Below are 72,089 nucleotides of genomic sequence, written 5' to 3'. Positions count from 1 at the left end.
TAAGGGGAAAGACCACAGCTTTTTGCTTCCTAACTCAACATTTTCATCCCCTCTCATGATTAGGCGACACCTTACACCACCAGCTAAGCCAACCAAATACAGGAAAGTTTTGTAGCCATGATCATCACCTGCAACAGAATCTGTTCCCTCCCAACTCCACCATAACACAGACTTGTATGTCCCATCCCATCCCCTCTGTTTAGTTCAGCCACCCAAATCTACCCACTCACCCCTACATAGCCCGCCTTACTTCTGCTTTCCCACTGCAGCTGTGGTAGTCCTTCACCTCTTCTCTGACTCCTGGCTTGTCTGGCTCCTATCATTCCATCCTTCCTCCCTCAGCTCCTCATAGTCACCCAACATCCTCAGAAAGAAGAACCAGCATAGCCAGCCTGCTAGAAGCAAAACCTAGCTGCCTACCCCCCTGAGCCAGATAAACCCTCCCATCCCAGGCAGAAGCAGGTGGTCCTGGGCATAATTAACTTGCCCCACAGGCAGGTGTAGGTTGGGTTATCATCATAAGGATGTTGCCAGCTGAATGTATCAAGATGCTAGGGCTGCCTTTCAAGAGAAAGCATGAGCTACCTTGAAAAGAAGAAGAAAAAAAAAATCAACTGAATTTTTAGCCTCTAGATTGCGATTTCTGGGAGCAATAACTCTCTGGAAGTTTTCAGGGGCAAAAATAAAATCAGCTTTACACCATATTGCACACACAGCATTGTTTTCTGTCACTTGGCTGCTGAGTGGAGATGGTAGCCAGTTTGAGTTCACAGTTCATCATGCATTTATGAGACCATACAAACATAAGTCTGGAAGTTCCAACAGAATCTCAAGAGCTGGCAATACCATGCTTTTATTTTTCTTTGGAGAGAAATCAGTGGTGCTGAATCCAGGTATGTTGTTAGTGCAGCTGGCTTTCATTAATCTTTTTGTACATAGAAAACCCTTTATCTTATTAAATAGCAAATTAATAATTTTTCACCGCTTACTGAATTTGAAGGCACGATTACAGGATGTTCCTCTAATTAGGGAGGTTAAAGCAGGCAGTAAACTGTCTTGCTGTTTGCAGCAATCTCTTCCTATGAAGTGACATCACACAATTAATAAACGTAAACCTTCACTATCTGAGCAGAGCTGAACTAAGAACAGGAACCTCCAAAGGTTCAGCAGTAGGGTGGTACTGACAGTGATGGCAGCTTTAGGCAGATATGGCTGTGTCTGACTTGAAAGCATTTCCATTTCTGTAAGTCGTCTTGATACCTGTGAGTTACGCTGAACTGAGGCGGGATAAAAGCTCATATCTGGACAAGGCCACTGTGCTCAGCCCTGTCTGGACACAGGGACTTGCTCCTATCCTCTGAGGAACCATCCATCCATCCATTTATTCTTGGCCTGTATTATTACAGATATTTGTGACAAATTGTTTTTTGGAAAAGGGGATGTGGCTACTGTTTTGGGCTACCAGGATTATGCTTAGCCTGGGTCCCCATCCTCCCTGAGGCAGGATGAATGAGAAAAGTTCAATGTCCTATGAAATAACAGGAGCTAAAGAGAGTCTAGCACACACTGGGCTTAATTGCCAGGTGTCTGACACAAACTGAGATCTAACCCATTTTCCTGCACTGCAGTAGGAACAGGAGAGTTCTATTTCCATCTCACTCGTGCCTTCACAATTCCTCTGAACAGTATTTTAACAGCAGAACTGAACAACAAGAAGTGAAACCTGGCCAGGCAGCCTCAGTTCAGCTCTCAGCTCTATCAACTCTACACACCTATGTTTGCATATGTAATATTTCCACATCTGATTGTTTGAAATTCAGTTTTCTACCTGAGTTTACGACTAACCTGTTCCTAGGGGAGCCTACAAAGGGATTTGTGGTGCAACTTAAAAGCCACGAGGCTACTAACAAATAAGAATAAGGTGGAGGCACAACAAACCCCCTACCAAAACAACCATTCAGGTGGGAGCTGGTTGGGTAATGGGACCCAGAATCTTTGGGAATTTCTCTTTAAAAATGCCCCTGACATATAGTAGGCTCTCCCTTGTGCTGTGAGCCCTGTCTGAAACTCACTGTAAAGCCAAGCAACACAAGAGGTCACTGAATGGCAGGCTTTGTCATTTTGCCAAGCACCAAACTCCTTCCTTTGTAATGATTTGGATTTTTAAGAATTCCAAGCTCAGTTCATGAACGCAGCTATATGAAAGAGGCCTTTAACACACAGTATTATAGAGTTCAGATTAACTCTCCCAGCCCTCACACTCCTTCCTTACATGGAAGGGATCTGTTAAGCACAAACAGATATAAAATAGCTACAGCTTTAGAAATAATTCAGCTTTTTAGGGCTTAACCTTGTTTGGTATGTGCCATGCTTCCGCAGCGTATATGGTCTGGGTTGACCTGTCAGAAGGGAAATGTTTTGCCAAGTTTGTTTCAAGCTCTCAGAAGGTTAATGATGCATCTTTCTCAGAGGGGCTGTGAGGTACAGCCTGAGCTGAGCCCATATTCCCACTGAGCAGTGGCATGGCCTCATCACCAGGCTCTGATTTTACTGTTGGCTTCAGCCTTCACATGGGAGAGCCCTGAGCTGCCCCAGCCTCCCCTGGGCTCCCACATTGCCCTGGCTGGCAAGGACAAAGGCTGAGGGTCACCTGTGGGGTCTCAGCACACCAGGGAAACACATGGATGCTACAAATTGTACATGCTATATTGTATTATATATATATATATTTCAGAGCTCTGTCCTTGCTGGTGGCCTTTGCAACCTGGATGGGTACATGCGTTTAATAGCAGCTCACTGCTGGTGTGTGCCCTGGGCTCTGGCTGCCTGCTTGGGTGGTGCCTAGGATGCACATCATTGCCACGCTAGCACCTCACTCACCCATTTTACACCCAATGTGGATCAGCTGGAGAAGTTTTATGTTCATCCACCAGAGGAAATCTGGGAATAATTGCTCCTTATAAAATAAGGCCTTTTAGGATTAAGTTTCAGACTACTTTCAGACTCTGACATGATTTACTATTTAAACTGTCATAAACTGAGAAAATATTTGATGAAAGTGTTAAGGTGAACACAGAATTAAATGGTTTCTGATTACCCATTCACAAAGTACTGAAGTTAAAATATCTGTTTAACAAAGGAAACACAGAGAACAAAATCTGACCCTGTAAAAAAGATCTAAATCCTAAAATGCAAAATCGTGTGCATTACCTACTTTAGAACACACTTTAAATTTAATGAAAAGGATCTTAAATCATTTATTTCTGCTAATTATATCCAGAGCCCCTATTTATTCAGGCTGCGGGATTCAGAAGATTTTCTTGCATGAATTGAAGGCCCTAGGTCCCAAAATGTCTGCAGGGTTTGAATTTTCATTTGAAAAACAGCAGAAATCCTACAGCAATTTCTTTTTTTTTTTTTTTTTCTTTTCCAGACTGCACTTGTACCCAGAAACTACCCGAGATTGATCATCCCCAGAGCCAGTTCAGTGAAAAGCAGAAGAAAACCCAGCAGCTGACTTTTTAAAGCTGCGCTTCTTTTCAATTAAGAAACTACTGTGCACTTCCCAAAGTCAGCATCCTTAGCAGCAGCATGATTTTGCACTGGGCGGAATAAAGATAGCTTCAGCCCCATGTGTTTACTGCTTCTTTTTTAATTTTAAGAGTAAACCCTTTCAAAATTATGAATAAATTTATCACCAGTATTCTTTTGATGGGGAAAGAGTAACAAGACAGCCACACAAGAGAGTATTATTTCCAGTTAGTCGAGACAAGATGTTGAGGATTTAGGGCTGATCTTTTGTCTCTGCTCAAAGACAAATGGTATAAAATTTATATGCATGCTTCTGTCCTGACAGCAAAGGGCTTCGGCAGGGCTCTCGCTGGGAGCTAATGGCTCTCGGGGATGCTGCTCTCTGAAGTCCCTCGGCATGAAATGGTCTCTTGCAATTCATCTCCCGCTAACAGCAGCTCCAAGACGACAGTCTCTCTCCTTTTGTTTTTGAGGTTTTTTCAGTTCTTTTATCCCAGGCTGAAGCTGCCTGTGTTCTCATTGGAGCCGAGAGGGCGCACTGTGAAGGTTTTCTCCCCTCAGCTCTATTCTCTTCCAGCCCTCAGCAGACTTCGGGGCAAGCTGGAGGCCCTATGGAAAGCGGGGCCTGATGTCATCCCACCCAGTGCGGGGCCAATGAACGCCCTCCAGCACCCGGCTCCGCCACACACGTACACATCAATGGCATCTTAATAGCTTCTGAGGCTTTTTAAGGCTTTATTAGTCCATGGTAAATAGCAGCGGTAACGTGACTGTTTGTTTCAATGGGTGCCTCTGAGCCAGGAACTTTGTGGTGCCAGAGTCATGTAGGAAAACAGGACCAGGAAACAAAAAATAGTTTGGTTTAAGAAGTTATTATAGCTCTAAGGGAGATAAAGGCTCCTGTTTTCATTTCTGGGAGCCAAGGCAGCCCTGGGGCGAGGGCCAGCCATGTGCAGGGGCCCCTCTGAGGACAACACTGGGCCACCAAGAGTCTTTGGACAAGTGACCTGTTCTGCCAGTACCAGGATGGTGGGAAGAGCCCAAATTGCCTGGTGCCAGCTGCTTTTTCCTTTCAATGTGCCCACATGGCAAACGTGGTTTAAGAACAAAGCATCACAGATTTAGGAATAGACACCCGGTGCCATCAGCATAGGATCTGTCACAGTTTGCTCTGCCTTTTATGTGACTCCTCACCTGCCATGGCTGTGCAGATGTTTCATTGCCTTCTTCATGTTCTTTACTGCCCCAGGAAATTAGACTCAGATAGTCAGGTACACTTCTGCCTCTGTAGTTCCTCTGCGCACAATTGGATGGCATGGTGGGATTGTCAGAGATGCTAAATCCTGTTAATCAGAAAATAAGGCTGGAAAAATCATCATTTCCTGAAGAAGAATAGTTTGGTTGGGTTTTTTTTTTTTACATAGTCTAGGTAAGGACTAAGTACTTATAAGTACTCTTTGTAAATCTGAAATAGTGATTTATTAGATACCTTCTATTTTCTATGCATCTTGGAATTCCTGTTCACCACATGCTTTTGCAGTTAACCTGGTTAGCTGGCACAGCACCCCAAGGCTGTGGAACATTGCTTACGCCATCAACTTCAGTCAGCAGAAGGTGGCCTTGCAGCTGGAAGAAGTGGCCTTGTCCTTCTTATTTTTGCTGTTGCCCATGTTTTTATGTCAGTGCAAGTGTTTATGCAGCCACATCACAAATGAAATTGGGGAACCAGGCTGACATTCTGAGGCAGGAGAAGTTTTGGCTGGATCAGATTCCCCAGGTGGTTGTATCAGCAGCAGGGAAAGAACAGCATGGGAGGGAGCTGAAGCGGGGAAGGAACAGCACGGTAGCTGAAGTGGGTGTCCAAAGTCAGGGAGCCTGCCTCTTTCAGTGACAGGACTGCTGAAATCTCACTGGGAATGGCTGTAAATCTACAGCATAGGCTTTTTATTTCTTGAATGCAATTAGGGGTCCACGAAGATCTGTTTATTTATGATTTACTATATCTGGTCTGAAGAAAGGGTGATTTCAAACTAACTACTGTCAGTGTTTCTCTTAACACCATGTACAGTAAATTACACAGTGGAGTTGACCCAGTATAACTACCAAACTCCCCACACGCATTTGCTAGGGTATCTAGAGGGAGCCAGGCTGGCCCAGCAGCAGCATGGAAAGGCTGTGAATCTTTGGCTCTAAAGATCACCAAAACCTTGAGGTCTGTGTGGTTACACAAACTAGCAGCAGTTCTGTTTGCCCTCAATCTGTAACTGCTGAGCTGTATATTCTGGGCTTGGGTCGGCTGCTTGCTGTTTTTTCCAAGCCTGGCAGGCAGTGAGCACCTGTGCAGCTGAACCCACCCCTCCAGCGCCCTGCCACAGCATGTCACACCTAGACAGCTTATTTGTACCTGGAAAACAAAGCTGGAGGGCAAAAAAATGGCTCTTTAAAGGCGCAGATCGCTCAGAGAAGCTCAACCAGTGAAGAGAATGTGATAGTTTTTGCTGTGATGACAAAAATCATGGCCTTACTGACATGAGCTAAAAGCTTTCCTGTTACTGTCTTGATCAGAAGCTGTATTAAACACAGTCCCTGGCATTGCATTTAATGGGGCTGTAATGCTGCACTTTACACCCTCCATTGTCACTCCTACTCACACCTGAAGGCTGACAGCCACACTAGGGCTTGAAGGGATGATGATCACTCTTGGTGGCCTGTGCTCTTGTACAAGTTTTGCAGACTCTTACAGAAGTGCATTAAGTCATTCAAGTTCATGTGTGTGTGAGCTGATCCCTAGTGAAGAGCATCCTTCCCCAAGTGAAGGAGCTTATTACCACTGCTGCTGCTATTGATTTGCATCAGGATTGCAACTGGAAGAAGTCAGAGAAATAAGTATGATTTCTTCTGGCTCTGTTAAACCAATGCAGCTGTGAAAAAATGGTAGGATGTAAAGGGAGAACCCTCCCCCCCCCGTCTATTAAAATGAGCCATGAGCACAATACCAATGTGGTAAGTCAGGGCAATATGCAAATGGCTGCATGTCCCAGAAACCCTAATCCTATCAAGAATGTAGAAAATGTTAATTTGACCATCTTTCACAGCTCATAAATCTATCTGTAGCAAAGCCAAGCTGCCAGATGTCATCGAGTAGCACTTCTTTGAGGCTGGCAGCCTCAGCATAGATGCCTGATCATGCCTCAGTAAAGACCAATAAAGAGCATTGTTTGTGTGGCCTGAGAGCAGCTTCTCACATTTTGCTACAATAGAGGAAAACAGTGGGAAATGTGAATGACTGATTGGCAGAACTGGTGGTCCCACTTGTCCTGCTTTCCACATACAGAGCTATACATTTCACATGCATTTTACACCGCTAGTATGCAGATTAATCTATGGTGTTCTTAACAATTAGTGGGGTATGTTCCTCAACTTAATTTCTTGAATCCTAAACTACAAATATAAGCTAGACATAGTTCCTTTTTCCTCAGGCAGATACTCCTTATTTACTTAAAACTTCTTAAAATGGCAAACAGCTTTTATTATGCTGCAATCTTACGGTTTAAGATTGAGAATAGAAAAACGCTATTTCAAAGCAAGCAAAGTTCCCTAAATCAAAGACCTCTAGAAATATGTACTCAATTTTATCCTTCTTAAAGACAAGGTTTAAAATTACCAGTTGCAATTTAGGTTCGCTATTATCAACCAGAATTAATCTAATTTTTACAATAGGGGTGATGAAACCCTGGCACAGGTTGCCCAGGGAAGTTGTGGATGCCCCATCCCTGGAAGCGTTTGAAGCCGGGTTGGATGGGGCTCCGAACAACCTGATCTAGTTGAAGTTCTCCCTGCTCACCAAAAGGGGGTTGGACTAGATGACCTTAAAGGTCCCTTCAGACCCAAACCATTCTATGATTCTATGATAAATTGCTTTTACAGTGTGTATATTAAAGTGCCACAGCAGATATTATTGTGTGAAGTTACCTGTGAGCAAGCTGCATAAACCTCACTTTTATCTAAACTGAAAGGCCTTTCAGCTTCTAAGCGACTATCACAAACTCTGGGTTGAGTCATCTTAATACAGAGTTGGGCTGAAAAAAGAAATCGGGCAAAATTATAGCAAATGCTGTAGAGAAACATCTGTACAGAAACAGGATTTTCCAGCAATAAAAATGATACAGGCTGCCTGCTATCTATAGGTAAAGAGATCCCCATGGAAACTGCTCTTCATTTAGGATGTGTATTCCTGTCACATGGCATCACATCAATCAAATATTTTAGATCATTAAGCTCCAGCAACACAGAACAGACTTCTAGTGCTTCTTCAGATCAGATGCAGTCTATAGCAAGGCAGATTCTGAACCAAGAAGCTGAAGTCCTCAATGCCAGCAAGTCCCTGCTGTCTGTCAGGGTAGAGGGTGCACAGGCCACAGATGAGAGCCTGAGTCTTTCAGGTGAATGCAGGCTGTGATGCTATTTGTTCAGTGTCATCTCTCACAGTGGGGTTTCTGGAGTCACCTACAGCAGTGGTGGTGGAGAACGCAATAGGGACTCTCGGTATCACTCAGGGAAGAGGGTCAGTTTGTCTGGCCACTCCGACCTTCCTGAACTACCTGTGAGCCCCTCCTGATGTGAACAAGCAAAAGCTTACTTCAGGGAGTAAATTTTAGAGACAAAGTATGTGTACAGCCTCTTCCCATTAGTATTACAAGCCAAGGCCCATTGCGATTGCAGTGAAGTGAGGCTTCTTTTAGGTAGCTGCAGTTGGAATTGCATTTGGTCGAACAGACAAAATGCTGTGAAAAAGAAGAAACCAAAATAAAGAAAGTTTAAAACTAAAGGACATATTTAATGAATTTGCTTAGGAATTTGGTTATGTTTTACCTCCAGAATCAGATACAACAGGGGAGAATGAACTGTGTCTGAGTTTGAGAAGCCAGCTCTTCTGGTTAATAATCTGAAAATACCTGTATTGCTAAATTAGGGTATGTATAGATATAGTTCTCATTAATTTGTCTGAGAACAACAGAATCCTGAGGCAAATACATGAGATTTCATCACTGCTTACAGATATGAGAAAATTCATTATGCTATATCTACTAGGTGAGCAAGTCCAAACCCACTATTTTAACAGTATTTCAAGCAGGTTAAAGATGCTGAACCATAGACTCCCCAAAATCTGTACTGCAAAATCGGTCCGTTAAAGAAGACATATTAAGCACTGTTTTTAAAAGCTGGTCATTTGTTTTTTTTTTTTAAAGGAAAATATGTTATTTATTGATATTGCAATAAAACATCTGCAATACACAACAATGCACCCTATTACACAATAATATTAAAGCCACTAATTGTACACTGCATCATTACTTTCTCTTCAAAAATGAAACACAACCAAAACTTGGTATACGAAACATCTAACTTGTGCATTTTGTTAAACTCCTTTACTGAAAAGCTGGCATTTTCTGGGAATGGGGAGGGAAGTCTCAGGAGTCAGGAAGGAGGCATACCTAAATCCATCACTATTTGTTTATGGACCATTTTGTATGAATCCTTGGCTATTAGAAGTTGCCACATGTACACGATTCTCATATCTCTTGCAAATTATTGTCATTTCAGTGTTTCTGCTGGACTGTTTCCTTACAGCAGACTTGTGGCACAAGTATATGTATAAATCAATGCAAAGCTGGTTATACAGCAATTACAGTAAGGGTGAAATATTCTTTCTAATTGGCCCAGGTCTGAAATTACTGTTATTTCTTTAATGTATTTTACTAATCTCTGTCCTTGTATTAGGTGTTTCAAATTTTACAATTGATTAAGCTCACTTTTAATTGCAGGTGACATTTCAGAAGTGCCTTGGAATATAGTTTTATACACAATTACATAAGAGGTTTCTATATTTTTTGTCCAACCCTATCCATAGCTCTCATAACTAATAATGTCCATAATTCTAATGGGTTATTCCCATTAGAACTCCCCCCGTGTGACTAGTGAGGACTCCTTGAAATGTGCTAGCACCAGCTCATTATTCTGTCACTCCACCTTATGTTGTCTCATACAAATGCTCAGAGGCTTTTAAATATATTTAAAATGCTTATGTGGCATACATAAATAGAATGTTGGATAGAAAGTTCACTTTGAAAGTTTGCTGAACTTCTGAAATGAAACTATCTGACCTCTTCACAGTGAAGAGCAGCACTTTTCTCTATTTCTGGCTCCTTATCAGGACACTTAGTGCCTTTCATTCTGATTTTGTGTAGGTTATGTCAGACTTTCTTGTATACCACTGACCGGATTTCCTCTGTTAACATCTCTGCCACCATTCTTGAGATGGTCAGTTCTTCCCACCGTTTTTTAACCCCATTTTTTTTCTTCAAGGTCTGTTCTACAACTTTAGAAATACATCTTACTAGTGATGTACTAACCTGTTCTTCATTCTTAAGAGCTTTAGTTCCAATAGCAGAACATTTCCTTAAAACCTATGTTTTTGCAGCTTCTGGTGCATTTTCACATTCCTAACATTTTAAATAAAGCTTTAGCATTAGTCCCTGTATTCTGAAGTCAGTTTTATTTGTCTGATTACTGATTTCAGAATCTTTGCATATAATAACCTTCTATGCTATGTGCTTCAGGGACTATACTGTCTGTGCAACTGCCCTTATATAGTTTTTGGATTGTTTATAAATCTTAGGTTTTAGTAACATACTGCTAGGTTGGCTCTTTCCCTAAAGTAGTTCTTACTCTAAATCCTGAATTAAGAGTTTATGAATACATGTGCTCTACTGAATATCTGTTATTAAAAATGAAGCCCTTTAATACCAACCTAGACCTAATTTATTCTACTACATGTTTGCAATGCTTCAGTAGCATACTTCCATATAGGGAACCACTGTGTATCAGGTCCTGGTCATCATACACAGACCTATCTATATTTTGGACTACTTGGTAGTTCACGCTATCATTAATTAAAACAATACTTAATGTAACCATTGTCAGCTTCCACTATTTCAATAATTAAAGACTACTAGAACATCCTCCTAAGTTGTCATAAATCTTATATACACTAATTGATTTTCTACTACTAATTTTTGCAACAATTTTTTTTTTCTTCTGTACATGCAATTTTAGTTCTATTTACATGTCAATCCTATTAATTTATTTACCTGCTTAATTTATTTAACCACTTCTGCAGCAGGCTTGGAACAAGTTCTACACCTATACATGTCTTTGATCTATGATGCCCACTGTCTCACAAAACTAAATATATTTCTTGTTGTGAAATACACTTCCAAATATATTGCTGGAACAGGTTACCTTTTGTGAAGAGCAGCTGGACAACATGAAACTACACACCACTAGTCCCAAAATGATGTTTCTCAGGCTATTTCTATTATCTTCACCATTCAATATTAAGTTTCCCACACATACCAACCTAGAGCTGTAATAAGCAGTGTATCAGCTGACATGAAGCTGGTTTCCCAGCTGTAAAGTCTCTATCACATGTTCTTAGGCACTAGTGCATTTCGTTTTGATTATCAACTACATGTAAAGTTTGCAAACATTACTATTATGATCTTTTTAAAACTCTTACTGGCCCCAACTGAAAAGCTTTGCAAGTAAGCGCTCCCATAGCTATATCCCTGAGCGTGCGTTGTGCAAAGGCATTCTGTACGCTTCAACCATGTAAGAAACCACCCCAATCCCCTTTGTTGCTGCCCATTAAGATCCAAGTTGAAGCATAGTTGAGTTGCAGCTGGATAAAATTAGCAGTTTACTCAAGATTATGTAAGAAGAGATGGCTCTGACCTGCACTTCCTTCTTTGAAGTTTCCTGCCGCATTAAATTCTGCCTCCTCCTCACCTGCCCTTCTCCCCATGACAGAACCCAGGTAGATCACCTAATGTGACATACTTTAATTTACTGGTGTGCTACCTACTGTGTTTTTTTAACTTGTGTCTGATAATCAATGCTTCAAAAACAATGTTTTGAAGAACTATTGTTTAGGACATTTGCCTTCAGTTTTTAAAATCCTATTATCCTTTTTCTTCTAGACATCATTTCCCAGGTTTGATGTTAATGTTTTGAATTCGCTACAACTTTCTTCACCTAAGGAAAGTTCTTCTCAAGAGAAGCTATGCTGAAATCCCTGTAATGTCTGTACATCACTTGTTTGATGTTTTAACTCAAACACAAATTGGGAAGTTGAGGTACCACTGTTATCTCGGCCACTCCTAATAAGTACATTAGTTATTCCTAACTAATTCTTTTTTTTGTGCTTGTAGAACTTGCCTGCCTTTCCTTACAGGTTATTTTTTTTTTCTTTACCTCTCCCCTCCAGTCTGCCTTCTCTCAGTTACCAACCTTGCTCCTCTTTAGGGTAGAACATGTTAGCTTCAAACCAGTCATCTACATGCTTTTTCTTTTCATGTTGCATTCTGTTCTGTCTGCCTGCAGCTGTTCCTTATCTACTGAGCCACAAGCAGAGGAAAGAAACCCCTTGATACTCTTAGAGTACCACTGCTTATACTTGCTGGAGATGAGCAAAGGGAGGCACACACCTCTCTCTACACCTTCAGCTATAGCACTTCTCTCGCTGACACCACCTCCTACTGCAACCTCATTGCGTGCAGGAAAAGCACAGCTCCAAGAATCCGAGAGGGGCAGATCTTAGTCAGATTTTTCAGTTCACTGAAGGTAATAAAGCAGTCTGCTGTATTGTTGCATTAGTTGTGTACAAATCAAGCCATTATCGTTGTTCAACTGGAAGGCAGAAGGCAAGCCAACCACGGGATTCTGTTGTTTCCAGCAAAAGAGAAAAAACTGTTTTACTGCATCAAGTTCAGGAGATGAGAAGAAAGGGAAATGGCTCCCAGGCTGCAGCTCCCTCACTGACAATGGTGGGCTACTGGAAAAGTCACGCTCTCACCTTTTTCCTCTGCTTCTTGGTGGATGGAGTGAGAGAGTAAACAAGTGTGTGTTTGTGTACTCATGTACACATGTATAGACACACAGCATGGTGTTTAATGAGCAAGTTCAGGGTACAAAAGACACACTGTTCTTTCTATTCTACATTAGTGCCAACAACCTCTTGCATGTGCATTTTACGGATATTAAGCTTTTTAGTGTGACAGAAGAGTTTGGCTAATTATTTTTTAATTTCTACGAACTGAGGTCTAAGTTCGGAGTAAAGTTTTCAAGAAAAACCCCCTAACATTTTCGATTTACTTAGTGGCAGCACTTGATCTCATACAAATTGCTTAGTTTTTTTTAAAAAAAAACTAAGGCAGAACAGAAAGCTAATTTTAACTTTTTACAACCTTGATCGGTGGAATTTGCAGAAGCAATTTTATCAGAACTTGTATTCCCAAGATACTGTAAAGATCTTAATTACCCTTGATCTTACTAAACTTTTGCTCTCCTGCCCTCTAGTGCTCACATCTATTTAAATCATCTACGCAAATCTGGTTTGGAAACCTACCATGTAAGTGGTCCCACCGAAACAAAGTACTCACTGCACTACACGTGATCTAAGCAGTACTTTTGTTGCTCATGTATGTATCATACTGCTACCTACGTAGTTATCTGTAAGGCTGCTTTTCATTTTACAAAACCAACATAAGGCAGCTTTCTTTTTAAGTTTTGGACCATATAACAGAGTTTTAAATGCATAAAGTAAAGCTTATTTCTGGATTTATTATTAAAACATTTTCACTGGCAGCTAAAGCTGTTAGTTAGCCATATACCAAATGACAGTACAGTTTTTCATCCACATTTAAAGCTTTTTTAGTTAATGCAATTGATTTTGCCTCTAATGATGTAGCTTGTTGTAGTATTGTGCATGCTTCCATTTAAAACAATGGGTCGACATACTACATCCTTAATTACTCCCATACTACCAGAAAACCAGTGAATTAAATTTATTTAGTGTTAAATGGATATGGAATGTCATACAGTACATGTAAAGACACTTCAATATGAGTAAAGCAGAACTAATTGCACAAGAGATTAAAGGTTCACCTCAACAGTCAGTATTATCAAATCATTACAGCTTCCATCTTCAGAGTGCAAGGTATGTCATGCAAAAAAACAGCTCAGAAAATCCCCAAACAGACAAAAGCAACATTGTGGTACCACTTAAAATGCTATCATACCACAATATTTTGCAAGACATTAAGCGATCATTCACAGAGAATGAAGCATTTTAGCAATAACAAAAAAGTTTTAAACATACTTAACAGATTTTACATGAACACCAATTCCAGCATTACTATACCTAAGGAAGAGGCAACATGCTGGGAGAAAGTACCTAAAAATCAAAGCCTTTTTTATTCATAGCCAATATTACTTTCTGCAAGTTATTCCTATTATTCAGATTCCCCACATAACCGGGTAAGGTTCAATACATTTTTACATAGAGCATAATCACGTAACCACCACATCAGCAAGACGATTTCATTATCTTGACCAGTTACTACATTTAAAACCATGGTATGATAACATGCCCTGCAAACAAATTGTCTTCTGGGATAGCGTCTTGTATGTAAATATAAAACAACTAAAATATACTCTTAACCACTTTAACCCCAAAGATCCTATAATTTGTATTTACATATTTTTGAAATATGTAGGTAAAAACTGCAGATGGAAGAGAAGCAGAATACACAAGAGAGCTACGACAGGGCTGACCAAACTAAGCGGCGCATTCAGTAACCCCGAACGAGTCTTGAGAAGGGGGCTGTATCCTTTGCACTCTTCCTCCATCCAAGCAGCCTTACCAGGGCTACCAAAGGCCCTGGTAACCAACCAAACACTGCTGCAAGAGCTGCTCATCCCACTTACACACTCCTCGTCCAGCCGGCCGAGCACATGGAGCAGAACCTTGCACCCCAACCAGTTCCACTCAGCCAAAAGCACTGCAGATAAACACACTTCTACACACCTGCTTCAACTACAGCTTGAATGTTAACATGGAAGAAACACAGGAGATGACAAGATGGTTTTTAACATTTTTACCTCATAATACTCATATCCTGAGGGCACCAACAGGTAGATTAATCTACTAAAATAAGCATACAAAAAAGGCCAAGTTGTCTGTCCTCATATTAGGAATAAACTATTTAACTTCCTGGCTTAAATGTAAGCAAGAGGAACTCAAGAAAGACCTCCTTGAGGTTAATTTTCCAACTACATTCAAAGAAAATAATTTACTAAAACTGTAACTTGCAAGGTCTACTAGCCTTGAAGTGAGGATACAGGTTAACTATACCTATAGTTAAATAAAAAACTTCAGAAGACATTTTACAGAAATAAAATATGCAACTCTAGGAAGTAGCTGGAAAAATACTTTCATATTCAGCTGGAACATCCTGTTTTCATAGACCATCATTCTCAGGAATATGTTTTTCATAAATTAAAATACAGCACAAAAATTTGTGTATTCAATCTAAAGTTGCATATTTCTAAACCTCTTCAGATAAAATTTGCTTTCTCCCTCAGAAATAAGTGATAAACCCTGAAAAAAAAATTGCTTTTCAAACTAATCGTGCATGAGGAAACACAGATGAACAAACCAGTATCTGGAAAAAACATTTTGTACAAGGTTGCAGTTCTAAAACACTTATATTACAAAGCAATGTAAATAAATACCAGGCTAGTACAAAAGCTCTTATTTACAGTTTTACAAATGAAAACGTTTTCAGTGTAAATGCAGTGTTTTAAAGAACACAATATTAGTAAAACGCATTCCTATATAGATCATTACAAGTTCTACTAAATTTCAATGCAGTTTCGTATAAAACCATTGTTTCAAGTTAACTTTTGTTTATAATTTAGTACAGCCAAACCCCAGTTTATGCCTGGAATGGTATCTGTTAAAGTGCTGAAAAAGAGGACATTTCTGAAATTTTAGAAAACATACTGTACATTATTAAAGCTTTATCAAGTCAAAAATGGTATATTTTGTTCACATTTGCTACCACACCACCTGTGGATGAAAGTTTTTCAACAACTTATAATTAACAGGATGGCAGCCACTGGTATCTTCATATCCAAAGTCTGATGGTTTTCCACAAGTAATTTATCTTAAGCTTCAGTGGTGGTTTCAGGTTTCATAATCTGGTAAGTGATCAAGTATTCTGGATAAGCCTGAAAGAGCGACACAGACATTCTTTATTACGATTTCATTTCACTTACTGGATAAATTCAGAGTGTTTAGTAGAGAGGGGAAAAAAGTTATTTAGGCCACAGAAAATAAGGAAAAATGTCAAAGGTAAAATGCCTGGAGCATTCAGGAAACTAACCCTTTTACTTGCAACCACAGCTAGAGTTTAAGACAAAAGCAAGTCCTAGAACCTCAAAAGAAAGAAAACCCCCAAACCTACCAACGCCCCCAAAAAACTAAACCCCAACACATTACATGCCTTAGAAAACAGTATTTGAAAAATTAAATGTTATTTACCTGCTCCCCTCTGTAAATGACATATTCTGCCAATGCCAATCCATTTACACTGGGTCTTCCAGTAACCGAGTGATGTCCTGGGGGAGAATGCGCCATTTTCATAGCACTGAACTGCAGGAAAGACTTGCCCAGTGTTACACGACAAAACAGCAATTGCCTGTGTTAAAAGGGAAAAAGGATCATGGCCATATAATGTTTATGAAGCTCCAGAAAGACTATCTTTGGAATTTGAAACATTCACTTGAGGAGAAGAGTAGAACTTTAAAGCAACTTCAGTCACTCTTTGCAATTCACAAAGCTCTGTTTTGAAGGACAGAAGTTATGCTCCCTAGTTTTCTGAGGGTGTCCCCTTCCCCCCCCCCCCCCTTAATTCAGTTGTTGTTCTAACAGTAGATTTGTATCTAACAGTTATCCAATAGTCCACATCAAGGCCAAGTACACCTGTGTTTTAGTCTGTGAAGTAGCAGTCAGTGAAGCTGACTGTTACAAAGTACACCCGCCTCATAGAAACACAGCATCTGAGTATCACGGAATTTCTCCTTTCTATGTAACAGGCAATGGACTAAACCCTCATTGCTGCATCTTTCACACAAGCACCTAGCAGATCCTCTTCACCCTCTGGCTACCCAAGTCTGATTTTAACAGCAAGTTATGGGCAAAAGTTAGGTTAAATGCATTGAAGATGGTTAAAGTTTAAGACTTAAATATCAAAGTTTTCTGAAAGTATGAGGCCTGGCATATAGGGAGTGCTGAGGTTTGGTTTCCAAGCAAATCTTTCTTCACAGACAGACTTGCAGACTTGATGGACTATATATAGCACAATACACAAAAGCAAAATCAGATTATTCTTGAGGACTTACCTGTGGCAAACATAACAAGATCTATCTTTGTGAATTGGACATCCAGTGCCACCTCCAATTCCATACACATATTGATTGCTTTTGGAAGAATTTTCAGCAAAATAAATCCCAGCTCCAAACATGCCACCTATGTAGGCATGTCTCTCATCAAAGCCTTTGTGAATGATGGCATTCACAAATGGGGAGCCTAAGAGAAAGGAAGTAAAATACTGAAAATACAGTATACAAAGATATATATAATTTTTGTACATTTTTTCTATACATACAAGGAAATCAATCTCCAGAAATTCTGACCTCAAATTTACTCAGCCAATCTGCTACATACAAAGGACAGTAGCTGGTAAGTGTGTATTTTTAACAAAGATTTACATAGGATAATATCCAAGACAACTCTTGCTGCAAGAGAAGGCTCTATGAATCTGTACTCGCTTTGACAGTTTCATTCTAACCAAGACTCATTGAATACACTGCTACACAAATCCCTCCTCCTTCCTTACACCAAGATTGCATCTAAAAAACAACAAATGTTAACCACTATTTATTTGTTTGCAGTGGTGATAAAATTTAGCCTTAATGAATAATCTGTTCAAAATGGTAGTCTGCATCTCAGGACACCTGATAATCATTAATTTTCACAAAAAGTGCATTTTTTTTATTTTTATCACAGTATACATAAATATGCAAGCACTTTTAGAGAAAAGCTGTTCTAAAAGAGCATGGAATTTAAGAGTTATGTTGGGAATTACAGTGAAAATAATCCAAAACCTTATTCTCCACCCTAAAGTTGATAAAACTATATATGAAGCAGAAGAACCATCCAGATGAGAATGAGATAAACTCATGACAACTGCTTTTTATCTTCTGCAACTGACATATGTGGTTGAAGACGTGCTAATGCTTAAAAAAAAACCCAACCAAAAACCCAACAACAAAAAAAACCCAACAACCACACAACCCTAAAGTCTTAAAAAAGTAGAACACTCAAAAGACATTAACTGCTTTATTCCAGGGATAATATTGTTATCTAACTGATTACAGACTTTCCTTTAAAAACCAGTTTATTCCATTAGCAGATGGTTTCCTTTCACAGGGGTACAGACCAGTCAAAAGACAGGATTTAAATATCTACGAGTTTGGGCAAGTAGTTAATTATTGCGTTACTGCCGCTTCCAATGCTAATGTATTACGATGGAATCTATATAGCTTTCATTTGTAAGGATGTACTGTGAGCTTGCTATGTATTTGTGCACAGCTGAGCTCTCAGTTGGCTTTAATTTGCTAATTAATTTGCTAATTACCTTTCTGGAATGATGACCAAGAACTTATCAAGTTATAAAAAGAAGAAAACAAAAAAATCCTATCCCAAACCAAACCATAGCATAATAAACTGACACTTAACCACTTTGGTCATTCTGATAAAGCAGAATCAGTAACTCAGCCAAGGAGGAGGCACACTCCTGATTCTCCATTCATTAACTACTATGTTTTTATTTAGATCTTTGAAGTCTCCTTTGGGAAGAGACAAGTAGATGCAAATCTCAGCAGAATGATGCAGAATGATGCATTTTATTTTCCCACTGGGACACACACACTTGGCCATATAAAACTCATGCAAAACCTAGAACCTATTTCAACTGAGAAAATTTGAGACAGGATTAACTCTCCAATAAAGTGTTGATGGTGAAATGAGTTCATAGGTGCATTTCAGTGTCTCACCATGAAAGAGCATCCTTTCATTAGCATGGTTATGATTCTCTTCAGAGACCTCTTTCCTTCTGTGAGTGTATCTTTCCCACAGTTTTTTGTTGCACACCTTCTGAATCTGAAACATTAAACATGTAAGTTCCATCCTGACACTGAAAACTTCCATTTACTTTACTTGACAGATGTTTAGCCTATAGCAGCTATACCACAGTAAACTTACAATGTCACTTAAACAAGAGTATCTTCCTTAGAATTCAATGAAACAAATTCTCTAATTTATACCGCAGAAGCTGACTGTTGTGGCACAACTTAAGGAAATCCTAATTATATGCTTAATTAAGAATTCGTTTAAACCATCTGTTGAGCAATACTTCTTAATTTAAATTTAGCAGGCTTAGTCACAGTTGTACTTGAGTATTGTTCCAAACATAACTTGACGCCAAACCATTAGTAAAAAGATCATCTAGTAAATAAAGAAGTGTCTTCTATGAAGACTTCTAGAATACTTCAAAAAGAAGGTAATTTATGCAGCAGAGGTATGCTGGATACTGGCAAAGTCTTGTTTGTAGATGCAGCATATCAGTCTTACTGGGGAAACTGTTACATCAGTTCAGATTAAAACTTCGTAGTACTTGCAAATCAAAATCCATCATTTTAATGAAAATTATCATTTATTTAGGGAAAACAGAATATAAACCAAAATTCCACTAATTTTTTTAATGCAAGGTTGTCTGCTACCTGGTGTTTTAAACTTCTCTGTTGCTAAATCAAGCCAAAATAGGTACCCTTACTTCCATACTTCAAGAGCTTTGTTTTCACTTCTTGCTGGTTTTTCCCCCCCGATATGCCCTCAAGAGAAACCTTCTTTTTTTTCAAACATTCTGCAGTTTTCTGTGAGGTCCTTCTATGTCAATTTCTGATAATATTTCTTAATGCCTATTAATTCATAAGCAGTTTTTCTATATAATCTTACTCTTTGAATTTGCCTGGAAGATACTTTTCCTGTGCATGTCTCAGAACAGCACATCTTACTACCTGATGGAACTCAACAAAAAAATTAAGAACATTTTATGGGCATTTTGTTTTCAGCCAAAACTCTAAGGGTGTAACCATTGACCATAAAGATGTATCAGCTACCTTTAAGATGTTGTATCTGTTGAAGACCCCGCCAGCATGTCCTCCATCCCTATGCTCTCGGACAGTACTCTGCATCTGAAGATTGAGAATTTTAAGGAGGATCAGTTTGCTTCAGAGCATATTCAAAACATACATCCTTCACCCAATCAAATAACTAACAGAACAGATTTTTTTCTTAAAAAAATAAGCATACAAGAACGTTTTAGGCAATGCCTCTATATTAAGTAATGCCAGATTTCGTGGATGCACAAGAACAGGTTTAAAAAACATATCTTGAAGAGTCTACGGTCTAGCTTGCAAACTGAAAAAGATTGACACTGTTCTATTTAGAATATTGTTTCTTCAGAATTTTGTCCTTTGTGATGATGACACTTTAGAAGGAAATGACTTAAAACTGTGTACAATAGATAGGAGCACAGATTACAAGTGGTGCAGTCAAAGCTGGAAATTTGAAGTATCCTTACACAAATTTTTCTTAGTCTTAGCAATGCTCATTGCATTGCTAAGTTGTCTAGTGATACTTCTTTATCTACTTGAATAGAAATAACGAAAATAGGGAAAGGCTACAAAGAAAGCCATACCTCCTCTTCTACTGATTGAAATTCCTTGTCTTCAGTGGAAAGATCTATGAGAATAGTTCCGCTACCAGAAGTATTTAGAGTCAGGTATGGGTTTAGTCCTGTGAATGTAACAAAACATTACAACAGTTTCAGAAACTGCTTGAAGCCTGCTGATTTTGAATGATACCTGTAAGAAATCTTCCTTTTTAAACGGACCATTTTCTCAAAACTCAGTTTACAAAATGAAGAGCTTAGTTGCTAAGGAAGGCAGAGATTATCAATGACTTTAATTGCTTTCCATCAGCTATGTACATTTTTGAGGATGTCAAAAGGTGATCACCCAATTTCACTAGTTTCAAGCAAACTTTTTCAGCATCTCTGTTTATAACCATAATGATGCATACACTATAAATGTAATGAGAAGTACAGCAGCTGGGTGTGGATGCAGATCAACTGCAATCATTTCCATCGATCTGTGGATACAAATCAACCACTGTTTCAGTAAGAAACACTAACGCATTTATCTATGCTTACCTCACGATATTAATATACAGACAGAGAAACTGTATGTAGGCAGTTGCTTACTTAAGAGCTAATTTCAACTCTAGCCAGTGAAATATAGTGAGCAACCTGTCCTGTATCCATATCTACTGATGGCAGTTGCATCATGAACAAGAGAACTGACTTGAAGTGCTAATTCAGTAGGAATATTTTTTCCAACGTATTGTGCAGAAAGAGCTGACAAAAGAACTAAGTCTGTGAACACAGAAGGCCTAAGCCTGATATTAAATGCTTAAATGAAATTTCCCTGTCATTCCAAATACACCCAAACAAACAAAAAAGACATTTTATGTGGAATCCACTGTCAATTTGCATACAGACTTCAATCACAACTGGCAAGTAATGGAAATGTAATTTCTGCATATCAGAATACAAAGACAGTGTGTATCATGTCCTTCTGCCCATGGCCTTCCCAGACAACCAGCAGGTGACCAGAGTTAGATAATATCTCTAGAAAGCAGTAATGTGGGAAAAGGGAAACTACAGATTCATACAGAGTTAGAAGCCTCATGGTAGGCAGCATGGAACTGGAATAGTGTGTTCAGGAACAAAAAACTGGCAAGAAAGAACCAAAAAAAACCCACGCTCTTTCAGAAAAACCCTACTTAACCTAGAAGTAATAGCAGTAACTGTGCTCAGGAAGAGATGCCAAAATATTAATGAAAACATACCTGAGTGCAAGAGCCCAAGGGCGACATACAGAAAACTGACAGAACAACCTAACGGCAACAATCCTCCCCACCCCAGAAACACACCCTAGAAAAAAAATCAAGGGCTGTTGAAATACTCAGTTTAAGTATTTATGCCTGCGGTTAAAGTTACAAATGAAAATGCCAGGCCTCTTACATCTAGACAGAAAGAGTCTAGAAAGAATGGGGGTGGAAGTAGTGAAAAATTCTGAAGTTTGACATTGTCTATATTCAAACATACTAAATTATGTACAAACATATATATGCTCAAAAACATATGTCTACTTGGAAGGCAAAACCAGCGTATGATTACCAGTTTGGTAAACTTAAAACTCAAGACAATGAAATGACACCTTGAAAGTAATTTCAACCCAAAATACCAATGAATCTGTCAAAAATCATTTGACAATTAAGACAGAAGTAAAAAGATTTGCTTGAATAGTTCACTACTAGGAAAAGGATTATCTCAAGGCTTGGTTAATACTGTTTTAAGGAGGAAAAAGTAATTTCGAGCTTGGGACAGTGACTCATTACTACAGCGTGCAGATTTTAGAATGAGAATTCACAAACGGTGCCTCAAGAGGGGAAATATATCCTCGGAATTCTAACTAATTTATTCAATTTCTATGCAACACAACAAAACAATAGTAAGTGATGTTTCAGTGAGACAAGGAAGAAAAAAGGTTTGCCTTGTATGCAGCCAGACTGCTCTGATAAAAATAAATGATCACAAAGCCGCGGTGGGTGGGTAAGAGAGAACTAAAAGGCAAGATTCACAGCACAAGTAAAAGTGCTCACCATTCAAGTCAGAAGACACCATCTTTAAGTGCCATTTAACCTACAGCATTTACAGAAATGGATTCTTTAAAGGCTTTAAGGTGTTACACAGCAATTTGAAACAGCTACGTACCTTGTTGTCCAGAAATGAGTCTTTCAACTCCCTTAATGATTTTATGCCTATGGCCATAAGCATTAATTCCAATTTCTTTCAATTCTTTGTGTCCCATTTCAACCAGTACATCCAGTGTTATCTATAATGAAAGCAACACGATTTTTTTGTGCAACACAATAAACAGACTAGAACAGCTGTGAATGACAGTGAAAATACTTCACTGTAGTTGAGACAAAAAGCAAGCGTGAAAAGAACAAAAACACTGTAAACTTTACTTTTACTCACTGTTTTCTCCAAACTTTTCTGTAATTAAGTATGCTGCATGCTACATTTATGTAATTCATACTGTTTGCAAGGATCACGTTTCTGATTGAGAAATAGAATTTTTAGATGTATTCAAGCCAATAGAAACAAACCCAGAAATGAGTAAGCAACACTGACTACTTGTTTACCGTTTATACCATTGAAAGGAAACTTGCCTACACTCTAAAACTGATATAGAGATTATTGCTCCCAGTTTTTTTACATATACAGGTATTTTAATCTCTGCTTATACTGGATATCAATTTAAAAACTCCACTTGCACTCCTTTCCTTCATTCCACTCATTTTGACACTCATTCATTTTAAAACTGTCTCATGATTTTATTTTAAAGTCAGTATTTCTTCCATTGCTTTCTAGCTGAGTATTTGGAAATAAACATAGCTACATACCTGCTCTCTCTCAAATATGTCAATTAGATGCTCAAGGCCAAGGTTCCGCACAAACTGATTTATGCTGAAATCCACACCTGAAACTACGTAAGAAGAAAAACTCACAATGAACATTCATACACCTATTGTAAAATAAATAACATGCAACTCTCTGTCTGTGGCAATGAGACATACAAAATTCCTGGTCTTTTGCAGATGGTACCTAACTAACCAGTGACAACTACTACCTAATCTACCCTAACACTCTAAAATTTCTGCTCCTGCTCCAACAGCAGTCTTTGTGCTTCCACAAAGTAAGCAACTAATGTGCAGAAACATACATGCAAACAGCAAACATTTTCAGACATAAAACATTACAGAAGTAAGCTTTTTAAGATACCTGATCCAAGAACAGGCTCCTGGAAACTAGATAAAGTTTGTAGTAAAATATTGGTTGGTATGAAGCCAAGTTTCACTTGATGTCTTTTTTAAAACATATTTTGGTTTTGTACGGCAAAACAAAAAGAAAAAAAAAAAGGTTTTAAAGATTCTATAATGGGAAAGTACTGAAATCATATACAAGACTTTCACCCATTGTTAATGAGACATCACAAGGAATACGGATACTATCTGCATGTGTTGGAACTTGTGTATTCTATTTACCACACAGTAGAAAACATTATTCCTTCCTGAGAAAGCCTCACCTTCTTTCTTCTCCAGAACAGTACCTCCTTCTGTGCTGTTTGCAGCAACAACAGAAGGAAGTTCAGAAAAACTACCAGACAAGTTGTCGAGACTACTTGCAGCAGACAGACTGGATGGACTGGATGGAACAGAAGACAGGGAATCAGCTGCAGAACCTGTAGTCTGAGACACACTTATAACCTGAGGTTTGTAGCAAGTCGGTAAGGCAGAAGGAGGCATTGCCGCTGTCAATAATGCACTGACATCATCTGCCTGAATAACAGAGAGCAACTTATTAAAACAGAGGAACATTTTCATATAGTGCGTTTTTCTAGAATGCATTATCATTATTCCAGACTTCTTTACAAATGGCCTTTTGTGCTAACAGCATACATGAAACTGTAAAATGTTTATAAATAAAAACTGTAATAAGATAGAAAGTAGAGACTTCAATATTTCTAAAAACCTTTAGGGATATTTAAACAGAATTCATTTGCTAGGAAAACCAAGCAAAAGCTTCCAATGGCAACCAGGATTTACACACCAGAACAGTTACTCTGAGTGCGGCTTGGAATTGTACTGTAATACTTAGGAAAAAAAATAATCCAAAAACTTAACAGCAGATAGCTTCTTAAAGTTATGTTGCTACAAAGTTTGCTTACAATGTATTGCCACAACTTTTGTTGTAGTCAAAATATAAACACATAATTAAAAGCATCAAATTATAAGCAAGCATGAATTCCTTTTGTGGGTGTGTGGGTTTTGTCTGTTTGCGTCGTCCCTCCGCCTCATCTTGAAATATGAAGTCTAGCGCAAGAAAATATTTCAGGCAGGTTTATAAAGGCTCTACTGACTTTCCTTACCAGGTACACATAACACATCAGAGAAACCGCAGTATTTAAGATTTTACAGAAGCTGATGTATTACATTTTTTTAGGACATTTTTTATATGAGCTGCCCCAAATGGCAGACAAGTACAAATTTCCCAAGAAGAGCCCCATCACTTACAGTGACCAGGTCCAATGGCGTTTGTCCTTCTTGATTTTTCAGAGTAGGATCAGCCCCATGTGCCAGTAACAAGGCACAAAGCTGTGTCCTTCCTTTTTGGGCTGCTTCATGCAGAGGTGTGAAAGCCCATTTGTCCGTAGCATTCACACATGCATTATACTTTATGAGTAAAGCTGCTACATCAACATGCTGGAAAATAAGACCATCTGTTAAATTCCAAGGTACCAAAGTGTATTAAAGCAACTCAGAACTATTACTGATACTTCTCTGTAATCCCCATTTTGAATTTTCTTAAAATATATTTACTATCTCATTATGATTAAAAAATGGATTAAACAAGGTATTTTCTTCCTCACCAGAAACATACCAGTAAAAAGTTAATATTTCTTCTCTTGTGAAAAAAGGACAGACTACAACAGAATCCCAAATCCAGGGGAATCTGAAGGAAAAAAGCACGAATTTGAACTTCTAGTTTGGAAAGTACTCCTGTTTTGAGTAAAAACTTTCCTGAACACAAAGATCCAGGAAGTACAGAAAAACAGTTAGTGTCTAAACACCAGCCAAGTAAGTGAAAAAGAGATCTTGCTGATAAAATCTGACTACCACAAGTAAGAAAATGCATTTTCTGGAACACCTTCCAGACTGCTGGCTTTCTAAGTGTTTATGTTCAGATAACTTAATTCCGTAAACTCCAACCATAATTTTACAAATTCAGAAGAGTCTTCACCTTTACAATCAGCTGCCTATGATCAAATTTTTTATGTGTTTTACAAGTCGGATTACATTGCAACTCAACGGCAAAACCTTTCTAGAAAGCATTGGCTCACAATGCTGTCACTGAAATGTATCACCTCAGTTATCTATTTAAAAATTAATAAAGCCTCAGAAAGTTTGAAATATTTACCCCATAAGATGCAGCATTATGCAGAGGAATCAAACCTCCTTTATCCTGTGCATTCACATCTGCTCCATGCTGTAACAGGTATTCTGCAACCTCCAAATTGTTGTAACCAGCTGGAAGGTTGCAAAAGCCAGAATAAATAGAATATATTAAAAAAACACCCTCAACAGGCTATAGAGAAGTAGCAGTTCACTTAAATTACTTGAAAGTTAAGATGTCAACAGCAGCGAAGACAGTGTATTTATTATATATTAGTAAGGACAGTTTCACCCTATTTTAAGAGTATTTGGGTTTAAAACCTATGCTAGTTAACAATAAAAGGTCCTCTTTGGCTAAAGATAATAGGAAATTGAAGTCACTAAGTTGTTTAGAAGAGCAAGATAAGATTAACTCTTAAAGAGAAAATAATTCTCTAGCTTGAGGCTACACTCCAAACTTACTTAGACACAGAAAGTTCAGACACAGTAACTAGTAACTCTGATCAAACCACTTAATTAAAACACTGACCTGCTAAATGTAATGGTGTTGAATGTCGTCCTTGTGTGTCCCGACAGTTGACATTGTCAGGTGAACACAGCTTTTTCACGCGGGCCAAGCAACCTTTCTTTGCAGCATCTAGTAGAGCTGCATCTCCTCTAAGTAGGTCTTGAATATCAGTATCACCATCTTTAACAAGGTCTAGTGGAGTATTTCCATCTCTGTTTTTCTTTGTAGGGTCAGCTCCATGCTATGCACATCAAAAACAGGTGGTAAGCATATAAGTAGAATAAACATGTTGCATCTTAGGTATCCTACACCTCATTGTCCAAGTATTCTGACACATATGCAGATCCTCCATAAAGCCTTCCATTTACTGTATGAAAAAGGACAATGTAGTTGCCAATAGTATCCCTTTTATTGAAAACACACAATTAGGTCAATTTAGAAACCACAAAATACAAGCCAATTTCTTAAGAAGTCAAATCACATTTCAGATTGAACAAGAAAGGAAATAAAGTAACTTCTCTCCAACATATGCAATACCTGTAACAGGAGTTTGCAAATCTCGTATTTTCCTTTTGCTGCAGCTTCATGCAAGGGAGTGAATTTCCACAAATCAGCTACGTTGACAACTGCACCATGTTTAACCAGCAGTTCTGCAACTTCATAGTGACCATATGAGCAAGCATTATGTAAAGGGACAAGTCCTCTGGAATCAGTTAAAAAAAGGGAAAAATTATCTTTAAAATAGGGTCTTTTTTCACAAAGTGATACAAACTTAAAATACACTTTCAGCAATCAAACCATAACAATTTTTTTTTTTTTTTTTTTTTAGTTTTTCACAATAGTCTAATACAGTAGGAATATCTACTGCCAAAGCAGTAAAAAAGCAACCAGCACTGGCAATGAAGAGATATAAAAACACAGGGCTAGAGAAATTCTTGACACTCTAGTCTCAAGTACTGAAAAATGCTTTCATGGATACTCTGAACATCTAACAGAACTTTACATGAAAATAAAAAAGTTGAAAGATGGGATGTTTACCAGCTAGCAATATTCAAGAGTTAAAAGTTATCGGCAATTACAGTTGCAAGTAAATACACATTTGAGTATTTACCCCTTATCTTTTGCATGCACATCAGCTCCGTGCTGAAGAAGATACTCGACAACGGATACTCTATTATACCCAGCTGCAAAATGAAGTGGTGTAGACTGACGTCCTTCAATATCTCTGCAGTTCACACTTTGAACTGTACATAGTTTCTGTGAGATGACCAAAACAAAAGATACAAAACTGTATGCAGTGTTGTCACATCTTAATTTAGTCAAGTTATACACATTTAATTTTTAAAAACTGTTTGCATTAAGAAGTTTATTTCTTATTTTTCTTTTTTTCATAAAATGATTACTATTCATAGATTGTGTGCAAAGAAAAAAATTCCCTCCTCCCAAATTTACATGATTTCTATACAGACAAACTTTTGGAGGCAGCAAATATTACATTTTGTCATCTGTAATATTTGTGCAATACAAAGGTTTTAGAACAGGGATCACAATTCTAAAGTAGTCAAAGAAGGGCTTGTGAAATTATAGTTTGGGATATAAATCCCTCTTGTTCTTAGGACAGGTTTAAGCTTACTTTTACAGTATCCACATCTCCAGCCTTTGCGGCTTCCAACAACTGTCGATCTGCATCAGAATTGCCTAATGGGATACCTTCTGCAAAACAAATGAGATTCCCAGGAAGGTAATTGTATGCAGTTGAAGGAATTTGTTAAGACAGGAAATCATTTGAGCATTTCAACTATTTCCCTTTTAAAAAAAAAAGTTAACCAATTATAGACAGGTTTTGTCTTTTGTTACTATCTACAACTGCAGATATTATCTCTAACACTGCTTCGCAAGTTGCCTAAGCAACATGCTTCCTATCCATTTTGAAGTCCCATGGAACCAAACAAACGCTCTTATTTCAGTTTCGGAATTAGACTGTATCAAGAAGCTTACCTATGTGTATAACATCCAAACATTACCCCTGAAAATCCATGTACCCCTCACATGCTCACAAATACACAGCAGCCTTTTTTTGCTTCTGAAACTGATTTTCTACATAAAAGATTCCCCTCTCCCTATATCTGGATTTTTCTATAATTATTCCAGGTGGCTGTGAAACCATGGAATCAGTCTGCGCACCTCTAACAATCTGTGGAACTGTATCTCAGATAGTATATGATATTTCAACTACACATGGAGTAGTGAAACTCACTCTCCCTGTGAACTTGGTTAATGAGTAAGAATTGCACAAACCAGTACTGTCTTTTGTAGGGAGCCTTTTTTTTTTTCTTGACTTTTATTCACTATTATTGACAGCACTTGAAAAGTAAAACAAAGCACCACATTACTTCAGAAGTAGATCTTGACTAAAACAGTTATACCTTGTAGTAGCTGTTGCACACTTTCAGTCCCCATTTGCAAGGCTGTAAAGCCCTGCAGAGACACAATGGAAGGATCACATCCAGAACTCAACAGCAACTTGCATGTCTGAAGATGACCACAATGTGCTGCTCTATGAAGAGAGGTCTGGCCAAGGTTATCTAATGCATTAACCTAAAAATAACAGACAAGAAATACCACCATTGAAACTTAAAGGTATTTGCGTTGCTGACTGGGAGCATTTCACAAGTATTCTTCTGACTTTAATCAAAATAACATATGAAGAACATTTCCAAAGGGCATGAAATTTTAAGAAATAAAATTAAAAAAAAGCAGTTTGTAAAATTTTAACTGCATTTACTGAGGAAGAATAGCCTCCCTTTAGAGGCATGTGGATAATCCACAATTACAGAATTTAACTGCATACGGAAGTTATTATTTTACTCCCATTATTCTACTCATGGCAGCACAAAACCTCAGTGCTAACACTGCAGAACAGCTTTTACATGCATTGGCTTATGTGTTTTTTCAGACTGAGAACTTTCTGTGCATTTCAGTCATGGTTTACTTAACAGTTTAAAACTCCGCACCCAAAGGTTACTTGTATTCCCTACTGTTTCTCTGGTTTGATCTTGGAAACTTCACTGCACTCAGGCTGTAATCAAATTCCAGTGACAGAATCAGTTCCAGTTCTGGAGGACTCAAGCATTAGATAATGCCTCCTTTCCGTTTTCTCTTTTTGTGGAAATTTGAACTAAACACTGTGTTACAATTTAACATTTGCCTTCATCGTAATTTTTACTGCACACAACATCACATAAAGTTTACCTGTTACACAGGTTTGTCTAGCTTCTTGTTGTTCATATATATCCCCTACATTTTTTTTCCTTAAGCATTTCACTATTACTGAATCACTGAATAAACACTGAATCAGACACTCTAGAAGCTTTCAGTTAACAGTGAGGACTAAATGCACATTTCTTATAAAATCAGACCAAGCCAACAAGATGCCTCAATGTATGGGGTTCCAATGTAAAGGGTACCATTCTCATGGTATGAAAACCTATGTAGTATGCAAACCTCAAAAAAAAGTATGAACAGTAACTCATACCTTAGCTTCATGTTTCACAACTACTTCAACAACATCATTATGAGCCTTTTCTGACGCCACATGCAAAGGAGTCAAGAAGCTTTTTCAAAAAAAAAAAAAAAAAGGAAAAAGAATAACTCAACATGTATTTTGCAAAATCTTCTGAACAAGAAGTTTAGAGTAATCATTTGTAACCACTCACTCTTTTGTTTTTTCATTGATGTTAGCTCCTTTCCTCAGTAGCAATTCACATACTTGTTTTCTCTTGGGATATGGAGATGCAGCAGCACAGTGCTGAGAACATGAAAAAGTATAGCATTACAGCTAGCTAGCAATATACAGGTTTTACTGCTTGCTGATCAGCTGACAGTTAAGAGTTGGTTATATGCAGAGTCAACAGCAAAAAAAACCCAACAAAACAAAACATGCAGAAGCTTATTAATTTGGGAGATTCCACACAGGCTTTTGTATTTACACTGGTATTTTCCAGAGCTCCTTCTCCAATAACTGCTAGAACACTTCATGCTTTACAAAGCTCATATATGTAGCTTGCTGTTGCTTAAAACTAGACTACAAACTAGAAAACAAGTCATTTAGACAAATTAAACAGGCAATTTAGTCTTAACATTAACAACAAAATATTAATATTGCTTACTAGACACTGGATATTCCAGGTTGGTTTGAATTATACTGTTTGAAACTGAAATTTTTAGTTCTGAACTATTACTGAGTAAGTTTAGGTCAGCCACAACATATGCAAAATAATTAATAAATCCTAAAATATTACCAATGCCGTCTCATGTGTTTGAGGATGTTTGAAGTTCACTGTCTCCAAAGAAAGATGTTTCTTTATACGAGCTACATCTGATTCTCTTGCAGCTTGTAGCAGTGAGTGACCTTTGAATTCATCTTTAAAAAGAAATATATATATATCAGCAGGTTATACTCCTCAAGTTGAGAAGAATCAAGAAGAATGTTTCTTTCACTTAGACAAAAATATTCATTTTATTCAGCAGACCACACTGCAGACATTTCCAACTCAGACTTAACCTTTTATATCACTGACAGAACTTGTTAGCTAAGTTAGACACTAAATGAATGTGCTTTGTTTCTAAACTAAAGCCAGAGACATCCACGCTGGCTGAACAAGAACTATTTAACCTGCCACTGTTCTAGTTTCTACTCTTCACGTACATACCAATTCTAGCATATACAAAACTCTACTCCTGACCTGCCCTTGACAAATCATTTCTAGATGCTAACATGAAGTCTAACGTAGTATTTACTGATAATTCTTGTACATATCCCAGAAGTTATTGCTTGGCCACTCAAGGACAGGATTTGAGGGCATTCTTTACAACTCCGTAAGTATGCTGGACAACAGGCAATGTCTTCTATTAATTTCTCTGAACTTCCAGCAATTGTGGCACATTCAAACATATTGAGCATTCTAACGAGTTATGCTTTTTCTTTTCGTCAAACAAAACAGTGGAATAAAAACAAATATTTCAACAGTCTTGATGCAATGAAAGGACCAAGTACGGAAAGTGTACTGGCAAGGTTGTTCAGGGAAGAAAAGTTACAGACCCCATCATAACTACATGACTACAAAACTGACCATAAAATTATTTTAAATGCCTACATTCAAAAAACGCAGCAATCCCAAATTATAAACAATGTAATGTACTGTCCAACATTGCACAATTGCTTGGGAAGTGTAAGCATTTTCTATAATCTGATTTCTGGCAGGTCATTTGTCTAGGGAACCTACGTACACATTACAGTCAATAACTGATCTCACTTTATACTCACATGCTAATCGTTCTTTTAATTGCGGTGTTGGAGCCAAATCAATGGTGCTTTTGTTGTGACAGTTCAACAGTGTTGGGTCAGCACCATAACTTAACAAAAGAGAACATACTTCCACCCTGTTCTTAGAAGCTGCTTCATGCAGGGGGGTGAACTGCCACAGATCCATTGCATTCACACATGCTCCATGCTTGAAAGGAGTAAAAAAGGTGCAATATCAAAACCATATAATTAGAAAGACTTCTATCATTAATTTCAATGCAGTATATTGTTATAATAAAAACCAATGCTTCTATGCAAACTGTATCCAAGACATTCTCCAGACACTAATTTCCAACATTTCAGCACATTGCTGTTGCTAATCTTCTGGTGTCTCACATGTACATTCAAAGAATTCAAAGGCAGGGTAGCCTCTTCAGGCTTTCTCCAGAACTTCAAAGAGTAGCTCTGCTACAGGTCTGTTAATTGAAGAGCCTACCTAATTCATATACTCTAAACCACCTTTCAACAAGCTCTAAAAAAAGTCTAAGTTGCACTAAAAAACATTCATGTTCTGTGAATACTCCCCAAGATAAGAATGCCAAGGTATCTAGAAGGTGATAGGTACTCAAAGTTGACTTCAATAATCTGACAGAACATGCTCTTTCCCATTGCTCCAGTTAAAACCTTAGTGCTTTGCAAAAAATAATTCAAGATTCACTGGAGCTGAAATCCAAGAGGGAATACAACTCTAACTTGACAGTTAAGACACACAGCAGCGTTTAGGCAAAAGAGTTTCTTTGTCCAGTACTACAATTGCAAAGATTCACGCTACAATTGGCCTCTGAATTTAAAAAAAGTATCATTAGTGGTTTGTTTTGGTTTTTTTGGGTTTTTTTTTTTTTTTCAATGTAGTTTTTCCTAAACCAATAGAAAGACACACAGAATTAGTGTGACACGCTGAGACATACGTAACAGGACAACAACAGCTATTCCCTGAGCATCCAAACTTGCAGAGTTATCTAACAGAACACCCAGCTGTTATAATGATCATGATTTATTGTAGCAGCTGAGAATGGGCACAAGGTCCTTTGGTGGACAGCACTCACAGACTTTGCAGGCCACATCTTTGAGTCAGTAGTTTAATGCACATCATACTTTAAGATTAACATAACCCAGATAAGCCACTTCAGTTCCAAGGGTTCACTTATATTAGGAAAATTTACACATTTCTCCTTCTTTAGTGTGAATGCTACAATTTAGAGCCAGAATTAATGTTGTAAAGTTCATTCTCTTAAGAGGCTGATTACTCCTTAATTTTAAAACATTTATGATCTTTACCAGTATTTTCAAAAACCTCTGTCTTCTGAAATACTTTTCTATTGTCAACATTGGTTTGGTTTTGGTTTTTTTGTTTGTTTGTTTTATGGGGTTTACTGCTTCTTTTTTTTTTTTAACGAGTAAGGGTTGAAAGGTTGATAAGAATTTTTTACTTGGTGGCACAAAAACATTAAGCTTTGGAGCAGAGAGAGTTAAAAACAGAAAGCACATTTATAAGGAAAAAAAGCTTCCTTGCAAGCAGAAGATTCTGTAGCTACAGCTTAGCAAACACTAACATGTCAAGCAAAAGCAGCCTACCGTTCTTTGTTTTGTAACTCTAAGTACAAAATATAAAATATCTGCAACTTGCAGTAGTCTATTATAAACTGTTCTTATTTAATAATGTGCAATTTTATCTCTTCAAAGACTAACCTTTACTAGAAGCTCTGTTACTTCATAATGACCGTAGGAACAGGCATTGTGAAGTGGCACCAAATCTCTATATAGGAGAGAAAGGGGCAGGATGATTATCTTAGTATGCGTATTTCAATTTCAAATGCACCTGTAACATTGCAAACGGCACTGTGCTGCACCTTGATCACTTTATAAAACTATCAGAGATGTTCAAAGGAAGTTGAGGGGAAATACGAAGCTGGAGAAGAACCCAGAAAATAACTTCAGCATTTTTCAGAACAATAAATATTTAAAATAATCAGAAGATGAGCGACGTCTTACTGCCAATGAAGTCGTTCTGCTCAGACTCAGAATCCTAAGCAAGAAGAACTCTCTGCAGTGGATTTTCAGGAGTGCCAGCTCCTTTTTCCCAGGAACTTTGATGTTAAGATTATCTTCTCCCATAGATATTAGCCAAGTATTAATGGCTAATGTTTAAGGAACAAAATTTACAATAACAGCAGAACCACAGAGGTTTAGAGCCAGCTTCATACGCTCTCAAACCCCATGGTCTTAGGAGCAAGTGAGAAATTGCTCGAAGTGAATTCTTTCACTGTGAGCTAGTACAGGAGAAATTACAGAACTGAATTACAGCCCCAAGGGGACAATTAAAGCTGTCTGATTAAGCAGCTATTTATGTAGCAGTGAAGTGATCCTAGCAAAAAAAAAAAAAAAAAAAGGAGTAAGAGTTTGCTTTCCATAATCTTTAATGTACACGAACACACATTTTAAAAATAGGTTTTCCATTATATTTTATGTAACTAAACTTAGTATGCCTGTATTTCACTACATTTCCTGACATAGCAACCAAACGCTTGAAAATGTAGCCGAAATAAAAGCTCTGTGAAACAGATCTTCAATTTTTATCGTATTCTTTTGCAAAAAAAGAAGTGCAGAAACTTAAAAGTAAGAAGATAATTAAGATTGATTCAATCATCAAATTATTTGATTCCTTCATTCACAGTGCTGTATGAATGCATTTTATTAAACAAGACATAAGAATTTGGCTAGTGATACCTAAAAGGCAGCATGTTCTATAGTTAGCTCAATTTGGATTCTACTGATGCACAAGTCTCAAGCCTGTGCACTTTGCATTTTTGTCATAACAGAAAGGTTAAAAATGACATAATGGTCTCAAGTCAGAAATTCTTCATGGCTAAAACAGTATTACTCTTCTTTACTTCTTCTCAATTTTAAACAAATTCTGTTTATTCTGAACAAATGAAAAAGGAACCTACCCTTTATCCTTAGCATGTACGTCAGCCCCATGTTGCAATAAGAGCTGTACTATTTTTACACGGTTATACCCAGCTGCTAAATGTAAAGGAGTAGACTGAAATGACAGAATGTAGAATTAATCAGTAATACAAAATCAAAGCGTTGATTTTATATTTATTTTTTTCAAAACTTAACGGTACTAGTTACTGAAATCCTTAAAATAATTGCAACACAAAAACACCCAAACCCAGAGTGCTTGAATCAGACATTTGATAACTATGTTCATTGTTTACTGACCACTCTCGCAGTCATCAGAAACACAAATCCTGAATTTACTCCATCACTAATACATTCTGGCAATGAAGACATTACAGGATTTTTGAGTCCTGCAGTCTGCTTTTGTCTTTTAGCCTATGGACTTTGCTGGGACAAACTATGGCCCTTCTGAAAAGGGAAATAAGATGGTCATTAGAAATTATGACTGCTAAATTATAAAGATGTCTCCCTGCCAATCAATAGATGAAGTGTAAAAATTATCAACAGAGATTGTAATCCACATCTGTGAGTGCAGTAACTTAACCTTCTCTTGTAAATTCGCACCCTCCACGCAGCACTTAGGTAACTGCTCTATGACCTTTCGTGGCAAACCCACTCAAGCATTCCCATCAGCAGCACCAGAGGCAGAGCTACAAATTAGTGAAGAGAAATCTTATCCTCTTCATTTACAAACCCATCAACTGAACAGGGTTTGTATGGTTCCTAGAAGATGAGTCTCATGAGTAGAAGATGAATCTCATGAGTAGAAGATGAAAAAATACAGATGCGTAAGTGTTTTGGAGATTCCAAAATCATACCACAAAGCCTTAAACAGGGAAACTAATTCAAACAAAACTTAAGTGAATGAGTACACATACTTAATGAGAACAAGGATGCCAAAAATTGATACTCAGTAATCTGAGCCTTCAGTAGGGCAGGGGCTGAACCCAGGGGATTATCAGGACTTTTCAGAATGCAGATTTTGAACATTTTTCATGTAGTTCCTTACCAATACTTGTAGCAGTAAATAGCTTGTTCCTGAAACAGCAGCAATAACTTGCCTAGGCTGCATGGCAAAATAAGGAACCTGTGTGTATCTCTCTGTGATAGCAATAAGAACCTAAGAAAAGGCCTCCCTTCTTTATCACTGCAGATATGAAGGTCAAGCAGAAGTTCCAATTGAAAAGGTGTTTGTTCATTGCTCCCAGATGGAAATACCTATACAGTCCTTTTAAGGTTAAAAAACAAACAAACAAAAAAATCAGCTAAACTGCTAGAGAGGTACAATCTTATTTTCCCCAGATATATTAAAGGAAACAGATAGAATCTAAGTTTACCATTCTTAAAATCTGGTCAAATAATAATTGTGCAACATATGAGAGTGAAATGATTTTAAATCAGGTTTTAAATAAAAATACCTTTCTGCCATCGCTTGCATGACAGTTAACATTTAATGGTGTAAGAAGAGACATCATCTTTTCTTCATTTCCGCTCCTGAAAAACAAGATACAAAATGGGCAGAAATATTTGTATTTCAAATTTTAGTAGCTTCTAATGTTTTACATTTTTCCTTGCTATGTTTGCTAGATCTGTTTTGAACTAATACATTCTCTGATGTGTTGTCAGCATTAAAAGGAAACAAAAAATGCATTTATGTAACTATTTTCGTAGCTCTGCTCACAGATAACAGCCAAAGCTTAGCATCTTGATGGAATGCCAGCTCAAAAGCCAACATATATATTCATTACATGCAATTCTAAAAATAGAACTAAATTTCAGTTATCTTCCAAACGTGCATACCTGGCACTTTCTAAGAGTTCATCTTTCTTATATTCACCTGGAAGACAAAAGGAAGTTTCTTTAGTTGTTAAATATGTGAAGTTCACTACTTATCCTCCTCTTCCAAAACTTTAGAGAACATAAGTGCTAAAAATCTGGCAATCCATTACTGAATTAGCACAATAAATTATGTATTCAGAACACATCCCATGACTGAGACGATAAAGGCCATATGGGAATTTCTATTTAGAATTATAAAAGACAGAAGTTACAGTAATATCAGAAAGACAAAACCCAAAATACTGTATTACATTCATTTGCCTGTTATTAGTCATAATGTTATCTAAAGATTATCCCTTACCAGTCAGCACTGCTTTTGCAGACGGGTCTGCCAAGTCCAGAGCTGTTCTTCCATCTGTGTTCCGGATGGTTGGTTCAGCACCATGCTGCAGCAGTACTAAAAAATGCCAAAGTTTTCCATGAGAAAACAATTCTACAAGACAAAGCTTGTGAGATGTTATCATTACTCTAAGCCATAAGCAATAAGCCACAAGCAACAAAAGAAACATCAAGTTACTGATCCTATTTTCCCCTCTCAAGTTTTCAGCATCAGAATTCCTTGATGTCACTTGTGAACAGTTTAACTAGTGAAAAATGCGTAGACATATTTTATGAGAAAAAAAGTAAAGCAGAAATGGAACAATCACAGACTGGTAGGATGCAATCTCAGCTGACTGCAACTGACAACCACAAAAAAAGAGTAGCTATTTCACATCAGCTCCAACTTGTTTCTTACGAAATTGGCATTTGAATTTAAGTTTATGAAAGATATTTAGTTTGAATCTTTATACCAGTCCTAGCTTCACAGAGTAAAAATGGTCTTTAAAAGGTTGTTGACTTTTCACAGTGAAAAGAAATGATTCAGTCACAGGAAGTGTGGGAGAAAATTACCAATGCAGACATCTGTCTTGCCCTTAATGGCAGCTTCATGAAGGGGAGTGTAATTCCAATTATCCCGAGCATTAGGATCTGCACCATGCCGCAAGAGAAGATTGACAACTTCAGCATGACCAAAAGAGCAAGCGTTGTGAAGAGGAATAAGGCCTCCATCATCTCGCGCGTGGACATTGGCACCGCTTTGAAGTAAATATTCAACTACATCCTTTCGACCAAAACCTGGAAGAGATAAAGGGAGGAAAGGTGTCAAGTTTAAGAGAATTCCCTGTCCCACATACACAGATTAAAACAACAAACTTAAATTTTAACAGTAACTGTCCCAAGTAACAATCACAAGTGGCATTCTTTATTAAAAGTGCATGTACACACTAAAGGTATTCAAACCAACCCAAAATTAGATTTAAATAAATACAAAAAAAATATATTCAAGATTACTGGAAAAATAAATATCTTGATAGGGCTCCAATGAGTCAACAGCTTCTTGAAAACATAACAAAAAGAACATGACAGTGACAAAAATACCTTCCTTTAATTATTTTATATTGTCATTAAACCAAACAATGTTTTGAATCATATTCTGCCAACCCACAGCCAGTTTGTGGATGGACCAATAGGTGAGCCCTGGAAGCAGTAAGGATAAGAATGGTTACAAGTCAATAAATGTACAATTCGTATTCTAAGCTTTTTAAAAAAGATCCCAAACCATGGAAAGTATTTTACAGAAACACATTGATAGTATTTTTAAAAAAGCAAGTAAGCAGCACTGCTCCCAGGTTCAAACTAGAAGCATGGCTATTTGCTTTCTAAGGAATAATTAACGTAATGCACACATAGTTTCCATCTCAGAAATGATCACTTAAGCAAACCCTTAGGGACACAGAAAGTTTACATGAAACCATGCTCTATTCAAGAAATTTATTATGAGAGTATGCACAACTGCAATTTAAAGATATTCATAATGCCTGTTTTCAGTGATGCCTAAAATGATTATAAATATTTGATCATGACAGAAGCACAAAAGTGCTGTTATACACTGAAGCTTTTTTTTTTTTTACAAACCTGTCATTCAAGGGACAGCAAAAAAATATTCTCACTTTTACACTTGGAGCTAGAAACATATCACAAGGTAACTGTTCTTATAAAACAATTTTACAGCTATAAATGTTTCATTTCAGCTGTATCTTGTGCATTTATATAACAGCAGATAAATGAGAACATCAACCCGTATCGAAATTTTCTTGAGCACCTTCACAAGAGGCCAGAATGACCTAGGACTTCTGTTTGCAAAAATTAGGTCCATCTGGTTACATTCTAAAGGCCTACAGAAATCCCTCAAAGGTTTCAAGGTCACTTTGGGTCTTAGGGATCATTAGGGCACATACGAGCCATATTTGGGTATGTATCGACTTGTGCAAAGTACCTCCTGGGAAATAACCCGCACGTGCAGGACCTGGCTGACATTCCTTGCTTCAAATACCTGGGTTGCCACCCGGAAGAACTGGGGGAAAATCAAATCTTGAGCTTTTTCCTCAGAGGAAATCATCACACTGTTGCCAAAAGCAGTGATACCCAGACTGCAGCAAATTTAAACTTTGTCACAAATCATTCATGGAATGTCAGAAGCTAGCTATAAATCCCTGCAACCACAAGCTAGAAATAGTTTATTCCAGTAGCTACACAGTATTTCAGTGACAAAGTCACAGAAGCATGAGAAAAGTGTCAGGATTTTAGTGACAACTGAAGTTTTCAGTTAAATTCCAGCTGAACTTTTTCATAGCATGCTCTTCACTAAACTCAGCTATTTCCAAACTGTCAGCAACCAAAAATCCTGGAGCAAGAAGCACTTTCACCTTCACTAAAAACAAACACTACCATTACAAGGCAATTTCTGGATCCTGCCTTCTGAGAGATCTTGCATGCAAGCCATATATGCCACAGGTAAAGAGGCCAGGAAAGGCATTCAGAAAAGCCTTTCTAAAATTCTGTCTTTCCTTCTTTTCCCTCAAAAGCCTGGCAAACAAACCACATTCTCCACAGATTTCTGATTATTACAAAAATAATTTTATGTGAAAATTTTTAATCTCAGAATGAACTCCAAGGTGTTTTCAAGTAAGTCACAAGACTATACTGGCAACGTGCTTCAAGTTTTCAAAGTACATTACCAACGATACAAATCTTAGCTTCTAGTACCTTGACTACAATAGAACCACATACTATAGCAAATTCCCTTTTGAGTCTCAAGATTGCAGTTACCCATCTTTTAACCAACAGAAGGTACCTTACCTATCCTAACAAAAAAAGAGGAGCTCAGCACACTTCAGATGAAAACTGGATCAGATATATGGTCTGTGTAGAAACAATTTATCTGTCCAGGCACAGTAAGCCACATTCACTGCACATGCATGCATATTTCTGCTGCCAAAAAAAAAAAAGTCATCAGTGCCTATACAACATATACCTATGCAGCCATACTGTCTAGACAGTAAATTATATGCAGCATATTTCTCATTCTTAAATTTAGCCTTCATAACTAAGACATTTAAATATTGTTGTTTTTTATAAATGTGTCCAGATTTTTTTCTTCAAAACTTCAAAAAATAAAAATGTTTCTAGTTTGAATGTATACTCAAAATTGTCTACATTATTTAAAGATCCACTTAGATGTGACTTTTCACAAGTGCCAGAGCCCTGCAAACACATCAAAGCTGTTGCTTGATGACAGACTGCTTGGTATCTTCTTTCAGTACCAAAAAATGTTTTCCAGAATTGCTTTAGCCATATTAGAAAAGCCTCTGATAAAATTCTCTGTCCAGATCTCTGCTAGATAAACCACTCATTCTTGTACAGAAGGCATTCCTGTCCCCAAAGCTTTGCTGTATAGCCATGTTTTTGAAAGTAAAATGTCCACCTTATCAGGAATTAACACCATAACTGAAAATCAGCTGTGGAGAGTTCACCTGAATGCCCCCTATTTAGTACATAGGTTCAAACAGGTACAGCTCATGACCAACACATAGCTTCTCTCTGCTCAAGGCCTGCATCCACTTGGAAAATACCCTAAGCATAGCAACATCCCTGAACTACCTGTAGTTACTTTAATGTTGAGACAGGATCATTTGCATCACACTAATCTTTGTAAGTTCGTTTCAGCACTGAGTGCACAGCAGGGATTCCTTACTTCCTTGTGGAAGCATCTGCGTAACAGGGCACCATATATGGGAAGAGAAGTATTTCCTCATTATTTTCTAAAGGGTGTATGTGTACAGAGGGCATGGCCAAACTCTGTATGATAGTCCCTCTCTCCTCTAGTTTTCACTGAGAGTGGAAAGGGGACAGCCCTTCACACAGGAAAGTGAGCCACTGTCTAGTGCAACAATTCCTCTTTACCATTAGTTCACTGCGAAAAAAAAAACAAACCAAACCCCAAACCAACCCAAAAGCAAACACTGTCACTTTTAAGGGGTGGAGGTTTTGTGGGATTCTGTTTGGCTCTTGAGCTTCTATCAAAACACCAACTAAATGGTATCACAGCTTGCAAATGTGCAGGATAAATGAACATCATGAATGCTTTATTTCTTGCTGCAAAGCAGAAAGGCTATTCAGGGCCTCCAGCTGACATTCTACCACAGCAGAGTAGCTCCCTGTACTTGTCAGCTAAAAGTTTATAACTTTTTGGAGAACAAATCCTGAATATTAATCACAGTAGAAACTTGTATCAGCATATGAATAATAATTAAAAAAAAATATTACAGTCACTGTTGTCATGACTGATATCCACTTAATTCTGACAGGATGAAAAGCTAACAGAAACAATTGAGCTCCAATTCTCCCCTGCCTAAGTGGCTCATATTTTCAGTGAATTTTAGTTTGAGGGAAAAGCGTTTTGGTTCCTGCCAGGTCCCTAAACCCTTGTGATACTTTCCAGTTTGACATACACTGCGATGAAAAGGGTTGACTTCAGGAAGTATATGCAGCTTATAGTGAGAGAGGACTGTGCCTATTATGTTGTGAAGAGTGGTGGGCTCTGGACTTAAGTTTCAGTACAACCTATCTACACACACAATTCTGCACTACAAAATCTAAAGAGCAACCTTCACCAAGATGCCAGTGTGTATTATGTCTAATAATTACACACACACACAGGGAGAGCTTGCAGTATTTTTTAAGTATATTTTTAATATATTTTAAAATCCATCTTTCCAGAATGACACATGGAAAAAGAGGAATTTTCTTTAAATTGCTAAACAAGATCTGGGAAAAGACTTAAAAACTGGAACCCAAGTTCAAAGTCCACAATGCCACTAAAAAAAGACCAAAACATCAACAGAAAAGCCTTTCTGCATACTTCGATTCTGCCTCTTCCACAAAGCAAGTCTTGAAGCTGAATGAAACTAGTCAGAGAAGTTTTGTAATGCACCTTCTGAAAACACCTAGCCACCTAGGGTAAACAAAGCAAGAATACAACACACTTTTGCTTTTACTTCCTGGAATGTAATTCCCTTAGAGCCAGAAGACAAAAGAAGCTACTATTATTCCGACTACGAATAATGGGGGAAAAGCAAAACAAAGCAAAAACAATAAGCCCAAAACCCAAGAGTTACACATGTACATCTTTCACATTAAGTCTATTGCAGGTAGGCTGACAACAGCCAAGTTTTATGTGAAGCACAGGAAAAGCATTAAATTGAGAAATTACACAAGTATCTTATGTCACATGTGAACCAGGAACTTTTGACATCTCCTACAGTCACCTGAGAAAAGCAATTAATGTCTCTGTATCAAGTCTGAAGCAGACACAAGCATGGAAATTGCTTCTAACATACCAATCTGTTACACAACACTGGAAGTTTAAACACTACATTAACTTATTGCTATGCCCTTTTTAAAGAAAAGGCTCTCTATAGAGCAGGAGTCCTTTAAAGTCAAGACAGATCAACTCCTGTCCAGAGAGAGAAACTAGATCACTATATTGCATGAGAAACTCCTTAAACACAGCCTACTGTAAAATGTATTCATTTGTCTAGAAGTTCAGCATTTACTAGTGCAGGACTGCTGGATATAAAAAGATAGCTGCAGATTTTTTTCCCTATGAAGGATATTTTGTCTCCTGGGCCCTCTTGTTGACCAAGTTTCTTAGATCTTTGAAAGCAGCTGTCCTGAAGAGGCTTTCAAGAACTTAGACCTGTTGCATCTACTCGAAAGGACACCTGAAGTAGAAACCCTTTTCTAAAACCACTCGGTAAAGAAACAAAGCTCTTTATTACTATTCATATTGTTTAGCTGAAATAAACTGCTCTCTGCAGCCTGCCAGCCTTGGGGTTTGACATCTAATGCTGTAATCAAATCAAAACAAACGTGAAAACAACAGTCACAGTCAGGTCTTTGTCTGAAAAGGTGGGATACAATCCTCTGGCCTGTTGACAGCAGAAGCAGTTGTTCTGTGATGTCAGTTGTTTGCGCATCTAAGGCCCGAATTAACAAAGTCTATTTGTTAAAGATACAAATGCAGGCACTCTTCCTGGGTGAAATTTTAAAGATTAGCAGGCCTGCTAAAATCAATGGAAAAAGCACCTGGGGCATATGTTACCTGTCAGAGCTCACATGCCACAACACGAACAGTCTAAATCCCTGTCCAGATGTCCCCAGCACCAGCTAAGGTTCATTTAAATAAACAAATAATGAAACAGAAGGGCAGAAACAAGACGCCATCCCGATCACTCTGCAACCACTACCGCGCGGGTGACACCGAACCAGCCACGCGGTTGTCGGGCGGGCATCGCACTTACTGACGCCCACAGGCCGCACACTAGGGCTGGCGAAGCGCCCCCACAGCGGGGCCCGCGAGGATCAACACACCCTGGGCCCCTGCGCGGGCCAGGCCCCACGCCGACAGGAAGGCGGAAGTGCGCGACCCGGTAGCACGCCTGGATCCGGGGGGGCTGCCCCCCGCGTTCCCCTTTCCCCCACAGAAGCGGTAACGGCGGCCTCGGGCCGGTTACCTGCAGCGAAGTGCAGCGGACTGGACTTCCTTCCCGCTGTGTCCCGGCTGTTCACATTCTCGGGCCGTACCAGCCGCTTGACCCGCTCCACGTCCCCGTTCCTGCAGGCCTCGAAGAGCTCCCGAGCCGGCTCCGCTGCCACGCCGCAGCCCGACGACTCAGACAAGGCGGCCGCTCCGCCCGCGCACCGCCGCCCCGCCATGCCGGGCCCGCCAGAGGCGGCCGAGCAGACCCCGCCACCCCGGTCCCAGGCCACGACCCTGCGCGGCAGCAGCCTCCACACGCTCCGCTGGGCGGGGCGCTACGGCCAGCGCACCGCGGCGGAGGGATCCGGGCGGACCTTCCACGGCACCACTGCCGGCCACGCTGCGCAGGCGCCCCGGGTGGCTGGGCACGGGAGGCAGATCGTAGCGGGCATGCGCAGCGCGGGTGTGGGTTGTGGGCGGTTTCGCGTGGTGGTAGAGGCCTCGCAGGGTTTACCTCGGGTGTCGGTGGCTCTGTTGTGCTCTGGGAGGTGCTGCCGCGCCGGGCGCTCCTCGCCGGGCCCGGGCTGCAGGAGTTGAGCTTGAACCGAAGGGGTAGTGTGCTGCTGGCCTTTTTCACATCACGGAACTCGTCTCAACAAGTGCTGTCCGTGTCGTGCCCGTCTGCTCTTCAGTCTTCCGCTTACTGCTGCGGAAATAATCTGAAACTGGATTCCTGTTAATGCAAAACGGTTTTGCAGTACACGTTTTAAAGGACGGGGAGGAAGCAAGATAAAAGACACCACTCCTCACATAGTGTGTCGTTAACCTGCTGCCTGCTGCTTTTTATGGGAAGAACTGTAGCACAGAAAGTCGAATACAGCGCTAGCAGTTTGTCCCAGAACAGAAATGTTCCTTTGCTGCTTACAGCAATTAAAGGCAGATTACAAATTAACTATTAAGGGATTTTTTTTTTTTCTGTGAAATGTGTAAGACTCGTGCTAATGACTTCATATGTTGCTCAAAGGGAAATTCAGTGCTTGCATAGTGACTATGAAATCATATAAATTAGAAATTTCATACTGTTAGTTGACTTTGCCAGTTCAAGGTTTTGGAAGAGAGCAGAAAGCATCTCTTTCCCTCATGTAAGCCATGCAACCGTGATGGGGAATCTTGAGCCTAGATGGGACTAACTAGAAGAGGGTTCACTTGGTAATTTTGAAATGTATTTTTCCACTCATGCCATAATAAAACACATTTGAAAAGGTGGTTGAATAGGGTCAGTAGCATGCTGTTCCAAAGGCAGGAAAGGTAAGTGCCTCCAAACTCAACTGAACTTGCAGACTATTGTTACACTAGTAAATTAAATGGCTTAAGAACCAGGAAAGTGATCCAGGTACTAATTTGTACAGTTTAGTCACTTCCATTCTGATAAACATCCTTGTCTGAAAAAAGGCAGCTACATCTAAGTTGACTCTCCCTGGTCCATGCTAATGCCTAAACTGTACCCAGGAATTTTTCTGGGGAGACTACTAGCTGTACCGGGCCAAACCCATGCTACAGGAACAAGTTGTGGTGCAGTGCCTGTATCTATTGCCTGGCTCTGCTCAGTTTGCTAATTTACACATAGCCACAGTTGAAGTGTGACAGAAGAATGCAGCCAGCACAGGGACAAAACCTATGTGCTTTGACAAACACACGATGCCTTGGTCATGTGTTTTCTGTAATCCCACTGGCTTTTCTGTCAATGATCTCTTAGATGACAAGCTGTGCTTGGCAGGCAGGGAAGAGTCAGGCTATGACCAGAACCCCTCTATCAGCTCTGTCCCACATACATAATTCATCTGCTGCTTTGCATATAGCCATAATGTTCCAGCATAAACTGTCATCAAATGTGGCTCACAGGCCTGCAGCCATCTCCAACGTTCCCAACTTCTCCAAAGTATGCATGTTGAAAACTGCCCTTTCTACATGCAGGTTCCACAGACTGAAAGCAATTCCTGCATTTGTATCTTTTATTAGCCCCATTAGCATAGCTGGAAAAAATATATGAGCTTTTGAGTTCATAAACCCTTCTTCAGGCATTCAGCAGAAGTAGCAAATGCATTAAGTTGGCGGCTTCCATTTCAAAACTGAAGAAGGGACCATGTATCTGATAGTCTGTGGAAGTGTAAAGACAAACACATACTGCTCCCCAGGTTTTCTGAAGAAGTTTAGAGCAGTATTTCACAAGTTCACTATAAAAATCAGTGTTTCTTTTCTTGGCAAAAGCATACATCAAGTGCTAATGAAAAAAATATCTGGGTTAGGAAAAGGGCAGGATTATAAAAAACATCTAAAATAAACTACCTATTCTTTCCACATCATTTTACCAAAAAGATACTATTATTCTATATTGCCTGTTGCTTGACTTCCTTTTCTAGTATGGCTTCCTGATAGCTTGAGTATAAAACTTTGGCAGATGTCTGTGAATGGAAAACAATTTTAGAGAAATATTATACTGTAGGAGCAGGATTCAGTTAGCCTTCAGTTCAGTGAATCAAAGACTCTTGGCATATTTTAGGATTGGTGTATTAATAGACTTCACACTAACTTTTGAGATTCACATAACAAAATAAATCTACTTTTAATTATATGTTGGGTTGTTGTTTCTCTTTTTGAGAAAATACCCTGTATAATCCAGTCCTTCATCCTTCTGTACAATATGGTTAGACAACCACAACTGAAATACAGTGCCAAATCCCACCCAATATATGTGGTAGCAATTTGTCTAGAGGAAGCAGGGGCGTCTTAACTCACCTGTTACTACCACCGCTGGAGACATTCAGCCATTACGTTTACCTTTGCGACTCCTCTATGACTATGGCATGACCTGGCCTAGTAGATACATGAAAGTGGTTTTGAAGTGTGCTTAACTAGTTTAGTTAGAAACATGCTTAATCGGTCACTAGAGGGCAGAAAAGAAGGAGGAGGAGGAGGAGGAGAAGAGGTACTGTTTTAGTTACAAAGTTAGTCTTAAAAATAAACTATTTTTCTTTCTGCTTAGGAGATTAAAGTTTGCTTATAGGCAGAGACATTGGACATGTCAGTCTGCAAGACAGTCCATCAGATTTAGAATTTTTAGCTGTCAGCCTTTCATTTTATGAGCATTTCTCAGCTCTTTCTAATTGGCTCCTGCAATCGTTTGCTTTGCTTTTGGAAGCAAAGTGAAATGCTAGAATTAATACAACATTTAAAGGGTTCAGAAATTTAGCTTATTCCAAAAGGAGAATGATTTAAAATTTATTCAATTTGAAGCATTTTCAGATGAGACTTGGGGAAAAAAACCCCAGCTGATAATAATTAATGCTGTACATAAATGCCTATAAAGAAAAGAGTTAATTATGGAGAGAAGCAGAATGGTCTATTGTTTAGTCACTATATTTTTAAAATTATAAATAGAAGCTTTCTCAGTGCAAGCTACTTTTTCTGAATGAGAAGAGAGGCTGATCAATTTAAGAAAGAGCTCACTGCAAAATCAAAGCAGTACAGGCTATACAGCTAGATCTATAAAGGAAATTGCTTTCTCCCTTTCCCATTCCTTTCCCTTTCCCATCCCATCTATCAAGTACTTTGGTGACTCATCTTAAACAAGCAGGAGCCTATTCCTTTTCTCTGCCAGTTACTCATCTGTAGTTAGTGGTGTATTACATGTGCCAGCTTTGTTTTACCAGCAGATGGGGGTAAAGTGGAATAAATATAAAATGTTTTGGAATTATAAGGGTTTTTAAAAAAAAAAGTAAATGAAGGAAGACTTGGAGAGAGTGAAAAACTGAGAGACTGAGCATTGCAGAGAGGAGCAAACACAGAGCCAAGTGGTCCCTCTAGAAGGGGATACCCTGTGAGTTGTTGAAAAGCTGTAATGGTGATTTAGTTATCAAAAGTCTGTATCCTTGTATGCAGCAACCCAGATACCTGTTCAGCAGCTTGGTGACCAGCTGTGGAGACAGCAGTTCACATGATTCATTAGAGAAGGTTCTTTTCAGTGGTAGGCAGAAGCTTGTGATCCTGACACCAGGAGCACAGATAAGTGTATGAGATTACACAGAAAAAAAAAGCCTTTAAAAAGCCTTTAGTCTAGGACCCATGTGACTTCTTTACAATTATTCCTGTTTTGCTGTAAAAGACTGATAGACAGAAACATGTCTAGAGGGCTTAAGAGAACTTTTTGGTTTTCTGTAGTGCCTGGAACATGTCAGAGGACAGAGAGCTGTTTTAAAAGCACAGGCTTCACATAAGCAAAATGGAATGATGTGGGCTGCCAGCATGGGAACATGGCAGAGACCTGAGAAATTGTTATTTGTTATTAAGAAGAAAGCCACAAGCAGCAAAGGCACAGTAGGGCCAAAGACTAGGCCATTGACTAAAGATGCCAGCAAAACAGATTAATTTGCTTCTCAAATAGGTACAATTACATGAAAAAGCTAAAAGCAAATAAAGGTAAACTAGAATGTCTGTCCAACCATGACATATTCAGGTTTTCTGAAGCTGATCAAAAGAAAAAATAGTGGGCTATTTAGGTTGTAATCTATCTATAACTGACTGAGATGGGAAATCATAATTTTCTTGGAAAAAACATCTTAGAGGGAGAAAATTTGGGGGGAACAGGGCTTTTGAATGCATTTAATTGCAGTTCCAGTGACATTATTTTAACAAATTTCAGTATTAGTTTCCCATCCCAATTGAAAAAAAACCCAGGCTTTGGGGAGATTCAGGCATCTTCACCATCTGTCCTGGGCATTTATCAGAAGCATCCTGATCCTCCAAGTAATTAGCAAAGCAGGCAGGTTTCTCACTGATGTACTCTTAATTGCCCTCTGAAGCACTTTATCTCTCCATCGATGGTATATGAAGCCTATACTTTTAATCTGGATACCTAAATTGCTGCCTGTATAGTATGTTATGTAAATACCATACAGAGTATGCAGTGTGAAGGAAGTCAAAGAAACAAGTAAATGTAATGATTTTTGTTTTTAAGTGGTAGTGTACTACTTCAACTACTTGCGCATTGATTGGCACGATGTTTTTGAGAGGCAGTTTCTCAACAATTCCAATGATGGCTTCTTGGAACAGCTAGTTCCATAGTCTGGGAAAAAAAAATAAAAGAGGCTGAACTTGACTTAAGCCTGAGCAATGCAGTTACTTGGTCCAAGAACTAATTATAGTTTTGCCATGAAGTAGTAATGATCAAATCCAATGAGTTTCAGTATTTCTAATGGAAGGTTCCTACTGAAAAGTAATCTGTGGCACTGATTCAGAAGAAGAATTGTGATGAAAAGAAGGAATGCCATTACAGCAGTATTAAAATCAGATACGAAAACGTTACATTCCTAAGACTTACCACGAATTCTTATTCAGATTTTTAACTAAGAAGTGACAGAAAATAGGAAATGGGTTCAAAAGGTTATTAGAATCAATTGGAATACTCTAATGGTCACAAATTATTGGTAAAAACTAATAAAAATAAATAGTTGGGGCTTTTAAAGGAAGATTGTAAGAAGTGAACACAATTATGTCTCGCTAACATAAGTTATCACAGAGATAAACCAACACATGACAACTAGAAACTTCTCCTTTGGGGTGATTTTTCCAACATCTCATAGTTCACTGTAACAAGTAGTACTGTCTCAAGAGGGTTTTAGTACCTTTTGCAAGAGATACTATTGGAGAAAAAACATTTTGTGATTCACTAAAACAGTTCTTATGTTCCTGCAATCAATGTTTAAAATAGCCATCCAAAGAGATTTTTGCCTGTAGCAGATAAATCTCAAAAGGCTCAGACATTTACCAGGTAAACATATTTGCATTCCTACCTGAATGCAGAGTGGACAGCCACACTGCATTTAAGCGGCTAATCCGTAAGCAAATTGAAAACAGAGTCTATTTATCAGACCTCTCAGACCAAAGCAAAGCACCACAACAGCTGGTTATACCTTAATATAGAATTAGGCCTAACAAAACAGAAAACCCTGGGTAGCCAAAATTTTCTAAAATAATTTTATGATTGAACTGTCTTAAGGCAAAAATTGCCAAACTAAATTAAAAGTCATTAACTAGGCTTAATTTTGAGACTCTGCCGTGAAGGTATCTATTTTTGTATGTAGTACTTGGCTAAGTATGTGCAAGACAAAAATCTTAATCAGTTTCACAGGTGCTATACAAAGGATGTACTGGATTTTACACTACAGTGTATCACTACAAAGGTTCAGTGAGCATTTAGAGCAAGGATGGACACTGAAATATGATAGCAGACTAAATCCTTATCTACAGCAGGGTTTTGGGTTTTTTTTTGTAGTTTGTCTACATAGGCTGCAAGAAAAGAATCATCTTTATTTTGCATTCATTCACTGACAGATTGCTAATATTATGTTCAAAGAGACCTTACCAGTTATAAATGCTGATACATTACCAAAGTGCAAACTGTTTAACTGTTGTGATTTTTGTATTTTCACTCACATTACCTTTTACATACAGGTTCACAGAATTATCAAATAGACAAATGAATCATTTCCCTTTCAACTGATTACTAAAAAGAGTGATTAAAACATTTTAAAAGTAGAATCTCATGGTCATCAGTGCCACACATAAAAAATATGTGTAAAGCAATTTTTAAATTGACTTCCTAATTGAAAGAAGAGTTAGTATATTGGTAGACTTTGTTTATTGCCAATATTACATATTTAAAGGATGAGAAAATATTAGAAAATTGAGTATGGTTCCTTTATCATAGTTGAGTGATGTAAACAAATGGACCACGTACCACTCATTTGCATACATACAAAAACTTTTTCTGGATTTTGTATTTTCTAGTAATAAGCACTTTATTCAAGCAGTTTATTCTAGGGTTACTTCTGTGATCCACTTCTTTCTGCAATTCTTTATAAGTAACTGAGATGTTTTTTCTCCATAGGTTATAGAAAACCTTACAACATTAACTTATGTCTTTCTTGATCCATGGAAAATTATTTTTCCATTAGTTCCAGAAAATTACCGTTTTTCTTCTTGTATCTAACATACCTTGATTGTTGAAATGCTGCCTTATGGTCAGTCTCAAGATCATGGTTACACAGTGATATAATGCAGCTGCTTAAAAATAGTAAGTAGTAATGCTTTTATTTCACGTGGAACTGTGATTATTTTGCATAGCATGTACCCGCTGTGTACTTGGCCAGTACAGCCAGTGCCTAACACCTGATAAATTTCAATTTAGATGGCAACATTTCTGAGTCTACAGGGCAATCCTGTGTCACTGGGGACTTTTAGCTATCCAGAAAATGTATTTAAAAGTTATCCTTTTTGTATTTTAGTGGTGACTGAATACATTTCTATGAAATTAAAAAATAGGCACTTTTTACTTTTCAGAGTGATGTAAGTGCTAACTATTGCTGTTAAGATTAAATTACACAGGATGTCATTTCAACAGCAAGGTTATTTGGGGTTAAAACTAAATATATCTCAGGTTATATCACTCTGGAGCCCCTCCAGGAGAGCAAGTGGTTTTCCTTCACCCTTTCCTTTTCACTTCTTTGCATCATGTATCCAGGCCCTTTGGTCTTCAAGATGGGATCTCAGAGTACTTAGCTGCAGGGGTCTCCTACCTTACTTCACCAGGGGTAGTCTATTTTACTTTCCAAATCTACCTCATAACTAGAAGAATTTCAAACCTGGAAACAGAACAGCTGAATGGAAGATCAGATGGGTGTGGAGGCAGTGGGCATGATTAAGACCTTAAGGCCTCAAGGACATTTGAAATGCTATCACTGCACACAGTACATGTGCACACAAAATAAATACCTTGTAGGCATGTAACAGGGAAATAGCTTTCTCACAGAAGGTTACAAATTATTTTCCTTCAGAAATCATTTCTCTGTTCATAGAATCATAGAATAGTTAGGGTTGGAAAGGACCTTAAGATCATCAAGTTCCAACCCCCCTGCCATGGGCAGGGACACCTCACCATAACCATGTCACCCAAGGCTCTGTCCAACCTGGCCTTGAACACCGCCAGGGATGGAGCATTCAGAGCCTCCCTGGGCAAAGGATCCTGTTGATCCTTTTTTTTGTTGTTGTTGTTACCTGGACAGCTCATGCAGCACAGCTACTACTGTCTTTCTTGATACTGTCCATGTATGGAAACTTCAGTGTGGACCAGAACAGCCCTTGCATTGTAGATGAGAACATAGCACCCAGTCATTTTTTGTGATCCTCTTAGCTTGGAAACAAAAATCCTATGCAACAGACAAGCACTGCACAGAAGTTGGCCTTATTTGTATTTGTTCCAAGATAAATGATACTGTTAAAAAAAATAAATATGGAATGCATGATAGTGAATAGGGATCTACTGTAGGCAAACAAATGATTTTTATCATTTTAGTTAGTTTGATGCAGCCAACAAAGTTTCTAGTACCAGCCATGTATTCAGAGGGGTACAGAGCACTGTAGAACTTAGGACAGCATACACAGGAGAGTACACAAATGGCTCAGGAACTTTATTCAGGCACTTTAGACTATAACAATGTCTAATAATTTTGCTAGAAATATCAGTTTTCCATTTTATAGCTAGATCAAGTGACCTGAAAGCAGGCCTTTTGCTGTGGCAAAGATCTGAGTGACCTCAGACCCAAAAGTGCAGATCAAAAGTGCAGACTTTTCTTATCAGAACACCAATATGTACCTGCCCTCAGCTACTACCATTTTATCTGACACAGAACAATCACAGTAGGGAAGCATCAGGAGGTCTTAGGAATCTTCCAATTCAGCCAAAATAGCTTTTAGCAAAACGAACTTGGAACCAAGTAAAATAGATAGGTTTTTTTTTTTTCTGAGCTATTCTGATTTGGTATCTGCTCAGGTAACACAGAGGGCAGCTCTGCAAAGTTGGATTCACCTTATAGACAGTATGAACTAGAAACTGCCCTTTGCATCTAAGAGTGCAGCAACACCAGCTTCTGGGGAAGAATTGCTTTGGTTTTAGTAGAGAACTCCTGTAGGTGTACCCCACCCTGCCTAAGAGCTGAAATCAGTTATTTTTTCCCCAGGTGGCCCAGCTATGCCTAGCAAAGCATTATAATATTTTGAGTAGTCACGCTGACTTACATAGAGAGACCTGCATATAGGAAGTTCAATAACATATCTAAATGCTTTGCTAAACAAGCCAACCAGCTGCCAATCCCTTTGGGATAGGAAAGAAAACCAAAGGCTTTGCTTCTGGGCCAGGCAATTCTGCTGGGGGAGCCTTGAAGCTCTGCACTGGCAAATAGGATAGAGAAAGAAATAAATCTTACTGTAGATTCCCTTGGCTAACATTCCTCAGTACTGGTTTATTTATCCATGGGCAGATTTATAATGTACTTTGATGCTGAGCTCATAAAATTCTTAAAAGGAATGTTTAATAAGGCACTGAAGAGAAGAACGAGTTCTCATATGAAATTGGAGACATTATACTTCAGCAATAAGAAATTAAACAAGTATTCATGCTACTTACATTGCTGGAAAAAAGCTGTGGGAAACCGTATTGGCTAAACCTAAATTATGCATTAACGGCTGCCCTGAGACCACTCTCTAAAGCAACAATCTCATCAGCCAAATGTCAACTTGGAAGCAACAGGCTAAGAGAAAGTGTGAGCTCGTCCCTCACAATGCTGATGTGCCAGCACCTGAGGCCACCAAGGCTGCAGGCTGCAAGCTACTTGTGAGGCAACAGGATGGATGGAAGATGGCATTGCTGTATGGACTCTTTCAAGCAGGATATATACAGCTATTGTGTCTTTTTTATGGAGGCATCTCACCTGCAGAGATGGTCAAGGAGTTCGCTGTAGTAGATGTGGTAGAAGTGTTATTTCAAGAATGAAAAAGGAGTTAAGTAAAAGGAGACGTGCTGCAAAGTGATATTGGAACCATCCAAATACTTATATTGGCAGGATGGAGTAGTCCTAACCTTGCTGTTATTATTGGTCTGAGCATCAGAAACATGTGAACTCCAAGCTGTGCTCCCACACAGGCTAAGCTCATAGCATTACTCAAGCTAGAGAGCTGTATGTATGGACAGAAGTCAGCTTGGGACACCACTGAAACTCATTTTTTAGGAAGGGGCCTCAGGAACCAGATGTGACCTTTAGTTACTACACTACTTCAGAAATACATTTCTTCATTACAGAGAAACAAATCCAAGATTATCTATGTTTGTATTTTGAAATTGCCCAGTTACTAATTCTTTTAATTTTCTAAGTTACACTTTGTCCAAATACTTCAGACAGAAGATTTATTGGCAGTTATATTTTTCCTTAGGCAAACTGCCAGTGTCCTCTTTTAAACCTCTGCTTCTGTTCCAGCTGATCCCAGCACAAATGTGAAGGCTTAGGTTACTTCATACTTCTCAGACAGAGCTTCCAAACTTATATTCTGTAAAACCTTGATATAGCACCACTGTGTCTATATTGGGAGGAGGTGTGTAAAGCAGCTGGATATGTGGTTATTGTGAGTACTGACAAATTCTGCTGCTTTTTTACATCTGATGCCAAACATTCTAATATTGTCTTGGAACACAGTTGGTGCCATTCGAAAACCCTGACTTCTCCTCACTGTTCAGGGAAAAAGAAGCAAAGTGAGGAGAAACCACTGTAAACATGATGTGCATTATGTGTCAAGAAGTTTCAAATCAGAAATTTTAAATCAGTGAAAAGACCTTGATTTTTTCATGTGCTCTTGTTTTGGTAACAACTGCCTTAGAAATATGGCTAACAAATTACCTTGATCTTTTGCAAAACACTAGGGCATGTAAAATTAATGGATGGAAACGTTAGCATAAATTTTAACCAAGAATCCCAAACAACAAAAAATGGTGAACATATAGTGAGTCTTGGATTAATTTTTTTGGGGGTAGTGGTCGTGATATTTTCACCCGTGTGTGACGATTGTTTGCATTTTGTGGCTGCTTAATTTTTTTCAGGAGCTGATCACAGAGAATAGAAAGAGCTTCCATAATTTCTTGGAATTTTTACTGCTGTTCATTTCACATTCTGCCTTTCAACTCGGAGATCTCTAGAAAGCTTACCAGCAATTTCCCCATCAGCTATCAGAAGGCTTTAAATCATCAAGAGAGTAACAAAGAAAATTATGACAGAAATAGAGGAACGGGGTTTTAACGGCTGCAGCTTAGCTTGTGCAGGTTGTGTTTTTCTGTCTTCAAACAAAAAGTTGACATGGGCATTGATATTCCAGGTTAAGTTCAGAAGGAATTTAAATCAAGGCCACAGTGACCTGCAGGGCCTTCTATGTTCTTTCCCTTTGCTGTGTGCATGTGCCAACTTATATCTCTCCCCAACATTTATCTATATGAAACTGACAGACTTGTATTTTTAAATTCTTTCTGAATTTGATGGAGACACTATCCTTTAAAAGACACATTGTGCATTTGAGCTGCTGAATTTGAACTTGTTCGCAACAGACCCACTCATAAGCAAACATTGCTTTTGCATCTGACATATTAATTTATGTGTCTAATAACACAGTTACAGTGAGGCACCACTTTGGGGCTGAGAGGCTTATAACTTTTTAAGCTGTCTCTCATCTGTAACTGAGAATCTGACTGCTCTTAGTTGACTTTCAGGGCAAAGAAGTTTATCTGAAGTCCTACTGTGGCTTCAGCAAACCTCTTTAACATGACCCACAACAAGTAGAAAGACTCAGTGAATTGATTCTTCTGTCTTCTGTTAGCTACAGGTGAAACGAGGCAAGGTCAGATCTGATTCCTTCCCCTCATCACCTCAGGGCAAGAATGAAAGGTTGAGTTCTCCATTACATTCTCTCCAGCAACCTTCCTTGTCTCAATTCAGTGATGAGTTTTCCACTGTGGAACATTTGTTGGGTGGATGTGTGAGCCCAGCCCTGAGGCTGGCACACATAGCAGCTAGACATGCTTAGGACTGGCACAGTTCCTCTGACTGCAGGGACAAAAAAAGAGCAGGAGGAGGAGGAATGGGATGGCAGGGAAATGTGCCGCTTCAAATGTCACGCACCATTTTAGCTCTCACCTTTTCACAACATTTGTGTTACATCACTTGAGGCACAAGGTGAAAGGAACACAGCAAAGGAAGGGCAGTGGCCAACATCACTTCTGAATTAGAGCCCCTGTGCTTCACACCGCTCAAGGACACATTCCCCCAGCAAGGAATTTCTGCCAGAGTAGTAATGTTTGGATAAATGTGCCTACAAAACACTTGCAGTGAAAATAGAGAACTTATGAAGGTTTAAAATCTCCCTTCATATTTAGACAATGTACGTAAAAAAGAGATTTTTGCTTAATTCTTTCTTGGCACGTGTTACATTTAAATTATGACATGTGACGGGATAAAATTAACAATGTGAACTGGCAGTGCTGTCTTCCAGTTCCCCTTTGAGGAAACTGTAGGACACCATAACAAAGTGCCGTTGTCAGTACCCATTCTGGGACACTGCTCAGAGACAGCACAAAGACTCTGAGATGCAGAGCCCCTAGCTCAACTTACTTCCTAGCCTGGCATCCATTTTTTCCATAACCATTTTCTCCTGCTTTCTGCCTCCTACTCCAAGTTAGACCAAATTTAATAGCTAATTCCAGATGTTCTTATTCAAAAGTGTTCCCTGGCAGGAAATCAGTGCCCTATTTTTCAGATGGAGAAAAAAGAAATCAAACTAAACATTTTCTCAGAAGGAATGCTCGCATCTCTCTTACCCACTCTAAATCCATGCATGCATCAGTCATCCCACCACCTGCCTTCTGAGCCAGGCTACCAAAGACAAATTTAAGATGGATGAGTAGTCAATTATCTGCAAGAATGAAGTCTCAGTGGGTAATTGAACTCACCTACTCATAAGACTTAAAAAGGAAGAAAACTGGTTTTAGATATGATGCTGTGTGTCAGCAATGGAGTCATAACACGTTTCAGTAGTCTTACCCTGCTAACAGTATGCTGACTCAACAGTTAAGGTATTGTACTGCGTAACAGTGGCTCAAAGAATTCTGTAGTAGCTTGGCTATATATTCTTGGAATGTACATGATATAGTGTATCTGTAAGTCTTCTTCCCCTCCTGCGGGAAAGTTTTGCTGTAGTTCCTTGTTTCAGATCTTTGACCATATGACTCTTTTGATAAGGCATGAAAACATCATCATTCGGCTGTGAAACTTACACCAACATTAATCTGCAGGGAGTAGCAGATTTGCTCAGCTGTTCTGATGAACCACTTCAGCAGATGAAAGAAATATTAGGCATCACTTCTTGAATCTAAACTAGGTTTTTTATGATGTTTCTTTTCAGCACTGCAACAGATGGGTGTTGGTTATCACCATTCAAGCTGATTAAATTCTACTGGCACAGAAGTACAGAAACCCACGTATCCAAAGGGATCTTGTGCTCCATTAAGTAGTTGCAAACTAGTGTGGCTGTGGAGATGATGCACAGTGGAAATAGAATTGTCTCAAAGCTCAAAACACATCCCACTAAATGGCTTTCTAAGCATCTCCTTGCTCCATCCAAAAAAGACTGCTAGTAGGAGTTTCAAGTGGAAGTTTCCACCTTGTTATTACTTGCGTTGTAGGGGTTACACGGAGTGTGGTAACATTGTTCAGGGAAAGATCTTCAGGAGTATAATTATTCTTTCAAATCCATACGGATAAAGAAAGGAAATGATTCTAAGAACAGAAGACCTCAAAGACCTACAATGCAGGAGGAATATCTCTGTTGACTTAGCTGAGAACCTATCATTAGAAACGTCAGCCAGAGAATCATGGCAAGGACTTTCTTTATTGAAATGGTAACAAGTTATTCATCACTTCTCACTAGTTAGATGTGCTTACTCTGGAGCAGGTCTCTTCTTTTCAGAAAATCTGCAGTTTCATTAGGCACACTTGTCTTTAATCAACATTGCATCCAACTCTAATAAGTTCATGGAGTTTAAACAACATGGAGATGAATGCCTTTTGATAAAAATGATAGAAAGAAGGGTTTGCTAATCCTGCCTTGGACAGAATGACCTTGACCTGCAACAGGGAGTGATTTGCCTTCATTTTTGCATATGTTTTTAGTGAAAAAAACAGGTCACAAACATGAATTTGAAATGCAATTTACAAAAGCTGTAGTGTGCTATAGGCTATATTATGTATTTTTGAAGTTCTATATGCCATTGAAGAACACAGAAGACAAAACTAATGCTATATTACCTGTATGCTAAAAGTAGGGCATAATAAAAGAGACATTACATACCAATAAATCTAAAGCTGATCAAGACCTTCTGATTTAGAACAAGAGCAATGACAGAAAACATGATCATGCTCCTATGCACAGCATCTTTTTATAGAGATTAGTCAAGAATACGTTTAGACTTGTGAAGCTTTCGGATGTAGCATATGAATCAGCGATCTTGGGTTTTGGATGAACAGATAATGAATCATCAGTTCTCTTCCTCTATTTGTACCTACATTATGTTACATAAAGGGGCCAGGTACACTATTTGATTTTCTGGTATTATACCTGCAGGGCATTCATAATTTGATTTTGGAGCCAGCAGCCCTGATAGTAAGGTGTCATTTCTGAAACAGAGACATTCCATTGACCAACACCTCATCCCACTTTCAACATTGCTATGCTGTGACTAGCAGAGAAGTTGCTCCTTAAATACCTTATTTTTGGGATATTAAATACAGACTGCGTGAATTATGAATATGGTTATTATCTGAAGAAGCCAAATGTGTAATGCATGATGGCAGTAATAAAATGCGTGCATCATTTCTATGCTACCATTTTTATACAGAGCTAGAATTAAGTTTTCATCATGCTCAATGTCCTTATGACTACCCTGATAAAAAAAGCTACAAATTGAGCAACTTTCTTTCCCTTGAGGGATGGAGAGTTTAAAAAAGTTAGCATTCTCGTTTGGATGGAAACAAATTTATTAAGCTTTGTTTTGTAAAGTATTTACTTCCTTCCATTCCTTCTCATGTTCCCGAAGGACGGAATTGCAACTTCCTCTCCCAGAGCCATTTGATATGGCTAGGCACTCACTGGTTCAGGAGATAGCTTGTTCCAGCCCTATCAGAGGCTGCAAACTACCTTTGCTGGAATCCACCTCTCTCAGCCTTCCCTGTTAAGAGCTATACAGCTTTGCCTACATAGATAAACTGCAGGAAAACATGCAGGCTCAGGAACTTAAGGATGGGTTTTTCCTAACCCGTCAGAAAGACATGAATTCCATGTCACCCATGCTATATGTTATTTTGTGTCCCATCTCATTCTCTGGGAAAGGATCCCTGGTAGAACTTCCACCCTGGTAGAAGTTTGGGGTTGTTTATTTTTGTTTGGTTGTATGCTTGTTTTTTAAACCCTTATGTTTTCGAGAAGCACTCTGATGAATATTTATTCCTCTGATTCCTCTGAACATTCCAATTTTGTAACAAAAATTTCTAACTACACCTTGTTAAGAGAAGCTTTTTTCTTTTTATTAGTTTGGGAAGAAAAACAGATTTCCTTTTCCTCTCCAACACACTGTCCTTCAAAGAAAAGTCCTCAAATAACTACTCAAACCTTTAAATAGTACATTTTCACTAGTAAGTATGTCACTGATGTGAGAGCTCTACTCCTTTGCAGTAGAGTGCATGTGAGATGAAGTTAGTGCATGAGCTGTGTTTTACTTAATGAACAAAGTCCATCCAGTTGCCTGATTAACACGAAGTGGCCAGAAAGAACTGGCCAGGAAGGATATGTGTGGGTTAGATTAGCATATGAGCAACCTTAGGTGGTTTGAAGCAAAGTTTTGTTGGTGTGGTGTAGAAACAGTGTGGTGAAAGAGCAGCTGTGATTTTTTTGCATTAGCTGACCTTTTAATGGGCTTCAGAAGGAAAACCAGCCTGAATGCTTAAGTGAGATGAGGTAAAGTAGTAGTGAAAATCTTAGTGGCTTTTGCTAAGCTAACAGGGCAATAAGCCTTTGGTAATACATTAGGGGAGAAGTGTGATGAACCAGTTTAGTAGACTTGGAGCCAGAAGGGATGAGAATGTGAGGTGGAAATTGACAGCATGAGAAGTCACACAAGCAAAATTGATTAGAATAAATGGTAGGAAGATGGAAGCAGCAACATGTGTGGAAACAGAGATGTGGCAGATACTAAGATGTGGTGTCAGAGCAAAAGTCTCCAAAGAGGTGTGAAGTTTGCCTATCAGTGACAGCAAGCAAAGCAATTGGTTAGTATATCAGAATTCTGAGGAAAACTTTTTGTCAGTTTTACATGTAAGCGTGAGCAGCTGTCATTTGGAAATGGAGAGAAATGTTAAATCAAAAGTTCTGAAGGCCTGAGGGAAAGATTGCGATAGTCTGTTTACAGAAGTGCAATATCCATTCCATAGATGACTGAAATCATGTATGAGAGAATGATTTCCAAAACTGCCAGATTTGGAGCAATGAGTGATAAAAAGAGAATCCCCAATCTACAAATAAAATGTAATTTATTGTATGCCAAAATAGCAGTGTCCAGTTTGGGGTCCCTCAATAAGAAAGCTTCATGGACTAACTGGGGTGAAAGCAGTGGTGAGTCATCAAGATGGTTAGGGGACTGGAACATCCTCAAGGTGAGAGGCTGAAGGAGCTGAGCTTGCGTAACTTGCAGAACAAAATGCTAAGTAACAGTGGGTCAGAGTGCAGTCTCCCACTGCTAAAAGGGGGAGCAAAGATAGAGCCAGGTTTTCCCCAAATATGTACAGCAAAAGAGGCAGTGGTCACAAGCTGCAGCAAAGGAATTCCAGATAGATAAATGGAAAAAATTACAAGAGTAATTCAGCACTGGCACAGGTTGCCTAGAGAAGCTGTGGACTCTCTGTCCTTGGAGGTATTAAAAGCTCAGCTGGATAAGCAACCTGAGCAGCCAGATCTAACTTTGAAGTTAGTCCTGTTTTGAGGAGACTGGATCAGATGACCTCAAAAGGCCCCTTGCAACCTCTGTTATTCTATGCATAATTCTCCAGAGAACCATGCAAGGTTTTTCTCACTGATTAAACCCATTTTAAAGATTACAGACTTACTGTGAGCATTATTGCATATATGAAGCAAGCATATTTTGACAGTAAACTCTCTGTGTTCTGGGAAGCAGCATCCAAGAATAACCCAAGGAAACCAATTTATTGCAAATATGTTATTTAGGCCACAGATCTTTCTACACTGAGGGCCCGAACTACTTCGCCTCCCATTATAGCGTGAAACAAGACTGAGGCTGTTACAGTACTTGGATTTAACAGCTTTATTCCTTCCAGCAAATCTAAAAATGAAATTAATCTCTGCATGAAATCTGATCCCTGTGAAACTGGGGAATATATACACACACACACATATATGCTGTGCATCCAGAAAGGATAACTAGGCCAGATCCTACGAAACTGATTTTATGACTGAAGTGATTAGAAATTAGACTAAATATGAACAAGAAAAGGTTCATTCATTTCTTAGGCCTATGCCATAGGGGAGCTTATTCCCTCCATACAGCAAATCCAAGAAAAACTTGGAACAGAATTTCACTATACTGATGTCCAAGCCCTGTCTTCCCTTGTGATACACAAGACAAAAAGAACCGTGTAAGAAAACCTAAAGTACAGGAATGGATCGTGTCTCTTGGGCGACAGAACAAGAAAAGGAGCATTATCCAGACCCTTTAAAAGCTTCTAAACACTCTGGATGAGTGTATTTTGCAAATGTTGGCTGGGCTGCTGTCAGACAGAGCAATGCTCATTCAGGACGAAGGTTTTCATTCAACGTGTTATGGGAATGATGATCATATTGAAAAATCATGTGGCTCCTGCAAGGCTGTAAAGAATTATTCACATGTGGGTAAAGAAATCACATTTTTGCTTGAAAGATTGCAAAGAGCAAGAATACTTCCCACGTAGCTGATGGAAGAGTCTTCAACCAACATTGCTTTGTCACACAGGGCTAAACATAAACCCAAATGCACAGAGCATCATTTCACTTACTGTTTTCTTTGGAAAAGACTCAGAAGAGGTAATTCCTCCACCTGCACCTAGGAAAAAGAATAAATACTGATTATCTATACACAGAAACATGATTTATTATTTTATTTAATTTATTAAATTTATTAAATAATTTATTATTTATTAATTATGAAATGTTTGGCCACAGAATCTCAAAGTTCAACCTTCTTGGGTGAGTGGTTGGAAAAAAAAAAAACCCACAAAAAAAGAAACCAACCTAAAAAAAGATAGAAAGAAATGTAGTTTCAAAGAAAGTTTGCATCTCTTTAAAACATTCAGGAGGGTCTTTGCACTCTCAAAAACTGGCCTATATTCATAAGCCAGATTTATACTCATGTATAGACTATATACTCATATATAAAACGTATGTGTGCGTTCTGGACTCTCTTATTAATCCTTCATTGGAAGTTCAGATTATTCCAAGAACAAATACTTACATTCATGTTCTTCCTTCTTTCAGTTTTTCCTTCCCTTTTAAGTAGCAACAATTTAGAAGTAACATGGCATTGTCTTTATTTCGTCTGTTGCTTACTATGTATAACCAAAGTAACTATACTTTTAAAAGGCTTCATTTTGCGTAAAAGCTGTTTAAGGGAATCTTGCTCAAAATATAATGAATTTAATATAATCACATTACACAAAACATATGAGCAGCCTGAGATACATATTCTTGCTTTTTCTATGTCAGTTGTTTCAGAAAGCAATGCACTTCTCTTGCGCTATACATTTCCAAAGTGATGATTCACCTACCATTTGCTAATCTATCATTAATCAGTCTTAATAAGATTAGACATTTTACATCAATTTCTAGCTTCCAATTTAGTCAAAAAGTTTCAGTTTACAGGAATTTAAATGCCTCAAATTTAAATGCCTTTGAATTTAACTTTGCAAGCGAAGTTCTGAGACTCAGTGACTAGCATGAACTTTCGATATTGACTTAAAAAGAACCAGACTTCTAGCCCCTGCCAGTGCTTGAAGAGTTAGGCCTACACTGTATCTTGGTGAGACTGATTATCCTTGTAACTGCTGTAAGAGAGCATAAACTGCATCCATCTCTGCATAATTTCTGGTGAGTCTGGCTGCAGGCCCCTTGCCCATTCTCTAGAGTGTGGGTGCATTCTGGTGGGCAGATCTGTGAAAAGGCGTGATTTCTGCAAGCAGGAAATGGATTTACTGTCCTGTCCTGTCCAAGTCTGAGTTTTCTAATATTGTCTAATAATGCAGTATCTAGAAAAGTTAAACTTTTCTGAAAAATTACTATTCCCACTCCCAACTTTATGTAATTTTGTCTTTTTTTAAATCTTTTTTTTTAACTTTATTTCTTTCAAAATTTAAAGTTTATTCCAAACAAACATGATTTAGCAGCAATTTTATCCTAAATGATACTCACAAAAAATGCTCTTGGAGTCTCCTGAAGTATAACAGTATCATCAGATAAAAAGGAGTTTTGTGGGCATTGGAATATTCTTTTCCAAACTTCCTCTGATTTGTCTGTTAAGTATTCGCAAGTTACTGATGTCCTCTTGGTGAGGGTATCCTAAAGGCAAGAGCATGTTATGTCTGGTTGAACCATGAGGAATGGGGTAATAAAAATTCCAAAAATATCAAATACTTATTTGTTCCTCATATGGACTGTGCCAATAACAAAGAAATCCCTAAAACAGCAGAGTTTCCCAGGGAAAGTTTCCTCAGTTTATATTTGTAACCATTAGGAATTTTCAAAATTCACCAATGCTCTGAGAATCAGATAAAGAAAATAAAATAACCTTCTATGAAGACTATGTAAGACTTCTCACTGTATTTCATCAGATAAATCACCAATTTTAAATTTTCAAAGGCTCACAGGCTCAACTCAGTTTGTACTTTACTAGCCTTGCTATGTACCTGAATAATTACTATTTACATCACAGTCACACTGATAGAAACCTGCTGCTCAGCTTCAGAGGTAATACATGTTTACAAAGATTAGTCTTAGTAGCAGAACAGAAGAGCTCAATTCAAGAAGAGGGGAAAAAAAAAGGCTGTTGTAAATCTTGTGTGAGAGCACTGTCCCCTGACTAATGGACCATGACTACTATCACAGATATTCTTTCATTAACGCTGTGCTTCACTCGCAGGTGTTGAGTGATGCTGCAGGAACCAAGTATGTGCAATCCAAAAGAAGGCGGGTGTTCTCTGTTTTCTAGTTACCCCAGTATTCTGCCTTTGGCACAGCAACTGATTTTAGTCTCAAGCCCAAAACAAAGTCAAAACCTTCCTTGTTAAATTGCATACTATAACTGCCTTGAGCTAGCATTGCTCTCCTACTCTGCAAACAGCAATGATTTTTCAAGGGATGCGTTACTATGCAAGTGAAACAGAGACTTTTTTTTTCTTCTCTCTGGACTTTTTTTCCTATGAATATGGCCATGATTTAACTTTGCTCTGATTAAATGCTTATCTTTGCTTCAAAAAGATTAAATTAAATGCCAAAGGCTGTTCAACTCTTTCTCCATCCTCAACTGCAACATACTTCTTTCCTCCTGGAGCTGTGCAGGAGGACAGCAGAGAAGCACAACAGCCTGAAAGTAATAAATTCAGAGTAAACCACAAAAACCTTGACTAATTACTCAGTTTCAAAACATGGAGTGAAAAGAGTAGCTCTTTCATTCTACTCTGCCATAAAATGACCAGAGCCAACAAAACAAATGACCAAAGCAGCCAAATGCTACCCGATAGCTGACAGAAATACACAGTCACCCATTTATCTGCTCTCAGAGATGCTGATTGAAAAGCATTGGTTAATTCAAACAGGTGAAGAACAGTGAGACCTGGAGGGCTGGCTGCATATAAAAGCAGTCACTGTGGAGCTAATTCCCTATATTTGTCTTTGAATAGAACAGTGCAATCTCAGTTGCCTGCTTGTCACCAGCAGGCTCTGTGAACTCCTTGCAAAGTGAGCCTGTGCCTCACATCGCCTCCAGATCATCTAGGCTGCAACTCTTTTTGAAAACATACGTTCAAAGTTTACTGAAGCTATGGTGCCTATGCTGAAACTGTATTTACTATAACTAACTTGTTGCAATTAGCTTCTTACAATTAAAGTACAATGTTTCCAGAAAAAGACAAAGAACTAGTCTAGGTGGTGAATTTGCATTTCCTTGTTACAGAAGCAGCTAGAGGTACAACCCCCCTCATGGGGCTTGATTTTATAATCAACCCTGCCTCTTCAGGGAATATATTTCTGCCATTGCTTCTATGTGCACCTACAAATGTCAGGAAAGCTGATATACCACAAAGTGCTGTCATATGCACAGTAAGGCAATGATTTATTTTTTTTTCCTCTAGTGCTCCCATTTTAGCAGCCCTATTTGAAAGGTAAGACAGACAGATCTACCTTTTAAGCTGCCAATGACAGGAGCTGCTGAACCAAAGTAACTGGAAACCTGAGTCCTCTATAAAAAGCACAGCTAGGGAGCCATCACTTACAGAGCAAACTGGGGTACTACCTCAGATATCCCTGTCAGTTTGCCTCAACGTGGAGACATCTCCTTGGATGAGGAAAGAGCTATCCTGGCTCACCACAATGCTCTCTGCTTGTATTGGCAACCGGAAGCTGGGACACCAGTCCATGGCCATGAACATGCTCCAGGTTTAATAAGCAGACATGAAGCTGCTGTATCCAGTCCATATTTACTGAGTTGGGCAATGATCTGCCCATGAAAGGCTCTGTATCTTACTACTGGTTTGTTGGGGTTTTTTTTCTAAGCATATCACCTTAAATAATCTTTCATGATGTTTTCCAAGTCAGGCAAAGCAGGTATTTTAACACAATAGGAACAAAATGTTCCGTAGTGGTAAACAGTGCCATGAACTACTACATGGTAGCAGAAATATGCGTAGCAAAGCCTTGAGGTGACTCCTTTTGTGCAGGCTTCAAGCATAGAATAAAATAATTTCCCAGGTCTTATTTAATGCCTGCACATAGGTAGCGTGATACAGCAGCCCCAGCTGCTGCATGTGCTCCCCAGTAATGCAGCAGCCTAGCTAAGTGACAATGAAAGGAAAGCAGAATGGACAAAGACGCAAGTATCAAAGGCTCATAAAACATTTCCAGAGTTATTCACTCATCTTTTGTAACGGGTAAATAGAGGAGATTTGTTAAGTGCCGGCCATGTGCCCAATCCTCTCTTACGCCCATGGGGAATGTTGGGCCCTGCTTACTGCTGCCATGCAAGTGGCTGCAGTTGAAAGTTACTTGTCGCTCTTCCTAAAGAGAAATAAACCCTTTGCAACTAGCAAGGCTTCCAGATCACAGGTACTGTTTTCTAGCTCTTTCCCCAGGCAAACTGTGAGAAAATATTATCTACCTTTGAGAGGAAGCTGTCAGTCACCAAGAGAGAAGAAAGATGGAGAAGGGAAAGGAGAGAAAGAGGATGTGAGCAGCAGTGATGTGACTTGAGAAGTGGAAGACTAGGGAAGGTCGTCCTGAATAACTGGCACCAGAAAACAGAACAGTACTTTCCAAAACCTTGTCTGCATTGGCAGCTAGTGCTTCAGGCTGCATCTGTGTGACAGTGTCACGTACTGGCACGAAGGGCAGGAACTTCAGTCACCAAGGGACTGAGTTAAGAAACTGGAGCCTTACTGTCCTATGAATACTCTCATTATACATACGGAGCCAGCATACAGAACCATGAGCCATGTGTAAGTCAGCAGAACTCTTCTCTCTCTATCCCTGTCATGACTGTTTTTTCTCTCTACCTCTGTGTAGCTTGAATCCACAATGGAGGTGTCCTTGTTGCCACCCGCCATGCTCACATGCTCACACACTATCTCCTAATAAACTCTCACACAAAGCAGTGGAGCTTTTAATACTTTTTTTTCTTACAAACCAAGAAGAGAAAAATAATGTGTGTGAGCCACAAAGATTCTGTGTGATCACTGTAAATCACTTTGCTTCATAGAGAGCACAGGGCTTTCAGCTTTTTCTTTGTGTATGGTCTCATCTACTAGTAAAACCTACGTACTCAGAAAATCACAGTTCACAGGCTCCATATCATAGAATCATAGAATAGTTAGGGTTGGAAAGGACCTTAAGATCACCTGGTTCCAACCCCCCTGCCATGGGCAGAGACACCTCACACTAAACCATGTCACCCAAGGCTCTGTCCAACCTGGCCTTAAACACCACCAGGGATGGAGCATTCAGAACTTCCCTGGGCAACCCATTCCAGTGCCTCACCACCCTAACAGTAAAGAACTCCTTCCTTATGTCTAGCCTGAATATGTATCACATCTTCTAGAGTGACTGCAAGTCATCTGTTTGCCCTTGGGAAAGAGCAGATGGCCCAGCAAGGTGACAGTGAAACTGCCAATCCACAGAAGACCCAGAGAGCCTGACAGCAGCCAGGGCATAGTCTTTGAAGAGCAGTAACTCAAGGATGGACCTTCTCTGGGCAACTCACAGCCTGCACAACAGTATGTGCTGCCCGTGGGTGGACCACCCCTCCAGCATCCGCAAGGGGCTTTTCAGCCTAGTGCATCCTGCACGTAGGACCTCCTGGGAGTCAGGGCGCGAGCAGCAGCACGGCGTCGCTATTGCTAACGCTGCCGGCGCTGCGTCCTAACTGACTGTCCCCTTGCTCCAGCAGCAGGCAGTAGATAGAATGCAGGACCTACGGCAGGGCCTGTCGCATTCTCGGCCGGTGCACAGGTCACCAGGGGGGGAGCGGGGAAAGGACACCCCAGGTGTCCCTGCGGGGGGAGCGGCACTCAGCGCTCCGCAGCCAGGCCCGCCGCCTGGCCGGCCGGGACACGTGAACCGGCCGCAGCCACCGCCCCACGGAGCGGGCTCGACCAGCGGCGGGGGCCGCCCCTTGGCCGCCCGCCGCGGGCAGGGCACATAAAGGCGGCGGCGCGGGGGAGCCGCGGAGCAGACCCGAGAGCTGCAGCGGCTGCGCGGCCCCATGCACTGCAGCAGGTAAGCGCCGACTGCGCTCAGGCCCCCGCGTTATCCCGTACTTCTGCTCCGGTTTGTCTCTAGGTGCGCTCCCCCAGGCCCGCGGAAACTGCGCTGCTCTCCTGCCCTGCGCCCGGTTTACAGCGCCTGCAAAAGGGTCCTTGTCCTTGTGCAGCGCCTGTCAGCACTGCTGAACCCTCCGCATCCCGTGCTGGCGGTTCATTTGTGCCTCTCCTAGCAGCCTGCCTGTTCCAGGTTGTGCTGTTGGCGTTTGCTGTCGTTTTGCTGGGTATTATCGTATTATCTCTCTTCCGTACTGCAAAAGCTTAGAAGCAGTTGCCCTAGGGCCTGGTCACAGAAATTAAGAGTATTGTTGAAGCCCTTGTGTTTTGCCTATTAAAGCAAAGCAAAATGTGGTTAATTTGATGCTGGTGCTCCCCTTGTCCTACTTACTATGGCAAATACTGCCACTGGGAGGGGGTAAAAAAAAAAAAGCAAGCAAAGAGAAGAAGAGGCCAGTGCAGTTTCTGCCTTTTTTTGGCAGGGCTCTGGAATACCAGTGGGAACCCTGGGAAGGAGAAAGCCGTTTATTTAAGTGACAAAGCAAATGCTCTGCCTTCCCATGACTCAACAGAAGTCTGCATTTCTAGCAAGGGCTGCATCCTTCTCAGGAGTTACGTGCTGCAGTTAAAGCCCCTTTTTTCAAATAGTCAAGCTAGCTGGCTTTGAATGGGCCATGCTCTTGCACAGTAATTGCCATTTTCAACAGCGAAGAGGCTGGGTTGTGAATAAATCTTTTAAAATAAAGCTGTAGATTCTCACTGAATACTTGCAGTAGGCTTTCGCCATGGGCTTTGGAGATTACAGAAAGATGTTTTTAAACCAGTTCTTCAAGCACAATGAGGTGAAAAAATAGTATGTGACTTCCGCCCTTTCTCCACACCCCACCCAATTCCCCCCCTCCACCCCCCTTTCACTCAGCAGTCAAAGTTAACAGTGCAGGAGCTTTGTTACCTAGTCCTGGGTTAACAGCTCATAGAAAAATACTTCCAAAGGTGCTTTAGCTTTTATTCAGCCAAATTAATCAAAACCCAGAGTGCCTAGCAAATGCACTTACGGTTGTTCAAAGCCACAGCATGACCATTCTGCATCAAGCTACATCGTATCCCATTTGATGCTCTGGTGGGATAGGTGGCTTGCTTAATACACTGCTGTCTCTACTCGGAGATGAAGCAACTGTTCCAGCTTGCTGGAACTTTTAAGACCTGTCTCGGAGTCTCTAAAAGGGAAGCTGAAGTGAATGAGCACTTCTACTGCAACCATTTGCTTGTTACTAGGATGTTATTTTCTGTATTTTCAAGGAAATGTGTTTAATTAGCTGTCACTAAAAGCTGTTTCAGAGGTTTGGAAAAAGCAAGCAAGACTGCACTTGAATTGAAAGAGTTCAGCATTAGCAAGAAATGACTGAATAATGTCACCCTAGTTCCTTAGCTTGAACACTCAATTTTAATTTAGGCTGCATTACTTAAAGCCATGCAAAGACAGGGTTATGAATAATTAAGACAGTTGATGGAGCAAATAGCATTCTTCAGAAGCTTCTTACCTGATGCAACAAATAACATCCTGCCTTTCTGCTTATTTCAGAATGATACAGATCTTGGATCCAAGACCTTTGCCAAGTTCCATCATGCCTGTGGACGTGGCCATGAGAATTTGCTTAGCGCATTCTCCACCGCTGAAGAGTTTTCTTGGCCCCCTTGAGGACTGCCAAAGAAACAACTTTGTGAACAGATTGAAACCCCTCAGACCATGTCTGCATGTGAAACGTGACTCCGAAGCTCAGAAGAGTGACTGGAACCACTCAGCAGCCCGAGCCAAGAAGCGAGTTGTGTTTGCAGACTCGAAAGGGCTATCCCTGACAGCGATACACACTTTCTCCGAGGTCCAGGAGCACTCTGGGTGGGATCTTCAGTTTGACCTCTTAGGCATTGAAAGCATAACATCTGGCTTAAAGCTACATGAGGAAGAAAACTTGATTCTGGGTTTCCCTCGGCCCTCAGCTGACTACCTGGACTTCAGGAACCGCCTGCAGAAGAACTTGGTCTGCCTGGAGAACTGCACCCTGAAAGAGAAGGTGCTCTCGGGCACTGTGAAAGTAAAAAATGTGAGCTTCGAAAAAAAAGTTCAGGTTCGAATCACCTTCGATACATGGAAGGCCTACACAGATGTTGAGTGTGTGTACATGAACAATGTTTATGGTGATTCTGAAAATGATACCTTCTCATTTACCATTGACTTGCCTCCTGCCATTTCCTCTGAAGATAGGGTAGAGTTTTGTATTTCTTACCAAAGTGGAGGTCATACCTTCTGGGACAATAATGGGGGTCAGAATTACAAGATTCTCCATGCAGAGTGGAAGCCCGATGGCGTTCAGATACCATCTGCCAACAAAGACTGTGGAGATCCTCAGTCTCTGAGGAGAGGACAAGAGAGAGTGCCTGATCAACTTGGTAGTCCAAGGCTGTCAAGGGGTCTTTTCCCCCAGTGGCAGAGCTTGGGTCAGTTTGAAAATTCATCACCATATTGGTGATCAGTATTAGCAAGGAAGCATTCTTCCCTTTGACAATGGTGTTATCTGATTCACATACTGTATGACAAAACCAGCTGGCAGGTTTTGTTGGCTGGCTGAACAAATCTGTGGGACTTGTTAAACCATGTTATGCTACTGAAGTTCGTAGCCAAACCTTATCCTTGTAGGGAAGGCAAACTAGGATACAGCCCAGTGCATATGCCACCTACTATAGAAATAGCATGTCCGTATCTTAAGTATATGCTGCTTGCTTTCTGCTGTCGACTACCCTGAGTCACTAGAAGAGAGACTTGTGTGGAAGTATGGAAGACAATGGTATCTTAGCAAGCTGTAGTAACTGCATGTGTTAGTACGTGTGTGTGCACACAGGGACGTTACATGAACGGAACATAATTAATTTTACACCTATTAGGTGTGCAGTCGAGACGGGGTGATGCTGTCAGGATGGAGACTTGCTATGACTGTATGTGCTTATAGCAGAGGCAGATAGGAATGCATGGCTAGGATTTGTGGCTTCAATACAGGTTAAGAAACTAGGAGAGAATAATGGGAAAGTGGGAAAAGAAGAGGTAGGATGTGCTGTATAACTTGGAGACGTGCAGTGTTCTAATTTTTACTTTCTGAAGCTGGTCTTCTAAATCCCAGAGGATGTGCTATGGGATAAAAAAGAGGATACAAAAAATGATGCAAAGTGAGTGTTGAAAGTGACTGCTGCTTTGGAAAGACAGCTCTGTCCTCATTGGCTTTGTGAATAATGAATGTCTTGCATCTGAGAACAAATTTAACCTCAACTTCATCATCTTACTCATCAGGCAGATGGTTACCTTCTAATGTTAAAGAAAAACATGCCTTTTAAAATTAAAAAAACCACCCTACATGCCAAAAATAGGGTCAGGTGACAAAGTGATTTGTAAACTTCCCAGTCTGTAGCAGAATTAGATGATTTGATTCATCACCTGATCTTACAGCATCTGATGGGTGAGTGTCCTGCTCTCTTTTGCAAAGTCAGTGGTGACTTTTCACAAGTGTGTAACATAGGCAGGGTCCTTCATATTGAAGACAGTGAATTAGCTGCACTTTGTGAAAGCTATTTTCTTTAAAAGGGTAGGGTTGCTACTAGGTTTTTTTTTCTAGACTGAATATAGGCTTGCACATAAATAGAAAACTATTTTATTGTACCTCATTTTTTGAAGTGTTTCCTTTTTTAGATTTCAGTAAATGTATGTTTTATATCTGTATGCTTATAATTTAGCTTTCTGAAGTGTCAAACTGTAAGTCTATGTTTCATGCAAGACTTGTGTGAGAAATTGTCCAATACATACTCAGCAGGTGTGAATACTGGCACACATTTTAGCTATACAGAAATGGTATTAACATCAAAATATAAATCACATTTTTGCCCATTGCTAAGTGTAATATCTTGAGTCTGAAGCTACTCGCAGTGCAGCAAGATGATAAATATTAACGTGAAACAAGCCTCCTCCACTAGTTGCACTTTTTCCCTACATAATCCCTGCTGTTATGTGAAAACTAGCCATTTTAAAAATAAATTGTATTTTGATACACCTGGTTGTTACAGCGTCAGCTCAATCTGTTTTGTCGACTTCTTTAAACAATTTCAGTTGTGATACAACACCCAACCAGTCCTTTGCCATGGGATGTTGCTATGGTATATCTCAGGTTGGCAGCTGATGTTATTCTGAAGATTAAGTCCAAGCTCTTCACTATGTGAGAGATCCTCAAAAGTATTCACCTCATGAGTTGTGACATCTAAAAAAGCCAACCCTGTATCTCGCCAGCTCTAACTGGAACATTACTGGTTTGACAGATTCTGTCTGGGGTCTTACTGTGGCGTGGGAGTCTGGCAGGAGTCTGTCTGGCAGGAGCTATAGCACATGTGATGTTTTTATAGGTGCATCTACACAGCAGCACCTTGTGTTTACTGTCTTGCTTTCACCTGGTACTTCGCTCATTATGGTTTGGGGCTGTTTGGGGCACTGGAGACTGGGTTTTCTCCTCTGACACCCAGGAACCCAGCTGAACCAAACAACTCCATGCTGAACCAAACAACTCCATGCAAAATAGAGTGTGTGTCTTTGAACCAGCCATTCACCTTTGATGCTACAGTGTGGATTTACCCTTGCAGTTGCTTAGGATGCAGAAAATGGTACATTGTTTCCCAGGGCCCTAGTCTGCAGGTGGCAGAGGGGTTTGGTTAGACCCCTGCTGCTCCTTGGTGACAATTTAGATCAACACAGAGCAAGAACAGGCTAGCCACCACCAGTTGCACACCAGATACTTTATGTGGGATTTCTTAACACAGCTCAGTGACAA

At 39.3% G+C, this 72,089-nt stretch overlaps 2 protein-coding genes across 5 annotated transcripts; one reads left to right on the top strand and one right to left on the bottom strand.

The window, feature by feature from the left end:
* Positions 1–13,423: 13,423 nt before the first annotated feature.
* TNKS2 (tankyrase 2) lies at positions 13,424–43,526 on the bottom strand. Of its 4 annotated transcripts, XM_061348950.1 has the most exons (28): positions 43,215–43,524; positions 37,210–37,434; positions 36,620–36,715; positions 36,280–36,316; positions 35,898–35,973; positions 34,464–34,558; positions 33,205–33,271; positions 31,477–31,663; positions 30,452–30,573; positions 29,867–29,958; positions 29,686–29,764; positions 28,577–28,748; positions 27,784–27,863; positions 27,262–27,407; positions 26,688–26,853; positions 26,172–26,391; positions 25,668–25,777; positions 25,131–25,202; positions 24,764–24,952; positions 23,776–24,028; positions 23,093–23,175; positions 22,398–22,518; positions 20,259–20,356; positions 19,678–19,752; positions 18,553–18,658; positions 16,837–17,023; positions 15,977–16,133; positions 13,424–15,663 (listed from the first exon to the last, which is right to left on the bottom strand). In XM_061348950.1, exons 1-28 carry the CDS (start codon positions 43,414–43,416, stop codon positions 15,601–15,603), a joined length of 3,576 nt encoding a protein of 1,191 aa, XP_061204934.1. In that variant the 5' UTR covers positions 43,417–43,524; the 3' UTR covers positions 13,424–15,600. The 4 variants fall into 4 exon arrangements, with proteins under 4 accessions (XP_061204934.1, XP_061204935.1, XP_061204936.1 ...); XM_061348951.1 differs by lacking the exon at positions 25,131–25,202 and having other exon boundaries at positions 43,215–43,523; XM_061348952.1 differs by lacking the exons at positions 33,205–33,271; positions 34,464–34,558.
* Positions 43,527–67,030: 23,504 nt separating this feature from the next.
* On the top strand, positions 67,031–71,320 carry PPP1R3C (protein phosphatase 1 regulatory subunit 3C). The gene is made up of 2 exons (XM_061348949.1): positions 67,031–67,186; positions 68,810–71,320. Exons 1-2 carry the CDS (start codon positions 67,173–67,175, stop codon positions 69,753–69,755), a joined length of 960 nt encoding a protein of 319 aa, XP_061204933.1. The 5' UTR covers positions 67,031–67,172; the 3' UTR covers positions 69,756–71,320.
* The last annotated feature ends 769 nt before the right edge of the window (positions 71,321–72,089 follow it).

The sequence above is a fragment of the Neopsephotus bourkii genome, unplaced genomic scaffold (genome assembly GCF_033783945.1).
Source record: "Neopsephotus bourkii isolate Nb327-2 ecotype Australia unplaced genomic scaffold, CSIRO-AGI_Nbou_v1 NB_379, whole genome shotgun sequence".
NCBI classification, from domain to species: Eukaryota; Metazoa; Chordata; class Aves; order Psittaciformes; family Psittacidae; genus Neopsephotus; species Neopsephotus bourkii.
The sequence above is the reverse complement of the archived record's forward strand: the minus strand, read 5'-3'. Positions and strand labels throughout refer to the sequence as shown.

Excerpts from the sequence above, each read along its gene's own strand:
- TNKS2 (XM_061348950.1), bottom strand. The coding sequence starts at position 43,416 with ATGGCGGGGCGGCGGTGCGCGGGCGGAGCGGCCGCCTTGTCTGAGTCG. Across the intron at positions 26,392-26,687 it reads TTTGCAAACTCCTGTTACAG|CATGGAGCTGACCCTACAAA; the intron begins GTATTGCATATG and ends TGATGTGCATAG. Across the intron at positions 20,357-22,397 it reads ACTCATTTCTGGACAACAAG|GACTAAACCCATACCTGACT; the intron begins GTACGTAGCTGT and ends TTACATTCACAG.